This window comes from Carassius carassius, chromosome 22 (genome assembly GCF_963082965.1).
Source record: "Carassius carassius chromosome 22, fCarCar2.1, whole genome shotgun sequence".
Lineage (NCBI taxonomy): Eukaryota > Metazoa > Chordata > Actinopteri > Cypriniformes > Cyprinidae > Carassius > Carassius carassius.
Window position 1 is genome coordinate 32,467,711 of NC_081776.1, and position 72,089 is coordinate 32,539,799.

A 72,089-nucleotide genomic window follows, 5' to 3' on the forward strand; every position below is an offset into this window, starting at 1 on the left:
GAGGACCAGCTACAGCGATATCGTTGACTTGATTGCAAATAAATGCACAGACACTATTTAAACTGAACAGAGATGACATCACTGAATTCAATGATGAACTGCCTTTAACTGTCATTTTGCATTAATGACACACTGTTTTCCTAATGAATGTTGTTCAGTTGCTTTGACGCAATGTATTTTGTTTAAAGCGCTATATAAATAAAGGTGACTTGACTTGACCAGCTGGAAAATGAAGGCTTGGCTAATCTGTTATCCAGCAAATACTGGACTGCCTTTTCTAAAACCTCTCGTTTATTCAGCGGAACCCTGTAAAAACGCTAATAGACAGGAGCAGCTTTGCCCACCTCGATATCATGCTCCAACTCCGTCGTTTGAGTTGGAACATCCGAGAACAGCTCCGGGAACTCAGAAAGCAGACCAATCAATTCCTGTGTAACACCTGCCTGGGGGGAGCTGTCCACTAGCACCACAGGCACCCCTGGCTTTAAAACCAATCGGTTACGCTGATAATAAGGCTTAAGGACATTTACATGACAGACTTGGGATCTCTTTCTTTGGTCTGGCATCAGAATCGTGTAATTATCCATGGCCCTGCTGTCACGATCATTAGCTGGAGTGCCCATGAACTTTTTAATTTTCCCCTGAGTTTCATTTAAACATTTCCCAGCTAACTCCCCAGCTAATGAAAGCCAATGACGGAAACCCAGTACGTACTTTGACAAGTTTTCCGGTCGTTCTGAATCAATCCATTGATCACATAAGACAGCTAATAACCTCCTGACTTTGTGTGCAAAAACGAGCTTGTTTGGGCTAAAACCAATACTCTGTTGCATAACTTCCCTGATTGCTAACATCAACCATGGCAGACCTTCTTCCCGGTCCAGCTGCATTTCCAGACAGTAGGCTCTCAATAAGAATTTTAACGTAGAATGAAAATATTCAAGTGCCCCTTGACTCTGGGCGTGGTACGCGGTTGACATATTATGTTTAATACCCAGCTCGAAAAGCACCGCCGCAACAATTTCGAAGTTAAATTACTTCCTTGGTCCGATTGGATAATTTTTGGTAACCCAAAAATAGACACGAACTGAGTGAGGGCTTTCACAATAGATTTGTATTAATTGAGCGCAATGGGTACGCAGCTTGATAATGCGTAACTTGACACATCACTGTCAACAAGTACTCATTTCAAGCTTTCGAGCGAGGAAGTGGACCGACACAATCAATAATAAGGTGTTTGAACGGTTGACATACAGCCGGAATTGGACGCAGAGGAGCTGGCTTCAACGACAGGTTCGGTTTACTGGTAAGCTGGCATGTATGACAGGTTTTAATAAAACTGGCAAAGTCCTTTTTAATACGAGGCCAGTAGAAATAGCAAAGAACTCTGTCATACATTTTCTGAACACCAGCATGACTGGCGATCTGATCGTGGGCCATTTTTAACACTAACGAGCGAAATTTTACAGGTATCACGACCTGAATGACAGAATCTCTCATACCATCAATTGCGCTCTGTCACAGATTTCATTGCTGTCAACAACCTGTTCAAATTGTGGTTTGAATGTTTCATCATTCTGTTGTTCAATTGACAACTCTTCCCGAGAAACCACAATGGGATAATCCTTCAAAACAAAACATGATTCGATTTTTTCTTCAGCTCTAAGTTGAACTCACACGCAACGAACACTTTCGGATACTGTTGCACATTCTCATCCAGACCATTAGTACAGGACGGTTCATTAGTCACAACCAGAGAGGGCGATTCATTAACCCAAACACGTCCGCTGGCTAAATTATTTCCAAGAATCAGAGAGACGCCATCAACAGGTAGAATAGGGCGTATACCAACCACCACCCCATGCACTAGGTCACAGATCAAATCAACTTTATGCAGGGGTACAGATAATGTATTAAGCCCAATTCCGCGAATCAGCAGCGAACTACCAGTGTGGGACTCAGTTGAGAAGGGTAACACAGACTCCAAAATAAACGACTCGGATGAGCCCGTGTCTTGGAGAATTTTCACTGCTACTTTCTCAACACCACCTGGAGGCGACACAAAACCATTAGAAAAAAATGGTTCAAATAACTGCTGGTGATTCTCTACATTCTTGGGCGCTACCCCGGTATTCCTTTCAAAATACCAGCCTGATTTAATACAGGAACAGAAGTAGCCAGGACAGCCGTCTTCGCGGAATGGGAATGTCTAACAAATTTTACACTTGAATTCTTTGACTTAAGCACTGGACAATTCAAATTCCAATGTCCTTTTCCCAGACAATAATTACAGTTATCATAGTCACTTGATGTTTTTCAACGGAAGGAATCACCCGTGTATGAACCTGATGTTCACTGAATCTTTCAACATAGGGCTTATGAATAAGTTCCCAATCATCCACCAGCAGTACAGCTTTTGAAGCAGTTTTAACCTGACGCTCCGCAACATAAGTAGCTACAATTTCAGGAAGTGTATTTCTGTATTGTTCAAATAAAATTAACTCTCTCAGCTTATCCATTGTTGTCCTATCTGCCGCTGTAAACCAACGATCAAACTGCACAATAAATCCTCTTACGAACTCAACATTTGTTTCAACTTTCACTGTAACGAACAGAACTGTTGCCGATAACTCTCTGGCACACGCTCATTTATTTTTAACACCACAGCCCTAATGGCTTCATAATTCTGGCTGTCAGTATCAGATAGCGTAGAATAGGCTTGTTGGGCTTTAAAACCAATCCACCTGATTACCTCACAGCTCCGCTGCGCACCTGATCGACCTTGTTTTCTGTATTCTGCTAACTTACTGCAATTCTCTCTGATGACACAGTAACTCACCGCGGAGAAGAAGAGAAATCCTCGGTCTGTCCAATGATTGTAGACAGTAATGTGGTCCGTCAGACTGAAGATGTTTTAACACTAATGTGACCAAAAATATTTAAGATCCATCAAATCCAAATGCAAGACATTAAGACTTATTTTTTAAGGAGAATATTATTTAAGACATTTTAAGACTTTTATGGACCTGTGGACACCCAAAAAGCAAAAGTGAGCTTGCTTCTTATTAATAATGCGGAACGATTGAGCCTTTTAATAATTAACTGTGGGAGACCCTCATTGTTATTAAAACTTGTGCGCACCCACGTTTCAAAACATGCAATGCATGTTTTAAATCACGGACTTAATTGCGATTCAAAAATCTCACTAAGAATATGGCATTTCATAAATAATGTTGTTATATCATGAAGCACTGGACTGATCTGTGTGAGTGTGTGTGTCATTGAAATGCAAAATCCATTTTAAGGATTTTAAGGAGGCTAAGTGACTTTGTGACCCACCTTGTCCCACTCTGCGACCCACAGTTTGAAAACCCCTGATCTAGGCTATCAAAGGCAGCACTCAAACCCAGCGACATCAAGGCAGCACTGGTTCAGGAACACTTGATAATAGCAGGCAGGTGTGTTGGAGCAGGACTAGCACTGAAATCTGCAGGAAGGTAGATCTCCAAGGAACATGATGTTTGTGTAACTTCTTCAATATCTCTACAAGCTGTTGCAATGTTACCAGTGCAGGCAGGAGTGAAATCACTGCAATGTTTAGAAACTCAGTACAAACGGGATCAAGTAAACAGTCCCTGCAGGACTATAACCCACAGTCTGACCCAGGAGAACTGGTTACTTAAAGACAGAACAAATCTGCCATTCATCTGTAACACATTAGACAAATCCTGTCTCCTCAGTTTTTTTTAATCGGAGTATGGTTAAGCTTCTATGTTCATTGAACAGAAATGTAAAAAAAATAAAAACAGCACTTAATGCTTTCCGTTCTCAAAAAGAGAAAGTGTTTTTAAGCTTTTTTCCCTGAAGTTATTATTTTGAGGAGTAAATGTATTTTCATCAGTAAGCACAGAAGAAAAAAAAATATTAACAAGACCCCAATTTGATAAAATTTTAGGCAATTCTATGATGACTAAAGCAAATGTAAAGTAATGTATAGACAGCAAATGTAAATTTGATAAATTTCATTGTTTGGAATTATTTTCATAGAAAATTAATGAAAAAAAAGAAAGAAAAGGGTTTGGGTGAAGTCGTGGGGATAGCGGGAACATAGTCTGTACAAGTTACAGAGTGAGCTAGAGGTGAGCAATGGTCAAAAAATCACAGAGCTGTTTTTTATAATTGCTGTTCTCAGGTCTCTCTTGGAAAAGAGATCTTATTCTCTTTGAAATAGCCTTAAACTTTAAATAAATCAACTCTGCTGTCCACATCAATTTCACTTTTTGCTGCAACATGACTTCAGTCTTCCATCTCGCTTTATGATTAGATATTGTTTCATTTCAAGTGATAATCTCCAGAGCATGTGCGCGTTTGTCCTCGGGGTTCCCCGCACACATCAGGATTTCTGGATTTCAGAGTGAGAGGGTGGATGTGTAGATGTGTTTATAGTAAATATCATCACATCCAGCTGTGCCAGAGGAAAGCTCAGAGCTGATGGATTGAGCCAATATACACAGTGGATATGTAAAGACCTTCAGGATGTTCAGACTACAGGTGTGCTCGCTTGTCAGTATGTTGCAGCAACTTGGCCACATAGTTACTGTAGAGCTGGAATGTAGATCACTAGGTGTCTCGACTCCTGAGTGAACTGCCACATGACCTCAGATCAAGTTTCAAGTGGCACACCCACCATTTGCAAGTCTCTATTTCCACTTTGGTGGACTTCGCAGATTGGCTTGAATAGGAGCTTCTTGAAGTATCTTATGGTACTACATGATGTCAATGTCAATGAACAGGTCAAGCCATCTCTATCAACATATAAAACTGCACAGGAATGAGCTGAACTTGGCTCGGGAACTCGGGAAGTAAAGTACTGCTCAAAGTGACTAAGGCTCTGATCAAGTATGACAATGTGGCAATTGAGGCTTACACCATATTAGATGATGAATCAGAAGGGACCAATCATTCTGAATGATGCAGTGCAGAAATTAAGACTTGCGGGGGAGCCAGAGAACCTTGTTCTTCATACAGTGAGACAGGATACCCAGATCATTCACAGGGCAGCAGTGACTTTTACTGTGTCCCAAACTGTTAACCCCAGCAAAGCTTACAAGATCCGTAATGCCTTCACAGCCAAAGCACTCGATCTGGCAGAACATACACACCCAGTCAGTGTCCTGCAACAGAAATGTAAGCATCTTGCAGGGTTACCTCTACAACAGCTGGACAAGGTAAATCCCATTCATCGCATTGAACCAGTCCGACTGGGGTCCCCTGGTGAGCCAGCAGCAGTTAGAACACGTCTGGGATTAACACTGATACATCCTGCACCATGTGCTATTTTATATGTAGTTTTCAAATTAAAATAATCATTAATTCTTCTCCCTTTAGACCAAATCAATTAAGCTTATGAGAAATTTGAATCAAGAACTGAATTTTGAAAATCTTGAATCAATTATGACAATTTTAATTTTTGGGTGAACTATCCCTCTAAGTGAAAAGGGAGCAACTTATAAAAATATTATTATATATTTTAAAGAAGCACAATAAGTCAAATACAATAGAGATACAAATTAAACACATTTTTCAGATACTGAATGTTTTACTTAACATGTATAGCCTACATTTATTTAACATCTTTTGTTGTTTAACATTAATGACAGCTATTTAATTTGGAATGCTGTCCTTTTAAGTCGGAAGGCATGTATGAAATACCGACACACGTTCAGTTTTCACCCACCTGTTCATGTTCACTTAATCCATAACCTACTGTATTTACGTGAGATACTCTACACGATAAACATTTGGACTGCTTTGGGTGTATTTGAGGGCTGAGAACTGATTGCGCGCTGTAACGTCACATGAGAACTGAGGAAGTGAAGCGCGAGCGCAAGAGAGAACACTTCTATCAGCACGATTTAACCATACTGTATGGACTGTATGGATTCAACCTATCCCACCTTCAATACCTTTAATCCTCTAAGCGCCAAAGTCGCAAAATTGCGACAAGACGTCATACATAATAAAATAGACTATAGTTCATTATATGGTGTAATATCTCATTTGTATCCCCTTCCACTAGATGGCAGACATGTAGTACTTTGATTCTAGACCAACATTATGCCATGTTTCTGTTCAAAGTGCTCGAGGAAAAAGCAGAGGAAGTGAGCTCTCATGTCATTGATGCGGAAGCAATTCATTTCATAGCGTGAGTGTAAATGGTGAGATTTATGAGAGAAAATCGCCAGATGGCTAATACAAAGTTGTACCGCGAGGATGTGTTGCAAATGTTGTTCGCCGATTCTGACTCTGAAGGGGAATATTTGCCTTTGGGAAATGACGATCGGCCGTCTAATGATCGTGCTTCTCGTGGTACATCTTTGCAGCGTAATGGTGTCGCCATGCAAGGCGAGAGTGTTCACGAAGCACAAACAAGCGATCATTTCGACCCTTTGCTCAACGGGGATGCGGGTGGCAGAGGTGAACATGGTCATAGTGTCCATAGGAGAGCTGTTGCTGATCACGCACGCTCTAATGCGCAGCTGGCAGACAGTACAGGTACAGTCTGTGTGGAGAAGGTGTGCTCTGCGCTGTGTCATGCAATGAATGAGAGGAACCATACTCTCAAGAACTACGAACTGTGTCACATAGTACCTGATTGGGCAGATAGCTGGTCAACTGATCAAAAAATAGGCACATGTATTTTACTATGACGCAGTAATATAGTAATAATGTACTACTTTTCCTGTTTGTTTTTTCTGATAATTTTGAATGAGAATAAAAAGACAAAAAAGCAACAACAAAAAACAACAACAATCAACTACAAACAAAACAAACAAAAAAAACTTGCAAATAAGTTCAAACATCCATTCATTATCTATTATTTCCTGAATATTACTGATGAACTGATCAAAAAGTAGGCTACAGTTCACTTACGTTTTACTACTATATAGTGTAGTAATATAGTAATAATTTAGTATTTTCTACTGTTTTATTGTTGGCTTCCTCTTTTCTGATAATTTGGAATGAGGATAAAAAAGACACACACACACACACACAAAAACATGCAAATATGTTCAAACATCAATTCAATATCTAATATTTCCTGTATATTATGAAATTCGAGATGGCCGCCCCTGGTGATGTCATACTATGCAAATTAGATTAGTATATTTACATCCCACATAAACTTTCGATCATGCCAAACATTTTTATAATTGACAGTAGATCTCTATCTTTAAGCCCTTTCAAGCCATAAGCTTTTGAAATCTTGATGTCAAAATACAGCATTTTTTCCAAAAAACCCTGGCATCTTTACAAATGATGCAAACCAGACAGTGAAGTTCCCACAATGTGAAGCATCTATCAGATCCTTGCCAGCCAGTATGATCCCCTTGGCTATAATGTACCCTTCACTACCTCTGATCTCACCAAAGACAGCAAATGGAACCAAGGCCCAGCATTCCTCAGACAAAGACCAGACTGCTGGACAGAGATGCCACCATTAGCTCACGTAAGTCAAGACAGTGAGCCGAAAAGGTCAACTTTCTGTGGACTTTAACCTCTGCTCTGTCACTGCCAGGTCTTCATCAATTTTTCATCTTCACAGACTACTTAAATGCTCTTATACTACCATCAGCAGAAAGCTCTCCCTCCATTGCAACTGCATAAGACTATATAGAAGCTGAGCTCACAGCCCTCCAACAGATCCAGGCAGAATCATTCCCTGATGATATTGCACTTGAAATCAAAACCAATCTCATTTGGGTTGGTGGTCGCCTCCGACAAATCAGTCAGTTAGTTGAGGATACCATTCACCCCATTGTCCTTGACCCACATAACCCGCTCACCAAACTAATTATTAAAGACTACGATGACCATTTGCATCACCCTGGACCAGAGAGGGTGTTTGCGGAGCTCAGGAGGAAATACTGGGTATTAAGAGGATGAGCAGCAGTCAAACATCACCATCGCCAATGTGCTGAAATTGCGGGCTACTGACCGAACCCCCAACCCCGCCTCCCAGGATGGCAGATCTCCCACCTGCCAGTTTCAGAATTCACCAGCCAGTTTTCTATTCGACAGGTATAGATTACTTTGGTCACTATCTCATAAAGTTTGGATGACTAAATTAGAAGCATTGGGGGATCATCTTCAAGTGTATGACCACCCGTGCAGTGCATATTGATCTCCGCACAAGTATGGACAGTGACTCATTCCTGATGGCCCTTCGTGGCTTCATTGCTCGACGAGGGAAACCATTTGAAATCCTGTCAGGGAACGAATTTCAAAGCTTGTGAAAGGGAACTTAGGGATGCCTACTACACTGCTCTTCATCCTGAGCTCCAAGCTCAACTGGCAAGCCATCAAATTAAGTTTACATTCAATCCACCTAATGCCCCACATTTTGGTGGATGCTGGGAGCAGGAAAACCGCTATTCAGTCCTTGATAACAGCCCTGCAAGTGACACTCGGAGCACAGTATTTACTGAAGAAGTATTGCAGACTGTTCTTATTGAAATTGAGGGGATCCTCAATGCCAACCTCTTGGTTACACATCTTTGGACATTGCTGACCCTGTCCCAGTTACTGCTGATCCTGCTGATGGGGCGGCAGGACACCTCACTTCCCCAAAAGATAAACCAGGATTCTGAGCTTCTGAGTCAATGGAGATGGAGGCATAGTCAGCTACTAGCTGATCATTTTTGGAGGCAATTCATCCGTAACTACCTACCCAGCCTTCAAATGGACAGAAATGGATGTCAGAAATAGACAACCTACGGATAGGTGAAACTGTTATGATTGTGGATCCACAGCTGTAGGAAGAATTGTTCAAGTTTTCCCTGGGAAGAGTCAGATCAGCTGAGATCAAAGTGAAAGACAGAACTTACCCAAGGCCAGTGAGCAAGATCATCTGCCTAACTTCCTTTGACTGAATGACATTCCAATACTTAGTATGGCCTTTCTTGTTCAAATTCACCCTGTGAATTTGGGGGCGGCTGTTAGTAGGGCCATCCCTCGAAAGTGAACTCTTCCAAACCCTCCCGCCTGTGTTTATGATTTGGACTGTTCCAAAACTTTCCACAGAGTGAGAAACAAGACAGTATGGAGGCTGGATGTGTATATAGTAAATATTTCATAGTTAAATTAGTTAGAAGTGGCCCATTTAAGGATTGTGTGGATATATGTGTGCGTGCAACTAATCGTAAGTACATTTACTTTATTGTATGACAAGTTCATGAGAGAGATTAATGACTGCTACAGCAGCATTCCTCCTAAATGTTCACATTGTTTATTATGTTTGCACATTTCCTTGTAGACAAAATGGTATGATCCTCCTGTGTTTTTTGTTTTATAGAATATTTAATGTTATATTGCATATTAGGCAACAATGCGTTGACCTAAAACGCATCTCGGAGAACATGTTCAGGCTTGTTCACCTGATGAGCTAGACACACAGTGCAGTAGTGCGATCATTTAATAGAGCTCTGAGTCGTATTTGTATCTATATTACATTTCATATTACATATAATTTACAATGCTGTTGTATAAAGATCTGTTAATGTGTGTTTATTCATATTTGTATACTGTTTTATATTTACAGAAGCACACACATCTTTGCACACTAAATCACCTTGAAGTACATTCCCGGTGTGAGACCTAATGTTCTGACCGGACACCCTGTAGCCGTTCAATGAATCCGAACCCGAGTTAGACGAGAGTAGTCAGCAGTTTTTCCAGTTACACAGTGTAATTGTTTTGTTTTGGCAATATATTCATTGTTTTTCATAATTTAATCTGTGACGTCATTCATTTTGTTACATGTTATGTGTAGTAAACAAAGAGATTCATGATGCAGAATGACTGAAGAAAGACTTTAAAAGAATGAAACTAAACTTTTAGCTCTGTTATTGTCTTCTTCCATAGTTGACAACATATTTTCCTGTTGGACACTGTAAAGCTGCTTTGACAAGCATTATTGAATAAAGTGCTACATAAAGATGACTTGACTAACCTGTTTGTGTCTCAATCTCTTCACGTTTGACTCTGAATGTGTCTTCAATCTTCACGTCTTCACTCTCCTGTTTAATAAACACCATCTTTTGTGTGTCTCAGTCTCTTCAGCAGGAGTTTTTCTGTGTTTAAGATCAGAATAACAGTCAGAAAGATAAACCCAATCTAAATCTCTGGGTGTGTCTCAATCAGTTCTAGTTCAGTAGTCAGCACACTAGTAAGGGAGTTAGTCAGAGTGAGAGTTAAGGACCTTAAATCACATGATTAGACAAAAACACTCAAAACTAGGACTACAAATTAATAAGGAAACATTTCATATTTAGGCATTTATGATTTATATTTGGTATGTTTTGATTTATTTGTAGATTATGTTTAATAGATAACACTTTCATGAAAACATTGTGGGTGTATTTTTAGGGTGCTTTCACACTTGGTTCGCTTGCCTGATCTGAACCAGAGTTTGAATGACCCCGCTGGACTGCGTTCACATTATTTGGGTCTGAATCGCGGTTTGTTTGCGTCATCAAGCCAGCAGCTCTTGACCACTGTGCTTAGTTACAACGGCGCAGGAGAAGTCGGCAAATGCACGACATTACTCTCTGCACTTTCATATATTTATGTTTTTAAACCGTTTTGTTTACAAAGCTTCGGTTCATAATGGCACTTACATCTGTCTCACGAATGTACTGCAAATGCTCTAAAAGATGCTGAAGGCAAACAGAAATGAGATATAGAGCCAGGGCAGGACTTAGGTGGGTGGGGGACCCTGGGCTTGAGGTGATGTTTGGACCCTATACCTATACACTGTAAATGCCCTCAAACAGAGAATCACTGTGGAGTAACATGATGTGTTCTCTCAGTTGAGAGATCAAAACCCTGAAATAACTTTCGAGCAGGAAACATTTTTAAAAAAAATATTTTTTATAAAAGTTATTGTCATATCGGTGTCTTCTTATGTCAGGTTCTTATTTAATAAATACATTTATTCAAATAAAAAGACATGCTGGCTATTAACAATCAAATGAAATCATGATCAACAAAATTCATAGATGGATTGTGCATAACTGTTGTTTAAATGAAACTGTTGTTTTTTTCCAAATCTGAAACTGGAACCACCAGTAGGTGGCAGCAAGTGACTTAATGAGTCTTAATGAGTGAGCTGAATCAACCGAATCATTAAAAAAGCTGATTCAACTTTGCTAACGACTACTTAAAGCCTGTTTGAGGTAGTCATGTGATAAACCAATCGGTTAATTCCCTTAAATTAATGCAAGACTCTACATTATCTGTGTGTAAAACTCTTAATTAATACTATTATGAAGTAATAATAATTTTATGACAAATAAACATTTCAGTGAGTAAAACTGGCTGTGTCTATAGTTGGCTATTATGGACTACACAACATTATTATATTATCTTAAATTTTTAAAATGATTAAATGGCAGCGGACATATTTTGAGTACCAGTTCTGGTTTAAAAGATGCAATCTAACCCTGTTTACATGAAATAAGCTGCACTCGAGCAGGTTTGAGTTTACGGACCTGTTGCTATCACAGCAACTCTGGGATGAGCTTCGAAGAACCAACCAATCCAAGATCAGGCCAAACCATCATCCATCAGATCCAGCGAACTGAGTTATCGACAGATGAAGAACTGGCCCCAGCAGTGTGTCGTCAGAGTGCTGTGATTCCAGCGCTTACAAACAAGTGTTTGATTTAGTTGAAGCTCACCTGACTTTTTAAAAGTTCTGTAACTCTATCATTACTCACTCTCCAGTAAACAAACTGCTACACAATATACTATATAGGGAGTCAAATGAGATGCATCTCTTTTGTTACTCAGGTGGATGTGCTTTACTATGAAAATGTGTTCATTCCTGTTATTAAATAGATTTTAACCATACATTATAAATTTCCACTCTAAAACATATCTTTAAATCTGAATGGGTTGTATTGATTTAAACTCTTTAAAGGATTAAAAACAAACCTTTCTTCAGCAGAATCACAGATGCAGGACGCAGACTTATGACATCACGTCACCACACCAAATTAAAAGTTCCCTTCACACAAAGCAGAAATTCTTCTTCATCTTTGGTGTTTTGTTGACAGTTGGCAAACCAGCTCATAGGTGCATTACCACCACTGACTGGACTGGAGTGTTGATCAAGATTATGCAGTATATATGATGGCGGAGAGATGGGAAAAGGGCCATATAAAACAAAACAAAAGAAAAAAAATAGCAAAAAACACAACCTTATTATATTCAATATTCTCTTAATTCACAATCTTTAATAAACTTAATAACATTGTCATATATCTTGTTAGCTGATTTCCCCAATAAAACTGACAAAGTCATGGTATTTAACTTTCTTCATTGACTGAATTAAGACGATATCTCTCATTGTTATATTTTACACATTGATGTAAGACATGTTTAACTGTTTCTTGTTGAATGCACTGTATACATTTGCTAATTGGGTGCTTACCAATTCAATATAAAGTACAGTACTATTAAGTCCAGTATGTCCAATTCTAATATATGTAATGATAATTCCTTCTCTTTGATTCCTACTCTCCTTTCTTCCAACATCAGCTGTTTTTTATATAAATCCACCTGTTCAATGGTCACCCCAATATATCTGCCATACTGATTGTGTACATGTTCTAATGTATACTTTAGATTCTTCATTACTAAATGGGATATGTAGAACTATTTGCTTTATTCTAAGAGTTTGTTCATTTCCCTCCACACCAACATGTGCAGGAACCCAAATGAATTGTGTAGACGTACCCTTAACTTTTATTTCATACATCCTGCAGAATATTTCATTAATAATATCCATCCTAATTGATGACCTGCCAGATTTGATACTTTCAAGTGCAGATGCAATGACAGTGTTAAAACAGAAATTCACATACAGAAAACTAATTTAAAGGCAGGGTAGGTAATACATGTATAAACAACTTTCTTCCAAATTTGTTTAAACTTTCTATATATATCAATGCATAATTAAAATGTAAGTACTCTGATAAAAAGAGTATAAAAATCGAGTCACTCTAGACCGTTTAATCTGTATTAAACAACGCTCATTATTTCCATTTCGGGACGAACATAGGATTGGCTTAGGCGACTGTCACTCTCTCGCAACCATGGCAACCACCCTTTTGCCACACATGACCTGCCCACTTGCGCGCGCACGTTTGATTTGAGGAATTCAACAGGCACGGATCCTAGGAATACCAAAACAATGGCAGAGAAACAGCAAGCAAAATTCACAGTACCGGCCTATGCAGTTAGTGAAGGCAAACCAGGCAAAAAAGGAAGACAGTAACAGTACAAGAAAAGGCAATGAAATAAAGAAATAAAACGCGAGTTTATATCGGCGTGGCTTTCCAGCGATGGCGAGAACTGAGGGAACTCAAGGGGCTGAAAAGTGACTCCTTGATGGCTTTATTTCTGCTGGACAGGTAAATCTTTCTTTTTGTATTTTGATCATACATATTTTTTTCATGAATCATGTGTCATTAGCACACGTAGCTGCGTAATATAGCTAACATAACATTACTTAGCGAGCCGTAGTAGAGGTTTTGGAAGGAGCCCAGAAGGGAGGGGGTGGAGTGAATGGAAATAATGAGCTGTCTTTAAAACAGTCGTGAGAGGTCTACAGTCACTCGATTTTTATACTTTCTTTTTCAGAGTACTTACATTTTAATTATGTATTGATATATAAATAAAGTTTAAACAAATTTGGAAAAAAAGTTTTTTATACATTTTTTTTACCTACCCTGCCTTTAAAGGATGATAAAGGTTGGATAAAACAGATTCAGAACACTATCGATATCATATATATGTCTTGTATCTAAATGTAAGAAAGTGTGAAGTGATCGCAAATTTAACACCACCCACAGAGCGTTTGCTTGTCTTGTTTTTATGCTTTCTGACATCTACCAGACATAAGATTTGTTTTGTTTGCATTTTATTTTTAACATCAATTGTCCACAGAATTTCTATTAACAAAAGAACACCATCTTCCAATCAATATAAATTCAATTTGAATACAATGAATAGGATTCTGTGCCATTTCATGCTGCATTCCAAGCTTCAAAACGAATCCAGACACACCAAACACATAATGAAAGTAGCCAAAACAACTGGCACAGTTGTCCAATAGATTTGTTTAATGAATGGACCAAACTTTAAGTGAAAAAGAGTTGCAAAAGCATCGTGGAGTCAGAATTGACAGAGATCATTTCCCACGGTCACAAGCAATGTCGCTATTAATGATGCTTTTGGGAAACACACCTCAGGGCTCGCATTTTTTTAAATTCCTGGTAGCAGGCATTTTTCAGATTTTAGTAGCCAAAAAAATTTATTTAACTAGCCTGTAATAAAAATAAAGACATTGGCTAAACCTTAGTATGGACAAATCAGCATGATCACCAAAAAATATAGTAGCATATCTGGATGTAACAATTTTATAAACTTGATGTGATAAAACTCACAATACAGATTACACCATACAATTTTCTTACAATTTATTTATATATTTATTTATTTTTTTACGAAATGAGATTTAAGACCAATTATTAAATAAAAATGGGTTCTTTTATTATTAGACAAAAGACAAAATGCTGCATATTTCTTTGTGAAATTAAAATGTTAAATAAAAAACTAACTTCAAACTAAAATCAAATCAAATAAAAAATCATACAATTTAAAGAAATATCATAACTTATAGAAATATTTTAAATCAGAGGAAACCATTTGAATTACTATCCAAAAACAAAAGGCTAAATAATAATTTTAAAAAATTAAGTAAAAACAGAATGGTCAGATTTTACCTTTGTGAATGAGACGCAAATGTCACTCTCTGACAGCAGGTGCCACTAATGGAACAGCAGGTATTTAAAGGCTGCTGCCCCTTTAAGAACGAGTGCACAGATCCAATATAATAATGCACAGATTTATTTCTCCACTGTATATGTTCACTTAAGATATAACCGTTTACGAGAATACTTGAAGAGACAATTATTTTTTAAATAATTTTGTGTCTATTTGTTCATTCAGAGACTAGTATATGCGAAAGAGTAATCAGTTCTGTTTAAGCGCATTGTTTTAACATTGTAAATTAACACCATGATCCCTGATGATATCACCCAAGGGTAACATAAAAGTCAACAGTCCAAGTACTGAGCCTTGTGGTACTCCATACTGTACTCAATCATATATTAACCCCCTGGAGCCATGTGGAGTACTTTATATGATGGACTGACACACATTATTTTGCTTCAAAATCTGGAACACTATCAACTGCCATTATAAAGTTTGAAAGAGCTGAACTCTGATTGTATTAATCTGTAAGGGTGCTTTCACACTAGCACTTTTGGTGCGTTCGGTTCGTTTGGATGATGTGAACGCTGTCTTCCATACTCAGGTGCGCACCCGCGAACCGTACCAGAGTCTGCTTAAAAATGGTGGTCTGGGGTACGCTTCATGTGAACTCCGGTACGGTTCGCTGCTTATGTGAACGCACTGCGAACACCGGTTCAGACTCAAATATTATAATATGAATACAGTCCAGCGGGGGAGGGGAGCAACCGAACTCTGGTTCAGACCAGGCAAGTGAACCAAGTGTGAAAGCACCCTAAGAAGAATGTGCTGAACCAAGATAATTTTTCTGAAGAATCGTGGACAGTTTAATTTTTAAGGACAAACAGGGGACTCATTAAACTCAGAAATCAGTTGTGGGTCATCCAGGTCAACCAGGTAGTTACTTCTTCAACATTTTTGTGAATGTAATGTCTTTATTGAACATGTCATCAAATCGGTTCAGTAGTGCTCACAAACCTTTTCTTGCTTCTGTATATGTTGACACAAACAATACCAACATGAGCGTGCCTTTTTTGTGTGGAAAGTACTTTCGTGGACAGTCCTGTTTTTTGTTTTTTTTTCTGAACGACTGAAGCCATCCCCAGATACATCCCTCTTTTACAGCACATTCACAACACCCCGCAAAAACATTGCAGAAAAGCTAACGAACATTTATGACAATTAGCAACATCTTTTTTAAATTTACATAATCTAAATTAAAAGGTGTCTACCTCAACCATATAAAATTTTAAACTATAGCAAAGATGGTCAGGTGTTCTCTCTCAGACATCCCAACCTGCAAAAGGTCATTTCAGGGAGGTAGGCAACTTTAAACAGGTCTAAGGAGTTTGTTGTTTTCATGTAGCCTTGGCAACTAGCCTGAATAATATACAGATGAAATTAAACTTGTCAACTCATCTCAACATGCCTTTTGCAATCATATAACGCCCCATGGGCAATGCTTGAGCAAGACTGTCATTATGTTTGACACCTATAAGACAGGGGTACACTTTCGTGTAGTCTGCCGTAAAATGTGTCTTATACTTTTTTTGTTTTGTGGCACTCTCCCTCTGCCATGGTGCTCCTGTTTCTAGATAGACATAACTGATAAATGTTGTTCGGGACTCGGGAGTAGAGATAAAAGCCCGCCCACACTGACAATTGATTGGTTGATTTGCAGAAACAGGCCAATCAGGATGCTCTCTGTCTTACATGCGCTTCGCACACACGCACATTAGCACACACACGCAAGGTCTCTCGCTCCCTCTCTCTCTCTGTCGTGCGTGCGCTACACGGTTTGAAACACAGTATCTGTTTCGCATGCGCGCTTTTGCTCGCTCGGTCTAGATTCCGGGAGATTTTAACTAATTCGCGGGTCTCAGGGAGCCGCTTTCAATATGCTGGAGACTCCCGGAACTTCCGGGAGACTTGGGATGTCTGCTCTCTGCAGTAAACATGCATAAAAGACAATAATAAAGCTCAAGTTAAAGTCTGTATAAAGAGATGTAGTATATAATACGATACAATAATGCAAATACAATAATGCAAATAAATAAGTGGTCAATAAGGTGGACATTCAAGCTCACATTCAGCTGTGATTTCAAGAATGTGCATTTTCTATTGTCATACTAAGAACATAAACAGGCTCTCACATTTACATGACTTCACATACGGATAAGTGTGTTGACTTTATTGCATTGATCACAATTAAATTGTCTTTCCTCAGAGTGAATACACAGATTTTTGCTGAAATTACTCCTTTTTAAAAACCTCGTCACATGAAGGAAAACGAGAAATTCTTTTCACAATGATTTTGTAAATGCTGTTTCAGGCTTATGTGATATGTGAAACTCATGTCACACTGAACACACTTGTAAGGCTTCTCTCCAGTGTGAACTCGCATGTGAATCTTAAGGTTTCCTTTAATTCTGAAACTCTTTTCACACTGAAGACACTTGTAAGGTTTCTCTCCAGTGTGAACTCTCATGTGCAGTTTAAGGTTTCCTTTAACTGTGAAGCTCCTTCCACACTGAGGACAGGTGAAAGGCTTCTCTCCAGTGTGAATTCTTAAGTGATACTCAAAGTTTGATCTGTGTGTGAAACTCTTTCCACAATGAGGACACAAGAAAGGCTTCTCCCCGATATGAACTTTAACATGACTCTCAAGGTGATTCCTGTCTGTGAAACTCTCTTCACACTGATGACACTTGTAAGGCTGCTCTCCAAAGTGAACTTTCATGTGAATATTAAGGTCCCCTTTAATTGTGAAGCTCTTTCCACACAGTTTGCAGGTGAAAGGCGTCTCTCCAGAGTGAATTCTCATGTGATCCTCCAGGTTTAATCCATTTGTGAAACTCATTCCACATTGATGACACATGTAAGGCTTCTCCCCGATGTGAATTTTTACATGATTCTCAAGTTGATTCCTCTCTGTGAAACTCCTTTCGCACTGATGACATATAAAACAGTCCTCTCCTGAGTGAATCCTCATGTGATGATTAAGGTATTCTCTACATCTGAAGCTCTTTCCACACTGATCACAAACAAACGGATCCTCTCCAGTGTGTATTCTCATGTGAGTCTTAAAAGTTTCTTTTTGCTTGAAGCTCTTCCCACACAGTTTGCATCCGTAAGGCTTTTCTCCAGTGTGATTGGTCATGTGGCCATTTAGATCTCTTTTCTGCTTAAAACTCTTTCCACACTGAGAGCAGGTGAACGGTTTCTCTCCAGTGTGAATTCTCATGTGGACATTAAGACCTCTTTTCCCTTTAAAACTCTTTCCACACTGAGAGCATGTGAACGGTTTCTCTTCTGTGTGAATTTTCATGTGAGCCTTAAGTCGTCTATTTAGAGAGAAGCTCTTTCCACACAGTTTGCAGGTGTAAGGCTTCTTTCCACTGTGATTTATCATGTGGGTATCAAGGGTTTTTTTCTGCGTAAAACTTTTTCCACACTGAGGGCATCTAAAGAGATTAACTCCAGTGTGGATTTTCAAGTGGCCTTTAAGGCCTTGTTTTTGAGTGAAACTCTGCCCACTTGGTTTACAGGTGTAAGGTTTCTCTCCGGTGTGAATTCTCATGTGGACTGTAAGGGTTTTTTTCTGTGTAAAAGTCCTTCCACACTGAGAGCATTTGAATGGCTTCTCTCCGGTGTGAATTCTCATGTGAGTCTTAAGATTCCCTTTTAGTGAGAAACTCTTGCCACACAGTTTGCAGTTGTAAAGCTCCTCTGGAGTGTGAATCGTCACGTGGGTATTAAGATTTCTAGCTTCTGCTTTATGGTTCTGTGAGTAACTGAAAGATTCTTTTCCAGGCATGATGTTTTTCTCTTCCATTTCATTCAGTTCTTGACTCTCCTCTTTCAGTGCCATCAGGTCTAGTGTGAAGAGAAACAAAAACAAGTCAACACTAGCTGAACGGCACAAAGCAACAGACAAAGCAGAAACATTTAGACCTATAATCCCAGAACCTCTTCTTAATACTGTTAACTCTTAACTTTCTTAAGGACACATCTCAAATACTACCCTTCATGAAAACCCACATAAGAGCTCTGCACACATTTTTTGTTTGGATCCTCAAGTTTAAGTTGATCTTTATTGTCATTCTGCTACATGTGTGGACATACAGTAAAACGAAATGTTGTGCCTCACAGGACCATAGTCCTACATAAATACCGACATACAACAATAAAGTAAAACAGTATAAACCTATACACAACCAGCCTACTGACAGATTTTGACTATAAATATACTATATATAAATGTTTACCTATACATAGACAGAAAAATAAAAATAGACCATACAAATGCTCCACATAGTACTGTACATGTGCAAAGAGAAACACTAAGTCAAGCAGCTTGCTGAGGAATAGAGCAGGATGATTTGTAGTGCATGAGCATGTAAACATACATGTTACAAACGTATACATACAAGTCTTTTGTGGGATTATGTACAGTTGTGGCCAAAAGTTTTGAGAATTAAATAAATATTAGTTTTAAAAATTTTTTGCTGCTAAACGTACTCGGTTACTAGCGTAACCTCGGTTCCCTGAGATGAGGGAACGAGTACTGCGTAAGCTAGCTTACGCTATGGGAAAAGGTCCCCTTTTCTCGAGAATATGAAGCCAAAAATTATCCTTAATTTTTAAATAATGTAAAACGCAGTGCTGCTCGCGCGCTTATTGGCTGTGCTGCGGCAACTGCAGCAACCTATGGTGAGGCGGCGGAGAGGAACGAACCAATGGGGGCGCTTCGCGCCCATTGGACGTCAGAGCACGCCAAAATAGGCGTGGCTGGAACTATATAAGCCACCGCTTCACCATAGGGATCAGGTTTTAAATCGACTGAAGCGATCACCCGGTCCGAGCACATAGCACGGCAGGTTACGCAGTACTCGTTCCCTCATCTCAGGGAACCGAGGTTACGCTAGTAACCGAGTACGTTCCCTTTCGAGAGTACTCTCGTACTGCGTAAGCTAGCTTACGCTATGGGAACACAATGTAAAACGCCGTGCGTGCTCGGGAACTTCGACCTGTCACAGCCCAAGGCGAGAGCTCGGGGCTTTATAGCAGGAGAAATCCCAGTCCCAACAGCCAACCTTAGTGAGCTTTATATAGGGAATGAAAAAAGGGGGACGTGATAAGGCTTAGCACGTCTATATAGAAAGTACCCTGGCCTGCAGGGCAGGGACTTGCAGATTATAGAATCTAACAAATGTGGACGGAGAGGCCCAGCCTGCCGCCGCACAGATATCATCCAGTGGTATCCCGCAGGACCACGCCCATGACGAGGCCATACCTCGGGTGGAATGGGCTCTGATGCCGAACGGGCAGTGAAGGCCTTTAGATTTGTAAGCCAGCGAGATAGTGTCTACTATCCATCGCGATAGGCTTTGCTTCGTGGTGGCGAGACCTCGGGTGCGCCCACCAAAGCATATGAAGAGCTGGTCCGACCTCCTGAATAAGGCGGAGCGCGCAATATAGGTTTTGAGAGCCCTGACGGGGCAGATGAAGCTCGCGTTGCTTTCGTCGCTTTGCGAGGAAAGGGCTGACAGCGAGATGACCTGCGCTCTGAACGGTGTTGAGAGCACCTTGGGGACATAGCCGTGTCTTGGTCTGAGAATGACTCTGGAGTTATTAGGCCCAAACTCGAGACAGTCAGCGCTTACAGATAGCGCATGTAAATCCACAACTCGCTTGACTGAGGCCAGAGCCAGTAGAAAAGCGGTTTTGAACGAAAGAAGCTTCATATCGACAGATTGAAGCGGTTCAAAAGGGGGGCCCTTTAAGGCCTCTAGGACTGTAGACAGGTCTCAGGAAGGGATTGAAGGGGGTCGGGGAGGGTTCATCCGACGAGCTCCCTTAAGGAAACGAATGACCAGTTCGTTTTTTCCCAGTGATAGGCCGGCCACCGGAGCATGAGAAGCTGCAATGGCTGCCACATACACTTTGAGCGTAGACGGGGATCTGCCCGCATCTAAACGCTCCTGTAGGAAGGAGAGTATCTCCGTCACGTCACATAAGTGAGGGTCTAGGTTCCGTGTCCCGCACCAGGTGGAGAACACTGACCATTTCTGCGCGTACAGGCGCCTGGTTGAGGGCGCTCTGGCTTCCATAATGGTCCTTAACACTCCCTCAGGGAGGTTCCCGGGTACCCGTTGAGGGGCCATACATGAAGGGCCCAAAGTTCGGGGTGGGGATGCCAGAGCGCGCCCTTCAGCTGCGTGAGGAGATCTTTCCGCAGCGGTATTGGCCATGGGGCTGTACTGGACAGCTGCATCAGCTCGGAGAACCAAGGTTGGGTCGTCCAGAGTGGGGCTACTAGCAGCATAGCACATCTGCTCTTCCTGACCCGATCGATGACCTGCGGTAGCATCGCGACCGGTGGGAAGGCATAAAGCGGGCGTCTGGGCCAATCGAAGGCCAGCGCGTCCCTGCTCTTTGACAAATATATTGGGCAATGAGCGTTGTCTTCTGAGGCGAAGAGGTCGACCTCTGCCCTGCCGAAGATGCTCCACATCAACTGAACCGTTTGTGGGTGAAGAGACCACTCCCCAGGGGGAACATTCGCCCTGGAAAGCATGTCCGGGCCCCGGTTCAGGATGCCAGGTACATGCGCTGCTTTTAGCGAGCGCAGATTGTAATGTGCCCATGTCAGAAGACGTTCGGTCAGGGTGTGCAAGGTTTCTGACCTGACACCACCCTGGCGATTTATGTAGGCCACCACTGACATGCTGTCTGATCTGACCAGAACGTGGTGGCCCTTTAAAAATGGGAGGAAAGCTTTCAGGGATAGTTCGACCGCTATCATCTCCAGACAGTTTATGTGTAACAGTCGCTCCGGGCTCGACCAGAGGCCGGAGGCAGACCTGCCCTACTACAGGGCGCCCCAACCGAGGTTGGATGCATCTGTCGAGACTACTTTCCATTTCGAGACAGCGCCCGTGCTTACGCCTAACTGATACCAGTTGGCTATTTTCCAAGGGGCCAGAGCTGTGATGCAGCCGTGGGTCACCCCGAAAGCGCGCGAGGCCGGAAATCCAGGCGCGCGCTGGAACACGGTCTCTCAGCCAGCGCTGTAGTGGGCGCATGCGCAGCAGGCCCAGTTTGAGAACCGCAGAGGCTGATGCCATCAGACCTAGCATTTCCTGAAATCGTTTGAGCGGGTAAAGAGACCCGGCTTTGAACGACACGGCTAGATGCTGAATAGTGAGAGCGCGCTGTGACGTCAGACGCGCTGTACATGTCACAGAGTCTATGTCTATCCCCAAAAAGGAAATCCTCTGGCTGGGAGACAGAGCGCTCTTGACAGTGTTGATCGTGAGACCCAGGCATTCTAAATGGCTGAGGATCCAGGATCTGTGTGTCGTCAGTAGTTCCTCGGAATGGGTAAAACTAGCCAGTCGTCGAGGTAGTTCAATACTCGCACTCCCCGCATTCTCAGGGGTGCGAGAGCGGCATCCATGCACCGTGTAAACGTACGGGGCGCTACGGAGAGGCCGAATGGAAGAACCATGTACTGATAAGTCTGCCCCTCGAAGGCGAATCTCAAGAATGGCCTGTGATGGGGTGCTATTTGAATGTGAAAGTAAGCGTCTTTCAGATCCACTGAGAAAAACCAATCCCTCGGGCGAATTTGCGCGAGTATTTATTTGGTAGTTAACATTTTGAACGATCGCGTCATAAGCGCTTTGTTCAAACGTCTGAGATCTAGGATGGGTCTGAGACCGCCATCCTTTTTCGGTACGAGTAAGTAGCGGCTGTAAAAGCCTGACTCGCGCTGCGCAGGGGGGACAGTTTCTATCGCCCCTTTTGCAAGAAGGTTTATCAGTTCGGCGCGAAGGACATGTGTCATTTCGCTTTTCACTTTCGTTTCGACCACGGCGCGAAAGCGCGGCGGTCTGCGAGCGAACTGGAGCGAGTAACCTCGTTTTATTATATTCAAAACTCAATTTGATATGCCGGGGATGGCCTGCCATGCAGCGGCTCGTGCGGCTATGGGTTGAATGTGCTTCGGGCACTGGCCGCCTGTTATGAGGGGACCAGTAGCTCGAGTATGCTGTGCTTGTGACACTGTGGTGACAGCGCTTATTTGTAGGGTTGCGCACTGAGAAGTGGGCACGCGCGCTACATTTAGAGCACCTCCGGCGCAAGCGGGAAGGTGGGCATGAAAGGAGACCCGAGTGTGTCTTTGTGACACTTGGGGGAGTGTGTATACATGTAGGGGTGCGTACTGTGTAGTGGCCACACTGCCTACATAGAAAAAGCTCTTTTTGTGCTTTATCGAGGTCGCCGTGAAAACGGCGTTTGTGTGCAGGCGTGCGTGCATTGTAGCAGGCTGGTTTACTGCAGTATAGACATCTCCAACCGCCTTTAGTGAGGGGATTGGAGGAAGCATGTGAGGTTTCTTGTGTGGTGGTCCGGCCGCAGCGGGACTTAACCACGGTCTTTTCAGCCCGAAGGTCAGGAGGGCTTCGGAGGCTCGGGGTTCAGCACAATCCTGGGCCGAGGTCCCCGTCTCTCTGGCGGTTTGCGGCTCGTAGAGCGAGAGCGGTGCTGGGTTTTGGTCGCTGGGCGAGACTGTAAGTCTGGCTGCGATGGCTTCGAGGTCTGAGGGGGCGGCGCATTTCTACGGCATCCCGCAGCAGAGCTAGAGCGTTTCGGCAGGAAGTGTCTCATTGCCTGTGACGTTTTCTGAGCCTCAGTGAAGCGTTCAGCGAAACCCTTAACCGACTGGCCAAAGAGGCCGGAAGGCGAGATAGGAGAGTCAAGAAAGGCAGATTTGTCGGCGTCTTTCATCTCCGTGAGCGTGAGCCAGAGGTGTCGCTCTCAAACAGCGAGGCTTGCCATGCTTCGGCCGATCGCTTGTGCTGTGGTCTTTGTCGCACGCAGGGCTAGATCAGTAGCGCTGCGGAGATCTTTAAAGTCATAGGTATCTGGGGCAGACTCGTCCAGGTTACGGAGAAGTCTGGCCTGAAAAACCTGCAGCACAGCCATGGTGTGTAGAGCCGAAGCAGCTTGACCAGCGGAGGTGTAAGCTCGGCCAGCGAGAGCTGAGGTGGTGCGGCACGGCTTGGATGGATGCACAGGCTTCGACCGCCATCCTGCGGCTGAGGGCGGGCAGAGGTGTGCAGCAATAGCCTCCTCGAGAGGGGGGAGGCTCTCGTAACCGTGGTCTCGGGCGCCGTCGACAGAGGAGAGCGCTGACGAGACAGAAGTCTTCAAGCGTGCGGAGAATGGGGCTTTCCACGACTTTGTGAGTTCATCGTGAACTTCCGGGAAGAAGGGGGCGTTTCTTTGCGGAGGGGCCGAAGGGCGCCCCTGCAAGAACCATTCGTCCAGCCTGCTTTTAGCGGGCTCGTCTGGAGGAGACCAGTCGAGCTGAAGGTCGCTGACAGCCCTTGTAAGCACGCGAGTAAGCTCCGCGTCGATATCAGCGCGTTGTCCGGTGCAGCTGGGTGCTGTAGAGGGGGGGGGGTCCGCAATGGAGCCCGACCATTCCTCACTACTGGACGCGGCGAGAGAAAGGCTGTCGTGTCTGTCCTCTTCCGCCTCAGGCGCTCCGAAGGAGAAGGGGGCGCTGGTGAGCAGGGACTGGCGCTGCTCGTCCACGAAGAGGACAGGCGAAGGAGAGAGAGCGGGCGAGGCACGCGGGGAGTGTTCCGGCGTGAGCTCGCGTGTAGCAGTGTGCTCAGGCATTCTCTGATCACGGCGTTTCTTACGCGGCGTTTCTTACGCGGCACTTGAGAGAGAAGAGGCGGAGCGGGTGGAGCATCGTGGCTGGTTTGAGCTAATCGAGCCCGCAGGGTCGATATAGCCATGTTGTCGCACTCAGGGCAGCCGCCCTTGGAGAGTGCGCTCTCAGCATGCTCGCGGCCCAGGCAGGAGACACAGATGATGTGGCGGTCCTCGCTGGGCAGAGGGCCTCGGCAGGAAGCGCAGGCCCGAGGCATTTGAAACAACGCCTCGAATTCTGGAGAAAAAAGTGTGATGCAGCGGCAAACACACTAGCCTTGTAAAGGATATAGTCACGCCGGATGGCGCAGCAGGAAGCGAGTGCTGAAGGCGGCGTCGAGATGAAGCACGAGCCGGCGTCCTCAGATCTGCGTTGCAGTGCTATCCCGCTGAGAGGCTTTTCGACGGCGTGTAGAGGCTTCTCCGGAGAAGACAGCGAAGTGCAGGTGAGATCGCTGAAGGAGATGAAATCTGATCCCTATGGTGAAGCGGTGGCTTATATAGTTCCAGCCACGCCTATTTTGGCGCGCTCTGACGTCCAATGGGCGCGAAGCGCCCCCATTGGTTCGTTCCTCTCCGCCGCCTCACCATAGGTTGCTGCAGTTGCCGCAGCACAGCCAATAAGCGCGCGAGCCGCTTCGCTTGGGTCTGCTGTGCTGCAGCACTGCGTTTTACATTATTTAAAAATTAAGGATAATTTTTGGCTTCATATTCTTGAGAAAAGGGGACCTTTTCCCATAGCGTAAGCTAGCTTACGCAGTACGAGAGTACTCTCTAAAGGGAAACTGCTTTTAGATCTTTGTTTCAGTTGTTTCTGTGATGTACTGAAATATAATTACAAGCACTTCATACGTTTCAAAGGCTTTTATCGACAATTACATGACATTTATGCAAAGAGTCAGTATTTGCAGTGTTGGCCCTTCTTTTTCAGGACCTCTGCAATTCGACTGGGCATGCTCTCAATCAACTTCTGGGCCAAATCCTGACTGATAGCAACCCTTTCTTTCATAATCACTTCTTGGAGTTTGTCAGAATTAGTGGGTTTTTGTTTGTCCACCCGCCTCTTGAGGATTGACCACAAGTTCTCAATGGGATTAAGATCTGGGGAGTTTCCAGGCAATGGACCCAAAATTTCAACATTCTGGTCCCCGAGCCACTTAGTTATCACTTTTGCCTTATGGCACGGTGCTCCATCGTGCTGGAAAATGCATTGTTCTTCACCAAACTGTTGTTGGATTGTTGGAAGAAGTTGCTGTTGGAGGGTGTTTTGGTACCATTCTTTATTCATGGCTGTGTTTTTGGGCAGAATTGTGAGTGAGCCCACTCCCTTGGATGAGAAGCAACCCCACACATGAATGGTGTCAGGATGCTTTACTGTTGGCATGACACAGGACTGATGGTAGCGCTCACCTTTTCTTCTCCGGACAAGCCTTTTTCCAGATGGCCCAAACAATCGGAAAGGGGCTTCATCGGAGAATATGACTTTGCCCCAGTCCTCAGCAGTCCATTCACTATAATTTCTGCAGAAGATCAATCTGTCCCTGATGTTTTTTTTGGAGAGAAGTGGTTTCTTTGCTGCCCTTCTTGACACCAGGCCATCTTCCAGAAGTCTTGTCCTCACTGTGCATGCAGATGCGCTCACACCTGCCTGCTGCCATTCCTGAGCAAGCTCTGCACTGGTGGCACTCCGATCCCGCAGCTGAATCCTCTTTAGGAGACCATCCTGGCGCTTGCTGGACTTTCTTGGACGCCCTGAAGCCTGCTTAACAAGAATTGAACCTCTTTCCTTGAAGTTCTTGATGATCCTATAAATTGTTGATTTAGGTGCAATCTTAGTAGCCACAATATCCTTGCCTGTGAAGCCATTTTTATGCAACGCAATAATGGCTGCACACGTTTCTTTGCAGGTCACCATGGTTAACAATGGAAGAACAATGATTTCAAGCATCACCCTCCTTTAAACATGTCAAGTCTGCCATTCTAACCCAATCAGCCTGACATAATGATCTCCAGCCTTGTGCTCGTCAACATCCTCACCTGAGTTAACAAGACGATTACTGAAATGATCTCAGCAGGTCCTTTAATGACAGCAATCAAATGCAGTGGAAAGGTTTTTTTGGGATTAAGTTAATTTTCATGGCAAAGAAGGACTATGCAATTCATCTGATCACTCTTCATAACATTCTGGAGGATATGCAAATTGCTATTATAAAAACTTAAGCAGCAACTTTTCCAATTTCCAATATTTATGTGATTCTCAAAACTTTTGGCCACGACTGTAGTCCCCATAAAGCTAGCTTCTAAACTCATAGACCTCGGCCTGAATTCTTCACTCTGCAACTGGATTCCTGACTTCCTCACCGGCAGACTAGTACACCTCCAACTCCATCACCCTGAACGTAGGAGCCCCACAGGGCTGTATCCTGAGTCCCCTGCTCTACTCTCTCTACACAAATGACTGCGTGTCTTCGCACAGCTCCACATCTATTATCAAATTTGCTGATGATACTGTGGTTCTGGGCCTTATTCACAACAATGAGACCGCATACTTGGATGAGGTAGAGAAATTAACATCATGGTGCCAGGACAACTGTCTCTCTCTGAATGTGAGCAAAACCAAAGAACTGATTGTGGACTTCAGGAAGAAACAGCAGCAGCCCTATACTCCTCTTATGATCAGCGGGACCCCTGTGGAAAGGGTGAGCAGCTTCAAAGTACCTTGGTGTAAACATCTCCAAGGACCTGACTTGGACTACTCACATTCAAACACAGGTTAATAAAGCCAGGCAAAGACTGTACCATGTGCGACAGCTGAGGAAATTCAGGGTCTCACCAGCAATCATGAAAACTTTCTATTCAGGGGCCATAGAAAGTGTATTGACTCTGTGTATCTCAGTGTGGTATAGGAACAGCTCCAGTCAGGACTGCAAAGCCCTGCAGAGAGTTGTGCGCTTAGCTGAGCACATCTCCGGGTCTTCTCTCCCCTCTCTGCAGGACATCTACCTCAAACGCTGCAAAACTCTGTTAAACTCATCAAAGATTCCACACACCCCAGTAACCATCTTTTCACTTTGCTGCCATCTGGCAAGTGCTTCCGTAGCCTGATGGCAAAAACTGAGAGACTCAAGAGTTTCTTCCCCCAGGCCATCAGGCTCCTAAACTCAAAACCAGCCTCTTTATTTATTTTTTATTTAACAGGGACAATGCAGTATAACATTGCTATAATTTCAAGCAGCTGATGCTTCACATATAGGCTTCTAGCCAAAGGCTAATTTGCTGCCCCAGTCCATGGCTAGGTTTTTTAACAAAAGTAAAACAATAATCACACAAAAAACGAAGCGAAAGTAAAACAAAATATTAATAAACTGAGACTGTGTATGACCATCAGTGTTCACAAACTATGTTTTTGTATAATATTACAATGATGCAATTTAATTGGTTTCTTGTCTAAAACTTTGCTTGTTTATATAGAGATTTAACAGGTTTAATAGTCAGTAGAGAAACCTGACTCCAGACAGTCACACAGTAAGATAAGTGCAAAAAGACCATAACTTATAGATTTATACAGTCTAATCAGGGAAAAACAATTCAAGTTTGTTCTGATTGTTCTACACACCCTCCTTACATGCACCTCAAATTTCAAATGAGAATCTAAAATAACACCTAAATATTTAAAATTATTAACTGTCTTTATTTCCTTTTGATTGATCTTAATTAAAAATCCCCTTATTTCTTTCCTTCTTATTGAAAAACACATCGAGACAGTTTTTGAACAATTCAAGGTCAAACTGCTGTTATTCAGCCACTGTGACACAACAGTCATTTAATTTTGTTAATATATCTGCAGCTAAGCATGGAGTCTGTGCCGATACTTAAATGACTGTCATCTGCATATAATTGACGTTTAGTTTGTTTACAACACTTTGGTAAATCATTGACATAAAAGGAAAACAACAATGGACCCATTATCAACCCTTGAGTGAGACCCATCTCTTTGTTTTGTGAAGTTGATCTTGAATTATTTATATAAAACAGTGATCTCAAGATTCTTAATATGATCGAAACCAATTTATTGCTGGCTGAGAGAAGCTAAACAAATTTATGTAGGAGATTTTCATGATTCACTGTATCAAATGCCTTTTTGAGATCTAAAAACACTGTGCCAACTACACTCCCATTATCTAAATATCCCTTAATAAATTCTGTGAGAAAGCAGTTTGCCATTTCTGTCAAATACTTAGGCCTAAAATCAAACTGTTTTGAGTGAAGTAGATCATGTTTTTCTAGATAGTTGATAAGTTGTTCAGATACCAACTTTTCCAAAATTTTAGAGATTAAAGGGAGCATAGAAATTTGTCTATAATTCTAAACCTCATCAGTTGATCCTGCCTTAAACATTTGGGGTTATAATAGAAGTTTTCCAATTTGAGGGAAATTTACTTTCTCTAATAGATACATTTATCAAATTTACCAAGGGCTTTAGCAAACTGGCACTGTATTTTTTTATGAATGCAGAATCCATCCCAAATATATCCTGAGCTCTTGAATTATTCAATTGATTAATAATTTGAAGTATCTTACCTTCATCACCCTTCATCATCATAAAAGGATAAGGGTGTGTCAGGTTCAAAATGTATAGCAAGCTCTTCCACAGACTGAATAAAATATCAATTAAATATTTGCAATTTCAGCGCTATCAGTACTAAGTGTTTATGTGCAGCTCCAACAATGGTTTTCTTTGTATGCCTTCTCATTTAGAAAGTTTGTTAATGCACTCCTGATTCTGCGATCAATTTCTCAAAATATGCAGTTTTTGACTTCCTCATTTCACGAACTACTTTATTTCTTGTTTCGATTTAAGACTAAAGATATCTTTCTGTGTTTTTGTAAGTAAAGACTTTTTCAAAGCAAGATCTCTCTTTTTCATTAATTGATGTGTATCTGAACTTAGCCATGGTAGGCATTCACTATCCACTACCATTAAAATGTAGACAAAATACTTTTGAATAATTTTTTCAATGGTTTGCATCACAATTTCACTTTTTTTTTTTCTAATCACCAACTCTTAAAATCTTCATGTCTCCACTTAATATTCACTTGATCTGTAAGATATTCAGAGATAATAGAGATTCTCTGCCTCACATTGACATACTGACAGTGTCAACCTGTTTGCACATTTGGCTCTTATACAATTCTGTGTATCTTAATATTTAAGACTAGAGTGTAATTTCATGCTAGGGATGTCAACGATTAATCGATGATCAATTAATTGTCAGTAAGAGATACGGTCGATTAAAGCTGTGGATGGTCAGTTAACTGATTTAATGTCGGGTTACTGTCGAGCCTGTGATCACTCAACACGTGCGAGCGGCTAATCGATTAATTGTCAATAAGAGATGTGATCGATTAAAGCTGTGGATGGTCAATTAACTGAATTAATGTTGGGTTACTGTGGGGCTCGTGATCACTCAATAAGTGCGAGTGGCTAATAGATTAATTGTCAATAAGAGATGCGATCAATTAAAGCTGTCGAAGGTCAGTTAACTGATTAAATGTCAGGTTACTGTGGGACTCATGATCACTCAACACGTGCGAGAGGCTAATCGATTGTCAATAAGAGATGGGATCGATTAAAGCTGTGGATGGTCAGTTAACTGATTTAATGTTGGGTTACTGTGGGGCTTGTGAACACTCGACACGTGCGAGAGGCTAATCGATTAATCGGACGAAAGACGTCCGCACACCACCGGGGACCATCGTCCGGCAGTGGCCCTACCGTGTCCCGGAGGCTTGGCGACACGTCATCGAGGAAGAAGTACAGGAGATGCTTAGGTTAGGGGTAATTGAACCATCATGCAGCCCATGGTCCAGCCCCATCATCATGGTTCCAAAGCCCGATGGCACCCTCTGCTTCTGTAACGACTTCCGCCGCCTTAACGAAGTCTCAGAGTTTGACTGCTACCAAATGCCCCATGTCGATGAGTTGTTGGACTGTTTGGGAAGGGCCTGGTTCATCACGACCCTCGACCTCACCAAGGGCTACTGGCAGGTCTCCTTAACAGAACAGGCCAAACCGAAGACGGCCTTCTCGATTCCATGCGGTCACTAGCAGTACCGGGTCCTTCCCTTCGGCCTACACGGGACCCCGGCCACCTTCCAGCGACTGATGGACGTCCTCCTGCGGCCGCACCAAGCATATGCGGCTGCCTACGTCGATGATGTCATCATCCACTCTGAGACTTGGGAAGACAATCTGGAGTGGCTGCGGAAGGTACTGTTGGAACTACGCCGGGCTGGCCTTGCCGCCAACACCCCGAAAGTGTCACCTGGCCCTCGCCGAAGCTAAGTACCTGGGGTACCAGGTGGGTCGCGGCCTCATAAGACCGCAAGAGAAGAAGGTGGCAGCTATCCTCTTTGCGTCGCAGCCTACCTCCAAAACTCAGGTACGGGCCTTTTTGGGGTTGGCGGGGTATTACCTCTGCTTTATTCCGAACTTCTCCTTCTTAGCTTTTCCCCAGACATACTTGACCAGGAAGGGGCAGCCGGTGTAGATCCCTTAGACCCCCGAGATGGAGGCGGCATTTCACCGGATAAAGTCTGCCCTTACGACGGAGCCGGTGCTCCGAGCCCCCGACTTCGACTTCCCCCTTCCTGCCGCAGACGGACGCATCCGACACCGGGTTGGGAGCCATTCTATCGCAGGGCCACAACAGTGAGGAACACCCGGTGATCTACATAAGCCGAAAGCTGACCCTCGCAGAGCAACGGTACGCCACGGTAGAGAGGGAAGCATTGGCCGTCAAGTGGGCAGTCTTTGAGCTCAGGTATTATCATCAGCCACTTCACCCTCATAACCGACCACGCCCCCCTGCAGTGGATGGCCCAGGCCAAGGAGACGAATGCCAGGGTGACGCGGATGGTTCCTCAGGCTCCAGGACTTCAGCTTCACCGTGCAGGTCTGTCAGGGCCCACTCCCCACCCTCCCCCAATCTCCCCGCTTCTCCACAGGAACAGGGCGATGCTTAGAGGGGGGTGACTCGTGTCCCGAGCTCTCATCAGCGTCGCCCTGGAAACCAAGCAGTCACACCTGCACCTGTTCATCATGGGCTGAGCGGCCACAATTGAGCCCCATCAAGCTCTGGTTACATAAACCCAGCAAACGAACACAGAGGTGAGAGATGTCTCCACAAGACTCGGCTAACACCCTTGTTCTATTGTTTCTGTAGAGAGCATTGTGTGACCGCCAGCCCCACTGCACACGAGACCACACCGCACCAGCGCACCAATCGAAGAGGAAGCTGAGCATCAACCTACTCACAACACGCTCTTTCACTACCATACCCTTAATAAAATCCAACCCATCCTCGCGTCGTGTCCTTCTTCACCCTGCCACAATAAATAATTGCTGGATTCTACAGGTACTAGGGCACAGGTTCTCAAGCCCTGGGACAAAATGGGATGCTTTAAGGAAAATGTATAGCCTATATAAGTAAGGCCATCCTTAAAAATATTCTTGTTTGCCGTAACCCGACCGACCCTGTCAATTTAGCACCGACTCAATTATTTATTTATTTTTTGCTTTTAGTCCAACCGACTTGCCGATTGTAAATTTGCGTTAAGACCGACCAATTATTTTTTTACTCTTCAAAAAACTAATACAAACGCAATAAAATACTATTAATTATATTTAAGTAAGTATTGTAAATATTTAAATTGCCTTAGCCTACATACAAATTAAGGCTATCTTATTTAATTAGAAAAAAAACCCCGTGACGTCATCTGTGTTTACACGGATGTCACACTGTGTCCTGTGCGTTCGCTTCGTCTCATACTCTCACTCACTGTCAGAGTCAACGGCTCGCGCTTGGTAATGATGGCTGCGGCTGCAGTAAACTAAATGTTCACGGTCACTGTTTAAAGTCATACGGGTTCGGGCACCATAATACATCTAAAACATTCATTAAAACAGCTCGACACCGCTTTAACTTGGCACAAAGTTCTGGAAAAACTGTGCCCAGATCTTTTCCCATCCCTTCTCCTCTCTAGTCTTAAACCGTGACCGTGTCGACTGTCACTTTATGTTCGAAAATCTATTGCACGAATCAAGCACGAATCAACCAACACAAGTTTCGAAAACGAAAATAAGAAAATGATTTTAACGACCTTTTCTTGGAGCGAGTCCAGGTATTTTTTTTTTTTTTTTGAACAGGCGTCACAGCAACTGCAGCTTCGGACAAACACGCATAACAGCAAATAATACTTCTGCACAATGTTTCTCTTTTTACAACAGAAATGTGAATTCAGCCGGTATTCAGTCTCATACAGTTTCGGGCTTGAATCGCCTAGGGCTGTCAAAATAGCTGAAAAAACTAAATTTGGACTCGTCTGACCATAAAACATTATTCCACTTTGAAATAGTCCATTTTAAATGAGCCTTGGCCCACAGGACACGACGGCGCTTCTGGACCATGTTCACATATGGCTTCCTTTTTGCATGATAGAGCTTTAGTTGGCATCTGCTGATGGCACGGCGGATTGTGTTTACCGACAGTGGTTTCTGAAAGTATTCCTGGGCCCATTTAGTAATGTCATTGACACAATCATGCCGATGAGTGATGCAGTGTCGTCTGAGAGCCCGAAGACCACGGGCATCCAATAAAGGTCTCCGGCCTTGTCCCTTACGCACAGAGATTTCTCCAGTTTCTCTGAATCTTTTGATGATGTTATGCACTGTAGATGATGAGATTTGCAAAGCCTTTGCAATTTGACGTTGAGGAACATTGTTTTTAAAGTTTTCCACAATTTTTTTACGCAGTCTTTCACAGATTGGAGAGCCTCTGCCCATCTTTACTTCTGAGAGACTCTGCTTCTCTAAGACAAAGCTTTTATAGCTAATCATGTTACAGACCTGATATCAATTAACTTAATTAATCACTAGATGTTCTCCCAGCTGAATCTTTTCAAAACTGCTTGCTTTTTTAGCCATTTGTTGCCCCCGTGCCAACTTTTTTGAGACCTGTAGCAGGCATTAAATTTTAAATGAGCTAATTAAGTGGATAAAAGTGTAAAATTTCTCAGTTTAAACATTTGCTACGTTATCTATGTTCTATTGTGAATAAAATATTGGCTCATGTGATTTGAAATTCCTTTAGTTTTCATTTTATTAAAATTTAAAAAACGTCCCAACTTTTCCGGAATTCGGGTTGTAATCGGATCTAGCAGTTTTTAATGCTTTTCTGTAGGATATGTTACTTTCCCGCCAAGCAATACGAAATACCTCTAGTTTTGTTTTCCTCCAGCTGCGCTCCATTTTTCGGGCTGCTCTCTTTAGGGTGCGAGTATGCTCATTATACCATGGTGTCAAACTGTTTTCCTTAACCTTCCTTAAGCGTAAAGGAGCAACTGTATTTAAAGTGCTAGAAAAGAGAGAGTCCATAGTTTCTGTTACATCATCAAGTTGTTCTGAGGTTTTGGATATGCTAAGGAATTTGGTTACATCAGGAAGATAACTTAAAAAGCAGTCTATTGTGGTAGAAGTGATGGTTCTTCCATACTTGTAACAAGAAGTAGAATTTATGAATTTATGGCTGTATGAATTTTGCACAGAACTAAATGATGATCTGAGATATCATCACTTGGCTGAATAATTTCAACACCATCAACATCAATTCCATGTGACAGTATTAAATCTAGAGTATGATTTCGACAATGAGTAGGTCCTGAAACGTGTTGTCTAACACAAATAGAGTTCAGAATGTCTATAAATGCTGATCCCAATGCATCGTTTTCATTATCAACATGGATATTAAAATCACCAACTATTAAAACTTTATCTGCAGCCAGAACTAACTCGGATGTAAAATCACCAAACTCTTTAATAAAGTCTGTATGGTGCCCTGGTGGCCTGTATACAGTAGCCAGTACAAACATAACAGGGGATTTATCATTAACATTTGTTTCTCTGGATAATGTTATATGAAGCACCATTACTTCAAACGAGTTATACTTGTAGCCTGCCCTCTGAGAAATCCTGAAAACGTTGTTATAAATTGAAGCAACACCTCCCCCTTTGCCTTTTAGACGTGGCTCATGTTTATAACAGTAATCTTGGGGGGTGGACTCATTTAAAATAATGTAATCATCAGGTTTTAGCCAGGTTTCTGTCAAACAGAGCACATCTAGATTATGATCAGTGATCATATTATTTACAAAAAGTGTTTTCGTAGAAAGGGATCTGGGGGTTGTTTCATAAAAGAAGCTTAGAAAAGCAGGGATTAAGCTCCAAAACCCGACTTGAATTAACCTAACAAATCAGTTGGGGCTTAAGGCGGTTTCATAAAAGGTAATTCAAGTTCACGCAATCTCACTAATTTGAACCAGGTTTATCTAGTCTAGATAATTGCGCATGCACGCTATTCTTAAGAAGCCCTGATGGTGGAGCATAGATTCATCAATTTAACATGGCAACTAAAGGGAAAGAGAGAGCAGCGATGTTCACGGCAACTGAGCAGCAATTACTTCTCGAATCTTAAGAAGAATTTAAACACATGATTACAAAAAAAGGAAATACGGCAGCAATTAATAAAACGAGAGAAAAAGGCTGGCAAGAAATTGCTGATCGTCTCAATGCGTAAGTAGCAATTAATGTAGGCCTACATTACTATATTTTATTTGACTTTTATTATTATTTTACTATATTTTTATATATTTTATTAAAGTTAAATTAAATGTTTGTCACAGTGTGTGTGTGTGTGTGTGTGTGTGTGTGTGTGTGTGTGTGTGTAACTTCTACAGCAGCAAATTAAGTGAAGAAAAAAGAACATGGCAGCAGGTGAAAATAAAATGTAAAAATATTGTTCAGAATGGTAAGTATTTATAAAGTATAAATCTATGTAAGTACTTAAGCATAGCCAGCTTGATGTACAACTGTCCAGTCTCATGATGTTTAATAATTGCAGCTGCCAAAAAGAAGAGTGAGGTTGCTGGCACTGGGGGAGGGCCACCGACAGCCAACTTTACTCCTGCAGAGGAGCTGGCATTAGACCTGAATAAAGGGAGGCCTGTCATTGAGGGAATAGCATCTGGATCCATTCCATCTAGTATAAGAGATCACTACTTAAAAGGTATTTTGTTTATTTTATTTATTTTTATTCTTCCATTCCTAACTAAATGTTTTTGTTTTATAGTGATGCCAAATTCTGTGTGCTTTCTGGATCCACCAGACATCATGCTGAACCCTGTGAGTATGACAGTATGAGTTTAAAGCACTGATTTGTCAAGTGGTTATTTATTAAACCAAGTTTAATTAATGGTTTTAGGTTGAAGGCCCATCTACAGTTGAGGAGGATGAGGAAACTGTGTCAGTATGTTCAAGGAGGCCTGAGGTAGGCACAAATGTGCAAATTATATTTTTAATAGCCTACCTGTGAGGTGCTAAATTGTGTGTATTTCCATTATTGGCAACAGGATGCTGACACCCTTCTAGAGCCCTCTCAGTCTGGGACGACATGTGACCAAGTGAGTATTAAGAAATCACAAAAAAGTGCCAAGAGCACTAGATCAAATTGAAAAAAATAAAATACATTTCTGTTCCTACAAGACCCAGAATATAAAGGGAGTCTACAAAAGGTATCTCCTGAAACAAATGGAGGCCATAGATACTGACATCCAATATAAAAAACTCAAGATGAGAAAGTTGGAGCTGGAAATCCAACAGCTTGAGAAAACTGCAAGTAGAACTTCCATATTTAAAACAATGACACATGACATTTTTGTTTTTTGACAACATTTAATTGTATGTTTTCACCCCCAACAGGCAGCTTCAACCTAAATAAAATAAAAAATATATATAATATGACTTGTGTGTCTGGTAAATTAAGGGGAAAGTGAAAACCTTTAACATGGTTTGGACAGTATTAACTAAAATAATTATTGGCATAACTGTCTCTTATAACCCTGCCTATTTCATTGTCATCAAAAATGCCTTCAATGTCCCAGTCTTGCTCTACAACCATCCTTGGTTGCCTCTCTCTCCTCAGGCAGGCAATGTTATGTAGCACAACACATGCAACTACAATGTCACATGCCCTTTGTGGAGTCACTCTGAGGTAATTCAGGCACTGGAACCTTGACTTGATGAGCCCAAATTCCATCTCTATACGAGCTCTTGTGCGTGCATGGGCAATATTGTAGTTGTGCTGTGCCTCAGTCTGCTTCTCCTGATAGGGAGTCAAGAGATAAGGCAGGCATGCATATCCCTTGTCTCCCAGCAAAACTCCTGAGAATTGACCTGAATAAAAAAAAAGAATTTGAAGTTTTTTTAAAGCTGTAGTTTTTGCTATATGTTAAGTGACTAACATACCTTGTGCCAGTTGGTGGGAAAGAGAAGAGGCCCGAAAGATTCTGGAAATCATGCACTGAGCCAGGCCATTTTGCCTCTACATTATGAAACAGAATTCACAGACAATAAGTCTGACTAACCAAAATAAGCCTGGCTTATTTTCTAATCTTGTTTTATGGAACAACCCTCTGATATTCAATAAGCCAAGCTTTATCATTTGTTTATCCTTATTGCTTCTGTTTTTTATTTGTTGAACCTCAATTAAATTGTTAATCTTAACTTGGTTTGTACGTTTTTTGTATTTTCTAGTTCGGGGAACAGACACAGTCTCTATAGTGTGATATCTAGGTGAAAGAGTCTCTATGTGCTGAGAATTAACTGACCTCTGTGACGGGAGGCAGCTAGCAGACGGTCGGTTTAGCCAGTCTGTCTGCTTCGTGACCTGGGCCCCAGTTAGTCAAGTATAAACACTAAGACTATTTGCCATATTTCTAAAGAGAAGAGTGGCGCCACCCCAGGAGGGATGAAGACCATCTCTTTTAAACAGGTCAGGTCTGCCCCAAAAGCTCGTCCAATTGTCTATGAAACCTATGTTATTCTGTGGGCACCACTTAGACATCCAGCCATTGAGTGATGACAATCTGCTATGCATCTCATCACCACGGTAAGCAGGGAGGGGACCAGAGCATATTACAGTGTCTGACATCGTGCTTGCAAGTTCACACACCTCTTTAATGTTATTTTTAGTGATCTCCGACTGGCGAAGTCGAACATCATTAGCGCCGGCATGAATAACAATCTTACTGTATTTACGTTTAACATTAGCCAGCACTTTTAAATTTGCCAAGATGTCAGGCGCTCTGGCTCCCGGTAAACATTTGACTATGGTGGCTGGTGTCTCTATATTCACGTTCCGTACAATAGAGTCACCAATAACTAGAGCACTTTCATCAGGTTTCTCAGTGGGTGCATCACTGAGTGGGGAGAACCTGTTTAATGTTTTGATCGGAACAGAAGAGCGGTGTTTTGACCCAAGACTACGCTGCCTCACCGTCGCCCAGTTGCCCTGCTGCTGGGGCTCTGTTTCCGGAACCGAACAATGTACAGGAATCCCTGAGCTAGACGCATCCAAAGCCGTATCTAGAGCCCTAACATTCGTACTGTCCTCAATTAAAGTTTGGATGCGTGTCTCTAATTCTGAAATCTTCTCTGTCAGCCTAACTATTTCCCTGCATTTATCACATGTGAATCCCTCATCTGCGACAGAGATAGATAAACTATACATGTGGCAAGAGGTGCAAGAAACAATGATAGGAGAAGCCATTACTCACCGTGCTTGATGAAATATTCTTACTGTGGTTGTTTGATGAACTTGTGAAAAACTGGAGCGATAGAGAGGAGAGGAGAAAAGAAAAACAGCGATAGGTTTGAATGAAAACGCTAATGACAAGCTAATGACAAGCTAACGAGTGTTAACGCTTTGCAGGTGTACTGCACTCACGGATATAAAATATGCCGAGTATTGGCAAGTGGAGCTAGTGGCGGAGGCCCGGCCCAAAACTGAATTTACCATAGGGTAAGGACTGTGGCAGTTTAAGGTAATGAATGCCCTTTGGGCTGTGTAATGCCCCAGCCACCTTTGAGAGGCTGATGGAGCAGGTCCTTAAAGACATTTCCAGTACCCGCTGTGTGGTCTATTTGGAAGATCTGTTGTCCATGCCAGAGTCTTTGACCGAGCTGTCCACAACTTGTCCTGACAGCCATTCGTAATGCCGGGTTGCGGTTGAACCCAGCCAAGTGTAACCTGCTCACCCGCCAAACGCAGTTCCTGGGGCACGTTGTTAGCAAGAGCGGGCTGGCCACCGACCCAACAAAGGTGGCCACAGTGAGGGCCATTCACCATCGAGCAGCTGAGACAACAGCATGTGAACGACCGAGTTCTGGTGAAGGTGTGGGGCTGGCTGGAGGCTCGAGCACATCCGGACTGGCCAGCGGTGTCCTCACAGGAGCCTGAGATCAAGTCACTTCATTCTCAGTGGGGCAGCCTGAAGCTCCACGATGACGATTAAAGACCCATATCTTTAACTTGGCTTAGACATAACATATTAATATGCTTTTAATATCCAAATCCGTTAAAGGGTTTTTAGGCTGCATTAATTAGGTTAACCGGAACCGGAAACACTTCCCATAACACCCGATGTACTTGCTACATCATTAGAAGAATGGCATCTACGCTAATATTAGTCTGTTTCTCTCTTGTTCCGAGGTCACCGTAGCCACCAGATCCAGTCTGTATCCAGATCAGAGGGTCACTGCAGTCACCCGGATCCAGTACGTATCCAGACCAGATGCTGGATCAGCACCTAGAAAGGACCTCTACATCCCTGAAAGACAGCGGAGACCAGGACAACTAGAGCCCCAGATACAGATCCCCTGTAAAGACCTTGTCTCAGAGGAGCACCAGGACAAGACCACAGGAAACAGATGATTCTTCTGCACAATCTGACTTTGCTGCAGCCTGGAATTGAACTACTGGTTTCGTCTGGTCAGAGGAGAACTGGCCCCCCAACTGAGCCTGGTTTCTCCCAGGTTTTTTTCTCCATTCTGTCACCGATGGAGTTTTGGTTCCTTGCCCACGCACTACAGCCAGAAGTCCTCCATTGGGTTAATGGGGCAGCTGGAGCCGGCCATTTCGGAAACTCCAAGACAGTGCGGCGGCTGCGGCAGTTAATATAAAAGGGTTACTCACCCTCTTGAAGAGAGATGTGTAGAGAAGTGACTTGTGATATGGCCTTGCCGGTGTAAGTTAGAACATGGAGTTCAGAATTAAAAGATTAAAAGACGATACTGGCTCTTGCTGGCTGGTTTTGTTAATTATTCTGCTCACAGACACTCATGGTCGTACGGTGTATGGTACACGAGTGCTCTCTCTGCCCGCTAGCTAAAGTAAAACGCGACATATAGCCCTGCTAGCCATTAGATTAGTAACAGTATAACAGTCTAGTTTAACTCCGGTCAGCCCATGTTATAGAACAACTGCTAGTTGTTAAAATATCAATAAAAACATTAAGTCAGATTATATTTGTAAGAATCATTATTGCCGTTTCCATAGACATCAGCATGTATTTTACAAACCGTAAATGTATGGTTTTGTTAGTAGTTATGTGTATTTAAATGTCTTAAACCTAAAATAAGTATTAAATGGTTGAAAACACTGAATATTGGTAATAATATGACCAGTGCGTCAGATCTGTCTCTGCGCCAGTCAAAGCGCGAAAGAGGATTTAAATTCAGCAGTTGATGACGTGACGCCCTGAAAGTTCTAACCACACCGGGGTGATCATACGCGTTAAGAGATATCGTATGTTAACATTTTTTTACTTTTACAAAGCATTACCCTCCCAGACAACCAATTTATGTGACATAGATATTAGATAGATAGATAGCACATAAAGAATGAAAAGGAAATTATTTAAGATTTCTTTTTGGTTTTAGGAATGTTCTGTCGAATATGTAGACAGCATAAACAAGCGGACAGCTAGACATTCACGTGAGGTAGAAAAAGAGCAGGTAACTTAAATAACAACACAACTGCTATGTTTTATTTTGTTTATTTAGGGTCCCACAATTAATCTTTTCACATGAGTGAGTCAATATGCTTATTTTTTCCAGGTACCTGTCACCCTGGAGGGCATAAAAGATTCTGGTGGTCATCAACCTGGCTCACACCTGAGTAAGTTGACCCAAAATTTGTAAGACCCTTTCAGGACCTTCATTCTGCATCTCTGCTGAACAGGAAAGTGGGAGAAGATGGTGTAATGCAGGAGACAGACAGCAGTACTGGCAAAGATTTCAATCACAGGTATGATTATGTGTCTTTTGTCTGACTTTATTGATCTAAATTAAATATAGCTGTTGCACAGTTTTATTTACACTAATAATTTACTGACATTTTTCATGTGTTTGATTAGGTGATGGATCCATATTTGGAGGGCCTCATTGCCCATCTCGAGAGACGTTTCTGTGAGGAATAGTCAGTCCACAAGCAGCTACACTCCCTGATGACACTACACACAAAACGGAGGATACTGGTAGAGAAGTTTTGTTCCTGTGTCGATTTTGGAACAGTCCTTGAAGAATGGGCTTCTTTACAGGAGCAGGTCCACTTAAGGTAACTTACAAATATGACATTTTTACATGACATTATCATGAACACTACACTGTGTAACTGATATCATTTTTAACCTTTTCAGAACAAGACACAGCTGGCAATACTGTCTGAACTATCCTCAAAATATGAGGAGTTTGGTGTCCTGTCCCCAACCATCAGCCGGCTGGCTTCTATTGCTCTGACGGTCCCAGTCAGTAGTGTAAACTGTGAAAGGGACTTCTCAACCATCAACAGGATAATACAAACTTTTCACAATAGGATTTGCTGCTTTTGGCTAATGTTAAGCGATCACATTTAACATTTAATGCATTTGCAGGTCAAGACAAACATCCACAATAGGCTGCAAGGAGACAATCTTACAGCATGCATGCGGATCTCAAGAAATGGGCCAGACCTTTCTGACTTCCCATATCAAGAGGCTCTGGAAATGTTCTTCCAGAAGCCCAGAAAGATACACTGCAGTGACAAAAGCTGCACACTTTGTGGATAAATTACATGTTTAGTTTAATGTACAGTGTTCAGTTAATATATTCACTGCTGCCATTAAAAGAAACAAATGAACACCATGACTCCTTAATGTGTTTGTGTCTGTGTCAATTTTCCCCAACCAACCAAAACTCGTATATCAGTCTGGCGATATACTGTATAATGAAGTGATAGCAAAGGTCTGAAATGGTTTGCAATCGAATGAAAGTTTCTTAGGGGAACATTTGCAAGAGAACGAAAAGCATTGACTTCTAATTTTCCCTCCCACCTAGTATTTCTTCCTCCATAAAATAGTTAAAGAGATGAATGACCAAAGAACCCAACCTGTTTGTGTCTCAGTATCTTCACGTTTGACTCTGAATGTGTCTTCAATCTTCATGTCTTCACTCTCCTCTTTAATAAACTCCATCTTTATAATGGTGTGTCTCAGTTGCTTCAGCAGGAGTTTTTCTGTGTTTGAGATCAGAATAATTAACAGAAAATACATTAATCTAAATCTCTGGGTGTGTCTCAATCAGCTCTAGTTCAGTAGTCAGCACACTAGTAAGGGAGTCAGTCAGAGTGAGAGTTAAGGACCTGATTAGACAAAAGTGCTCAAAACTAGAGCTACAGATCAATAAAAGAACACGTTCATGCAGTCGTCGTGAGTGTATTTGAGGTTCATTACACATGTTAGTGTTGTTGTTCTTGTATTTAGATGCTCTACAGTCAATCGTCTGATTTAAGTTGGTTGAGAAAAGCTCTGTTTCTCTATGAGCCAGTGAGCAAACAGTGCGTTTATGATGTGCAGTGTTGGGCAGTAACAAGTTACTGTTATTTGATACATTTTTTAGCAACGGATTAATCTAACACGTTTTACTTGTAAAAAATATTAATTTGAGTATAGTTATAAAGGTCTCTATACATTACTGGTGCGTTATATTGCTGACAGAATGCAGTGGATTAGACCCGAAGCAACTGAGTGCAACTCTCATGCATTCAGCGTGAGTCTCACGCAATCGACCCAATTCTCACGCTCTCACGCCACACCCCCATATTCTCACGCAGACCCGTGCAGCAGTGAGGAAAACAATTGCGCCGCATGATCTCGCAAAGCAACGCGTAGGGAGACCAGACAGACCGTTTAGTTCGTTTTTTTGTGACAATTGTGAGGGAAATACACAATTTATTCCCATAAACCGTGTAGTCAGCCGTTCTCCCTCCCATCTGAACCGTGTGAATTGTGAACGCAGGCAGGTCAGTGAGTTACAGGGCGCTTCTCGTCTCCGTCCAGTTTAGGCTAGTAACTAATAGACCTATGCGGTTATATACTGTAGTTTATATAGAATTAAGTTAGCATTAGTAGAGTTGTTTGTTGCAGCAGCACTGAGCAGTTATTTTACATAACTTTATCATAAAAACAGTATCTGGACATGCTTAGTAACGTTAGGGCTGTCAAAAAAAAAAGATTTTCGAATATTCATCAAATTTTAAATAAAAAGCTTCACATTCCAAGCTTTCCAAAGACGGATGAGCTGGACACGCAGTACTTCTGTCTCATCATTCACCTCGTGCGTGCTCTGTTGTACGTCTCATAAATTGCCTGCACACGGGCGGGGGGTGCAGCTGTCCGCGAGCCCTCTTGATGATGAAATTGACATATTGCAGCGTGGATGCGGACGGACCAAGTATATTTTGGCCTTTATCAGTGCAGCTCGAGATGCGATGACAATGTAAGTTTCATTGCATTATTTTTAGCCTTTCCAGTTAAAGCCACTAGATGCAGTGCTGCAGCGACGTTCTTTCAAAATATTGCGGAAAAAAAGAACAACAATGTGGAGAAGACGTTGTTTACATCAAAACCTAAATCAACCTGTTCACACAGAACGCATTTCGCACACTCGCGTCTCTCACAAGAGAGCCGGATATTTAGAAAGCCATGTAAAATTAAATTGAAATTTTTAAAAACTTATCTGGAGATTTTATGGTGGGTTTTTCCCATCCCACTGCATCTCATGTTTTTAAATGTAAAATGGACTCTGTGATTGGCTTTCCGTACTCTGTATTGAACTATGCATGTATACATGATGCTGTTTTGTTTATAGTTGTTTAAGCAACTTAATTATAATTGGTTTATAACATTTAAAAAAAAGAAAAAAATTCACTTAATAGTCATGTATTCTAATAGCCTAGAAATCTAAACGCACCCTAGCGGCAGCAAAATGTATTTCGCAGCCTAGAGTACAGTCTAGCAACTCTCAATACACCTTCTAGCAGCAAAAACCCAGATTGGGTCAGGCCAATCACGTCATGTATAGAGCAGGCGGGGCGGGCTTAACATATGACGACAGAGAGTTGCGACGGCTGCCACTTGAAAACAAAGAATGGCGGCTGCAGCTGTCGAACAACGATCTTTTGAATCGGCTTTGGCCGCGACTCTGGAGGACTTGGAGTTAAGTTTCTCTTTAGGAAAAGAGCAAAGAACGGCACTTAAGTCATTTTTAAAAAAGGAAGATGTGTTTGGAGTTTTGCCGACTGGATACGTTGCTCTGATTGGTTGTAGCGCTATCCTATTGCGTGCAGAGGGATTTTTTAGAGACAGCCGTTTATCCCGCCCCTCGGAGTAAGCCTCGTCTATGGAGAGTTTCCAGACTAAACATCTTGATGTAAGTCTGGCTGGCCAGGCTAGTATTCTAATGCATTTATTAAACGTGCATTAGTAATATTTTGCTCGATGCGCCCTCTTGTGGCATCAGGATAGAAGCAAAACGTTTCTCTTCACCCTAACTGAAATTATGCATTTTAAATTCGAATATAATTAGAATTTTGATAATATACAATTAAAAAATTCGAATTTAGTTTTTCAGCCATTTTGACAGCCCTAATGTAGTAAATGTTAATTATTGTTTTCTAAGAACAGAATGTGAAGTCAACGACATCCCATATTAAAATGATTTTATTTATATCAATCACAACTCATCAATCATGTCCAGATATTTGATATTTGGCGGTGTCAGTATGGATACATTTGAATTTTATCTAAAGTGTCAGGGACAGGCAAGAGAAGAACGCTTGTATCAGCCGTCCACACTTCTTCTGCTAATGCACGGATTTTGGGTTTGTATTTTTTTCCATACCAAGCCACGCCCCTCCATAAGCCCCTCCCCCATAACAAAGCCACGCCCCCAGAATCCCGCTCTAAGCTGAACTCAAAAGTTGGCAGCCCTGTGAGTGCGGAGCGGGATGCTGCTGTGAGCGGGAGAACTCATGTGAAAATGATTCACAGGACTGACGCAAATTAGAAATATCCATGCTTAAAATTTCTAAAACAAATATATGGTTGTTCATCTATTGCACAAAAGCAACATGAACCAATTTAAAATATAAACGATTAGCATGTCAAGTGTATGCAGAGTTTCTATTTAGGTTATAACACATGTTGAGTAATGCAGTGCTGACATTTGCATGCTCACAAATCCTCTCATTATAACACACAAATTGTAGACATTACAAAATATTAATTATGTGTGTATATTTAGTGTGTTATAACAGAGATTTGTGAGATCTGAATATCGGATCAGGGCATCCCTAGTTCTGAACCAGTACAACACTCAAAGTTATACCTTCTTTTAAAATCAATAAAGTCTTCTATTTCAACTTCAAAAGGTGTGTCTTGTTTCTGATTTCTAAATGAACATTTCAGTTCAGGTTTTACACTCATATGTAAATCAGGACACATGCTATTGAATTAAATAAATAAAAAATCCATTTCATTCCATTGCTTGTCTTTCTTTCTGTCGATAGTAGTCCCTTATTTCTCCTTAACTGTGCACTATTCTTCATAAAAACTCTCCAGGTCTCACAAACTCTGGATAAACTGTGCTAATCTTCTGACATAATTCAGTTATTATTTTGTCTTGTGGACTATATGTAAACACGTTTGACTCAAAATATCTCTCTCAGGGCAGCACTAAAATGCATTTTGTGTAATACCTATTATTTTAGTAAAATAATTATAATTTTGCCCAAAACTATATCTTCATAGAACTATAAGAATACACTGCAATCAAAAGGACCCTTTGTACATTGTTTTTTTTATTTTTATTTTTTTTTTGCTTTGACAGCTAGCAAATGTTTATATTTATTTATCTTTTTATTTAGAATCACATTTTCTAAGTGTTACAATCCAAAATAAACAATTTAAATAAATTCCTGCTTATATATTTTCTGTATTTACATGACATTTTAATTATGCATGATTTTTAAATACTTTCTGTAATGTTTTTTATTTTTATTATTATTATTTATATTCATTATTATATTTTTTAATAATGATGTTCATTAAACAAAATCATTTACTGTTTGAAAATGTTTTTTTTTTTTGTATGCGTCACTGAAATAACATTTGGTCCTCAATATTTTACTCAAGATTAGAGTAACTTTTGTTTTAAAAAAGCTCTTATAAGAGTGCAAGACTACTTTAGGTGTTGGTGGTGGTAATGCATGGACAGAAATGGTATGCTGATCTAAATGTGTGTGTATTTATAGATCTATAGATTAATTGTAATGTGTTGTTCCATACTTATGCTTACTTATATGCTTCAAAATACGAATGTACTATATGTCAATAAACTAATATACGATATTTATGGGCAGTTTTTGTCTTTTTTGGATTAGCATTTCATATATAATATGCAGTGGTGGTCAAACATGTTTGTCTAATCTGTAACAAGACACACCCATTGAAGTTGTGTAATAAAACTGTGTGTTATAAATTAATTTATTAAAATGTAGATTCTCAAACTCAAGTCAAAGCAACGCTCTTCACCAGTGTATAATAGATTTAATTTCAATAGCGTGTACTTATTTGGTGTCATACTTGTGATAACATCTTTTTTTCCCTTTATATTATCAGAAGGACCAGGAATCAGCCTACTGCATAACCACTGGATTATGGAATACTAACGCTTTTAATGTTGCTTTTATTTTATTAATATATTAGTTAATAGTAATAATATAATAATAACCACTATCAAATGTCGTGTTTACAATATTTCTTATTTAAATTGAAGTGAGCATTTTAAGTGTTTGTGTTTATATCTTTCAAAGACCTTGGGTGCAATAATTGTTCTTGTTTTGTTCATTATGAAAAACCAACCTGGTGGGAAAATGATCGTTTTATCATGATCATGTAGTTTGTAGACGGTCCCTAGCTGACCTAAAGCGCTAGCTCACCGCTGCTACAAACAAATCGAGGAGAATTAAAACAAACTGCGATGTGTGTTCAGTTCTACGTTCTATTGTGTTTCAGAGAAGCCGTTTTTATACAATTATACTCATACACTAAGAATGTATTGCATATTTTCTCGGCTGAATATGTCTAATATCAAATCGGTACGCATCTCTTCTGTGACTCTGCTTAGATGCACTTTACTCACACAAATCTGTTCATTAACAGTATTAGACACATTATAACCTCACACTAAAACAGAATTCGTTTTTCTAAGTTCTCTGCCAAACTATATGAACGGTTTGTACTGACTTAAACGCTTTAAAAGATGAAAAACACAAACCTTTTTCTCCAGCAGCAGGATCGCGCAGCGCAGCCTTATGACGTCACGCGACCTCGCCAAAATAAGAGTCCTGTTCACACGAAACACGCTCCGGCTGTTTCTCAACTCGGAGAACGGACTTGGGTTCTCTTTCTAGAATACCTCGGGAGGACGACCTCAGAATATCGCGAGAACACAGAATAACGCGCTTGTAGTGAGAACTGAGATCTTCCTGTGGCTCACCTGACCCCCCCCACCCCAGATTCAGAACACAACATTCACACATTCACAAAGTGAAAAACATACCGTTTAATTGTATGTTTAATTGTTTTTTTTTTATGGCATTTTGTAAAGGCAAAAACTTTAGATATCTTGTCAAGAAATACTAATATAATCTAAAATAAGTTTTTTCCTTATGTATGTAATACTTGAAATGTTTACAGACAAGCGTCTATTTAAATCAGCATCTCGCTTGCGGCGGGAAACTCTCCAGGGTTAGTATACTACGACGAGTTATATTTGTAAATAATTACATACAGTGAGGAGAGAAGTCCCACATGTGTGATGTTGTCTTCTGCGTCTGGCAGATGTATATTTTAGGCAGTTGTTTCGTCCCCCTCTGTGTCTACGGGTGACAAGGGGAGTAACATATGCTACTTAAGCAAAAATTAAGTTGTGTCGGTGAACGAACAAACAAAATGGACAAAAAGAAAAAGTGGATCAATTCGGTCCACACAATCCTCCATCCGAGGTAATAGGAAAGAGAGTCCGGTTTAGTAAGACTATTAACTTTGCGATCATCTGTACAGAATCTATAGGTAGTGTCAGACTTCTGCAGCAAACAGGGTGAGCTCCAGGGGCTTCGACTGGGTTGAGCGAAACCATGCTGCAACAAGTATCACACTTCCTCTCTCATTAGCTCACGTCTTTGGTGGTTAACCTGATAAGGGTGCTGTTTGACAGGAGGGGAGTTTCCAGTATCAATGTCATGACAAATGACAGTAGTTTGACTGGGGACATCTGAAAACAGCATAGGGAACCTACTTATTAGACACACCATGTCTTCACATGTGTCTTTCAGCATGTTTATGACATACCCTAGTCTTTCTCTTACGACCAGGCGTATTAACAACATAGTCTGTTTCACTCAGTTTCTCTTTAATAGAGTATGGACCAGCAAATCTAGCCTACAAAGGAGAGTTCTGATTAGGGAGCAACACTAATACAGAGTCCACTGGCTGGAAGCTGTGGCTTAAACTTTTATGGTCAAAATAGGTCTTCATTTTAGCCTGGGCAGTTAACAAGTGACTTTTAGCAAAATCACGAGCTTGATGATGTTTCTCACGAAAACAGCTGACATAATCCAACACAGATTTGGCTTTGATTTGCAGACAGTAATTGTTCCTGCAGCAGTTTAAGAGCACCCCTCACAGTATGACCGAACACCAGTTCTGCTGGACTGAACCCAATTGACTCCGGTTTTGTTTCTCTGGCGGCAAACATCAGCAAGGGTAAGGCTTCAACCTATTCTTTCCCAGACTCTAAACAATATGCATGTAGCATCGAGAGTCTGGTGAAAGCGTTCCACAGCACCTTGACTCTGTGGGTGATATGCACTTGAAAACACACTGACACCGAACTCTTTTAAACACCTGCGCAAACAACTTTGAAGTGAAGTTAGTCTGGATGACTCTTGGTAACCCAAAAGTAGAAAGAAACTTAACTAGTTCTTTGACTTTAGCTTTTAAAGTACGCAGAGGGATAGCCTCGGGAAAGCGAGTCGCAGCGCACATTATTGTCAAGATATACTTATGTCCGAATTTGGACCTGGGCAAGTCGTGGCCTAATGGTTAGAGAGTCGGACTCCCAATCGAAAGGTTGTGAGTTCGAGTCCCGGGCCGGCAGGAATTGTGGGTGGGGGGAGTGCATGTACAGTTCTCTCTCCACCTTCAATACCACGACTTAGGTGCCCTTGAGCAAGGCATCGAACCCCCAACTGCTCCCCGGGCGCCGCAGCATAAATGATGAACACTGCTCCGGGTGTGTGCTCACAGTGTGTGTGTGTGTGTTCACTGCTCTGTGTGTGTGTTCACAGTGTATGTGTGTGTGTGTGTTCACTGCTCCGGGTGTGTGCTCACAGTGTGTGTGTGTGTGTGTGTTCACTGCTCTGTGTGTGTGTTCACAGTGTATGTGTGTGTGTGTGTGTTCACTGCTCCGGGTGTGTGCTCACAGTGTGTGTGTGTGTGTGTGTTCACTGCTCCGGGTGTGTGCTCACAGTGTGTGTGTGTGTGTGTGTTCACTGCTCTGTGTGTGTGTTCACAGTGTATGTGTGTGTGTGTGTTCACTGCTCCGGGTGTGTGCTCACAGTGTGTGTGTGTGTGTGTGTTCACTGCTCCGGGTGTGTGCTCACAGTGTGTGTGTGTGTATGCCGAATGTCACTTCACTTTCACTTTCACTTTCATCACTCTTTTCAGATTACTGACATGGAATGAATAAGAGTAAATTTGATTAGACTAACACAATACAAACATTTTGATTCAATTAGTTGCAAAGAAGTTACATTGACATATCCCAAACATGTTTAATCTACAAATGTATTTTGTGTTCATATAACACATTCAAAGCAGTCCAAGTTTACTTGATTTGATTAGATGCATAATGGGTGCTACGATTAAATCACGTTCATTCAACAAATAATTTTTTTGAGTGTGCCATAAGGTTGGGACCGGAATGAGTAGCAATAGAAGAAATTAAGTCTGCTAGAGGTCAGAGGGACAGACGTAGGTTTGTCAGACAGGCCTTCCTGCGATGTACGTAGCGTGCTCTTCGAGTGTTAGTAGTGATAGTAGAGATCTGAAAGCACATAATGACTACAAGTGTAAGAAATAAGTATTTGAGAACAAGCTATACAAAAAGTAAAGAAAGGGGCAAAAAGCAATACTCAAGTGCCCTGTCGGTGTCCTTGCTCGGTGGAGTCGCGCAGGTAGAGTCGATGGTCTTTACACTCGTTGGTCTTCACACGAGGAGGATTCACACGAGGGCTGCCGCGAAACCTACCACTTTTGTATTAGCCTGATTACCTGTGACTGAAGTCAGCTGGCCACGCCTCACTATTTAGCAGATCGAAACTGGGCAGTCCCGTGAACGCAAAACCAAGCACCACTTTCGGCACGTATTAACCAGGGTAAGACACACACAATTTAAACCAAAAACTTTCCTAGCAATGACGATCACACAGTAGTCTAATGAGAAAACGAGACAAAACACTCATAAGCTGCTGACCTTCTTAATGGACAGCTTTATTAATGGACTAGTCTATTATAAGACAGTGGTATAAAAAGGCAGAATTTGGTATACATTTTATTAATAAATTATAGGCTACATAAAAGCAGATAAGTCCAGAAGAACAGCAGTGTTTTCCTCCCATAAAGAAAAAGCTGCTTAATGAAGACGGTGATTTAAAAAAGGCCAAATATCATATAGAATTTATTTAAAAAAGTATATTCAGTGTGCATGCAAGCAGAATTGCATGATAAGCATTTTCTTCCCTAGAAAACGTGCTTAACGAGGCATAATATAAGAAAAAAAATATATTGTATAAAAATAGACTACAGGCAATTAACACTGTAATCAATTAAGGTTTTTAAACCTTTTACAAATCTCCCACTTAGACCACAGTCACACCTTTTCCATTAAAGGGACAATATTTGCCCCCTTAAACTGATTTATAGATGCATTTTTACTGTTATAGAGGAACAGTTTTTTCTAGCCTTATTAATTGTATATGTTATGTTTTATGACGAAACACTGCTATTGCTTTAAGATGCACATTCTGTTGCGGATTTTGTTGTAACTATTATTTTGTTGTAAAATACAATATGGACAATATTGTGTTTAAATGTAGGCTTCCTTTAAAATGTAAAGTGTAAAATGTAAAATGTAAAGTGCACACTTAATAATGCCTTTTTTGTTGAACTGTTAGGCCTATATAAAATCAATGTCACATATACAATATTTTGGATATTCAGGGAAAATTGCATTCTCGTATAGGTTCCAGAGCAAAATGAGAACGTAACAGTGTTCACTTTTTAACATTTCTATTATAATCTTTTATATTATTAAATCTTCAAACTGAATTCAAAATCGAATAATGCCCTACTGTAGCCTAAGTGATTTGATCGCGTTAGCGCCTCATATTCATTGAAAGTGCGGTCTGTTCATTATTAAAATGAAGAATCACCAATACAGATATAACGTTACACAGTAAATTGAATTAATCTGTATTATGTCTGTACCGTATAGCGTGAGCCCTGGCCCACTCCAGTGCTGCACATTTTTGTTCATTATGATTTTTTTTCCCGTCGATATTGGAACGCACAGAGCCCAGTTATTTTAATCAATAATGGTTTAGCTTCAAATACATTGCGAATATGGAAACATTTGGATTTGTGATGAATGAGAGCGGTACGTGAGCCCATACTTTCATTTTCTCTTTACATTAGGTTTTGGCTTGTTTCTAGCTGTTCTGGGCTTGTCTGCTTTCCTGTGCATAATAGGCTATATTTTATTACTGTTTACCATATTTTGGTTTTAGCCTATACTGTATTTGTCCATTAACCTCCCTTAAGCATAACCTTTCTATAGCCTGACGTTTTTAAATGGAGGAGAAACGGTGCATTATTGCTATTTGCTTTACAGATAGCTATTAATAAGGTCATTAATATTACAATTGTTACTAGATTTAAAAGTATTTATTAGGCCTTACCGAATTGGGCCTCCAATGTCACTGTAAGCTATCCACATTATATTCGCGTTTTAGAATGTCCCAAAACCATGTCTTAAAAGCTGACTGTAGCCTATTTTAACTTGAGTTCAACTTTAAAATAAAACTGTTCTGGGCTTATCTGCTTTCATATAGTCTATAATTTATAAATAAAGTGTATACCGAATTCTGCCTTTTTATACCACTGTTTTAGAATTCATTAATAAAGCGTTTCTTTCCAGGGATAGCCTAAGGTGTGTACTGAATTTAGTCATCCAGTGTGTAACAAATGTTCATATATAGTCACGGGAAGAAGGAGGCAGGAACCGGCGAACATTCAAAACAAAACTTTAATAATACAATATACCTAAAAGAGCGCGACAGCCCCCTCTCGTGGACGACTGGCGCACACAAACAGAACCAGAACCCAAAATAAAGTCAGAGCCTGGTCCTCTCTCGTCCAACACTGTCATCAGTCCCTCCTCCGAAGCTCCTGCGGGACTCGATACCGGTCTCGCTCAGTTCCCTCGACTCTCGTCACACAGTGTTTACATTAAGCGTTTTACTATGTCCCTAAACCGTGCCTTAATAAGCATGCACTGACTATTTCTCCGAGTTCAAAACAAAACTTTATGAACCGCTCCATTGTGGACTTATGGAGCTGTATGAACCACTACAAGCTGTTCTACAAGCAGCTGGTTTTGCAAGAGAACGCAAAAGTTCACTCACTATGATTTTTTTCCCCACCACGATGACCCTTTAGGGGCTCCGTATTTATGCATATTATGTTAGACATTTACAAAAAAATGCGTTTTGATTCATTCTTTATATGTGTATGTCACATTAAACTTTTAAATGAGTGTTTTCAGGTTTTATTTATGCACTAGGGTCTATGCTGAAATGTGAGACATTTGATGCTGCTTCATCTGGAATTATTCATAGCACTCCTGGTAAAGAATATGTTTTTATTAGTTTGCATTCTGATATAACACACCGGCTGTATTCGTTTTATATTATACAACATTGTAGATACATTACTGCATTGAAATCAATCATCACATTGTCCATTGATTTCTGTTATATATTTATTCTTCAGACACAGTTAATTATTTTGGATATCTGACAAGACTCATGTTGAGATCAGTGTAAAGGGCTGGACAGACATTCTTCTACACAGATGTAGATGCTGTCAAGTCTTCTGTCGAAGAAAGGTTTGTCTGTCTCAGTGAAGTGAGAGTTCAGTGTGAGACGCTTAGTATAGCTCTATCAACAAACAAAGATGCTGACATCAGGGAATGTGCTCTTGAGTTTATAATCTAGCCACGGCTGCAGTCAACCAGTGTGACCCTGCTAAGCTCCTGTCATTTATTCACTCTCAGCATTGGACAGAAATCTTCCCCAGTCTCTGGACGGCTCTTTGAATCGCTTTGACCTTGCCTTTTACTGTAGCCAGCGCAGAAAGAAGCTTTTCAAATTACTCAAAGCATTTCTGAGATCCACAATGGCCCAGGAGCACTTATCAGGACTTGCTGTATGAGTATGAGTGAAAGATATGAGACTGTGTCATATGATGAGCTGATTGATGATCTTTCAGCCAAGAAGTCATGCAAAGTAAAGATCTAAGCAGTCTGTACCCTTGAACCTTTGAACAGCCAAACCAGTGGGCTCAGTTTATGGGATCTCGCCCCATAACCCTTCGGAGTGGCTCTTATTTTAGGGTGTGTCCACATCGTCAAGATTAAGACGACACCTAGCCGATGTATTCCAGACGTAAATAAAGTAGACCGTCTAGGAACCGCTCTTTAAACTATGTTCATCAGATGTTCATATATCTGATTGATGTAGGACAGACGTCGTTTTATCAAAACAACCCCCTCCCATTATTTTAATACAATACCAATAGTTAGTAATAATCCTCCCTCATGCATGTTACAATTACAAACATAATAATTAATAAATAAACCACGCGATCAACTAAAGAACACACATTTGTTGATTTTATAAAAAAATTAAAACGTTTGATTTATACAGAACAAGAGAACAGTTTATGCAAACAACAGTAGACTATTTGTAACATATATACAGGCATGTCAAATTTATAAAGATTTATATAAGGAGTCCTCGGCCCTGGGCCAAGCTGCTTCGTCTGAGACAGAAGGACAGGTTGCTCATAGCTGAAGCTGTCTGCTAAAACAAACAGTTAAACAACTGTAAAAAGATCGAGCAGCCTGCTTCACTAACATTGAAATGAACGTTAGATGTCTTCTTTTCTTCTGAATAAATCAAAGTTCTCTAAATAGCACAGAGAACAACTAATATGAGCTGCTGGTTCGACTCCAACAGCCAAAAACAAGAAAGAGACGCAGGTGAACTACACACGTGAGTTAGAGGACTTCTAAAGGGGCTAAGTGATTTTTTCCAAATATTTTTGATAATGGCTGATGGCGTGTCAGATTATGTTTAATCAATCTGAAACCAGTTACATGTTATTTTAGTTGTACTGACTAACGTTGTAATGACAGCTCTGTTATTAATTCTGTTGCTTGTATTTTGCATTATTGGTTTGATGTTGCATGACAACCATTGTTTGCTCCTTTTTTGTCGCTGGTGTCCTTTATCAGTATCCTGTGCTATTTTGTAAACCTCGCCATGCTTCGTAAAGGACTCTTTTCTCATTTCTGGGTTTCTCAGCAGCAGAAGTCATCATAGTTGGGTAACTTGAAGATCAGTGAACAGGAAACTACCACAAATATATTTATTTGTGCATGTGCTCGAATAGGAAAACAGAAGGAGCTCCACGATAGTGTTTTCATGACGTTCAATAAAAGGAGAATAATTGAGAGAGACTGACAACAGCAGTCAGAAGAGAATGATGTCAAATGTACAGTCTCTCCCATTAGAAACACGCTCAAACCAGCGTTAACTGTTTTTTGATGCAAAGGTGACGTAATAAGAAGAATCGTGTGATGACAGTGGATTGGAAACTTAGTTCTGTGTAGTGTTTCTGCATTCCAGTAATCCTACAGTAATATTACAATTTCTAGAAAATTAGTACATGGGCCATTTCTTGTTGTTTTCTTGGATTATGTGCCATTATGGTTTTTGGACTTTCATGATTGCCTTCTCAAAATGTAATTTTACATTATAACAATAAAAATAATTAAAGTTTTTTTAATGAAAATATAAAACCACTAGAACAGTGTTATATATTATATATTTAGCTGACTTGTGTAAACATTATCCCAAATGTTAAGCAGAATGTTTAAATCCAGAGAAAAAAGCCGTTTTGACTGGTGACAGAACCGTGTCCATGTATGTGTTAATAGACCGGTGATGACCGCACTCATTTTCAAAGATTCCTTCAAAAAATGAATTAATAGATGAATAAAATATAGTGAGTAGCAGAACCTGTTTTTGATGATCATTAACACTGATAAGATGAACCATTATTAATAACTGGCAGTAATAATGGCTTTTAACTGATCAGCATATTCTAATGATTTTTGAAGGGTCATGTGAAAATGGAGGCTGGAGAATCAGAATCAGAATGAGCTTTATTGCCAGGTATGTTTACACATACAAGGAATTTGTTTTCGTGACAGAAGCTCCGCAGTACAACATAACAGCGACAGAACATAAAACACATAATAAAAGAATAAAAAAAACACAAAGTAGGTAAGGAATGACAATATACAAATTGACAATTGTAGGCAGTTATATTACAATAAGCAGTTATGTATGTACAGGTATATTATGTGCAAAAAAATTAAGTGTACGCCAAGTATGTGTGTTAGATAAATAAGTGTATGTGTATATAAATATAAAGTATAGTGTGTTCAGTGTGTATCAGCTGTTCATAAGATGGATTGCCTGAGGGAAGAAACTGTTCCTGTGTCTGGTCGTTCTGGTGCTCAGTGCTCTGTAGCGTCGACCAGATGGCAACAGTTCAAAGAGGGAGTGTGCTGGATGTGAGGGGTCCAGAGTGATTTTAACAGCCCTTTTGCTCACTCTGGATAAGTACAGTTCTTGAATAGATGGGAGGGTTGTACCGATAATTCGCTCAGCAGTCCGGACTACCCTCTGTAGTCTTCTGAGGTCAGATTTAGAAGCTGAGCTGAACCAGACAGTTACTGAAGTGCAGAGGATGGATTCGATGATGGTGGAGTAGAACTGTTTCAGCAGATCCTGTGGCAGGTTAAACTTCCTCAGCTGGCGAAGGAAGTACAACCTCTGCTGGGCCTTTTTCACAATGGAGTCAATGTGAATGTCCCACTTCAGGTCCTGAGAGATAGTGGTGCCCAGGAACCTGAATGACTCCACTGCAGTCACAGTGCTGTTCATGATGGTGAGTGGGGGGAGTGCAGGGGGGTTTCTCCTGAAGTCCACGATCATCTCCACTGTTTTGAGCGTGTTAAGCTCCAGGTTGTTGAGAATGCACCAGACAGCCAGCTCTTTAACCTCCTGTCTGTAAGCAGACTCGTCACCGTCCTGAATGAGGCCGATGAGTGTGGTGTCGTCTGCAAACTTCAGGAGCTTGACAGAGGGGTCCTTAGATGTGCAGTCATTAGTGTACAGGGAGAAGAGCAGTGGGGAGAGAACGCAGCCCTGGGGAGCTCCGGTGCTGATTGTACGGGTGCTGGATGTGTATTTTCCCAGCCTCACTAGCTGCTGCCTGTCTGTGAGGAAGCTGTTGATCCACTGACAGACGGAGGTGGGCACGGAGAGCTGAGTTAGTTTGGGCAGGAGGAGGTTTGGGATGATCGTGTTAAAAGCCGAGCTGAAGTCCACAAACAGGATCCTCACATAGGTCCCAGTCTGGCTAGGTGTTGCAGAACATAATGCAGTCCAATGTTTACTGCATCGTGGATGGTGGATCAGCACCTAGAAAGGACCTCTACATCCCTGAAAGACAGTGGAGACCAGGACAACTAGAGCCCCAGATACAGATCCCCTGTAAAGACCTTGTCTCAGAGGAGCACCAGGACAAGACCACAGGAAACAGATGATTCTTCTGCACAATCTGACTTTGCTGCAGCCTGGAATTGAACTACTGGTTTCGTCTGGTCAGAGGAGAACTGGCCCCCCAACTGAGCCTGGTTTCTCCCAAGGTTTTTTTCTCCATTCTGTCACCGATGGAGTTTCGGTTCCTTGCCGCTGTCGCCTCTGGCTTGCTTAGTTGGGGACACTTCATCTACAGCGATATCGTTGACTTGATTGCAAATAAATGCACAGACACTATTTAACTGAACAGAGATGACATCACTGAATTCAATGATGAACTGCCTTTAACTATCATTTTGCATTATTGACACTGTTTTCCTAATGAATGTTGTTCAGTTGCTTTGACGCAATGTATTTTGTTTAAAGCACTATATAAATAAAGGTGACTTGACTTGACTTGACATCGTCCACAGACCTGTTTGCTCTGTAGGCAAACTGAAGAGGATCCAGCAAGGGTCCAGTGATGTCTTTCAGGTGGTCATTTAGTCCTGTAATTTTGGGTTTCTTTGGGATGGGGATGATGGTGGAGCGTTTGAAGCATGAAGGGACTTCGCACAGCTCCAGCGATCTGTTGAAGATCTTTGTGAAGATGGGGGCCAGCTGGTCAGCACAGGATTTCAGACAGGCTGGTGTAACGCAATCTGGGCCTGGTGCTTTTTTCCTTTTCTGCTTCCTGAAGACCTGGCGCACCGCATCCTCGCTGATCTGTATTGCAGGTGTGGGGGAGAGGGGGGATGCAGGAGGTGTGAATGGTGTGAACGGTTGATTGGAGAGGTGTTCAGGATGGGTTGCAGGAGTTGTGAATGGTGTGAATGGTTGTGTGGGGAGGTGTTCAGGGCAGGTGATGGGTGTTCTTTCAAACCTGCAGTAAAACTCGTTCAGATCGTCTGCCAGTCGTTGATTCTCCACAGTGCTGGGGGGTGGTGTCTTGTAATTGGTGATCTTCTTTAGACTTTTCCACACTGATGCTGAGTCGTTCGAAGTGAACTGAGTCCTTATTTTGTCAGAATAATTCCTCTTTGCCACTCTGATCTCCTTTTCCAGTGTGTATTTAGCCTGTTTATACTCTGTGAGTTTGTCCAGATCAGTGTTAGCAGCTTCAAAAACACTCCAATCAGTGAGGTCAAAACAAGATTGTAAATCCTGCTCTGCTTCATTAGTCCATCTTTTTACAGTCCTTAATACAGGTTTAGCTGATTTTAGTTTCTGCCTGTAGGTCGGTATAAGATGAACCAGAAGGTGATCAGAACGTCTCAAAGCTGCTCGTGGAACAGAGTGAAATGCATCCTTTATTGTGGTGTAACAGTGATCCAATATGTTACTGTCTCTGGTGGGACAGGTAACATGCTGTCTGTATTTTGGCAGTTCACGGGAGAGATTGGCTTTATTAAAGTCCCCAAGAATGATTAAAACAGAGTCTTGGTGTTGTTGTTCTGTCTCTGTGATCTGATCAGCGATCACATATTATTATTTTGCAGTATTTCTGTTTCCCATGTCTCACTGTGAGACGTCAACAAAGTTAAGTAGGATTTATACCTTCGCCTGGCTCCGCTGACTGTGAGCGCTCCTTCCCAAACGGGCGAGGCTTTTATACTTGTCGCGTTCTACCTTGTACTATTCTTTGAAACGACAGGGGAGCGATGAGGATTATTGTCCTCTAAAACTGTCGGGAATCACCGCTGAGAAGAAGTCATTTGCCAGTACAAGTCTTGTGATGAATAAGTTGATGAATTAATAATTTCTTTGTACATATTTAAAACAATCTTTAACTACTGGCTATATTTCGCATCAAACACAAGACAACTGTAAGCACATAGTGTATAATTAATATCTAAATGAATTCTAATTCTATTTTATAAAATAAAAATAAATCGTACTCTTGAGTTCAATGTTATCCAGAACAGTTGTTTTAACCATTCATTACAATGAATCTGTTCAAAGGAGTCATTTGGTCTGCTAAACCCGGCTGTTGGGACAGTTTTTTTAGTAATATGTCTGAGACAGTGTTCGAATTGAGTCAAAGCTCTTGGGGGGCCCCCCCCCCCAAAAAAAAACAACTAATAATATACATATTTGTATTTATTTCATATAATAATATAATTTACTTTACTTTACTTGTGAATTTAATTTACTTTGTGTGTTTCATAACATGTTTTTGCAGCTGAGCATTTACTATGTAAAATTAAATAAAAATCTATGAAATAACAAGATGGCTCTTCTCTTCTTTCCCTTGTCCATATCTGAGAAAATAATGTAAGATGTAAGTTGTAATATTATATTTGTTGTCGTTACTGTGAATATATTTAAGAAAGCACTCCATGTTATTCATGCTACTTATTAAGGTTATTAATGGTGATATACTTTGAACAGTGCACATGTAGGCATTTTATTTCATTAAAAAAACTAATTTATCTTGAATGTAGTTACATAACCCTTTCATATTTTCAAGCAGAAGTTGTCATAGTTGGGTAAACTTCTATAGTGGTGAATGAGAGTATATGTTTAAATATATGTTTTGTCACAATAGTGTTTCTACAAGAGGGAAAAATAGAAATAATTTGATACGATTACGATGCTGATGACCATTAATCAATTTTGATCTCTTGATTCACTATCAATTCACATGAATAGGCCTACTGTACTTACTTTTCTTGGGTTAAACTCAGTATTTTCTTGCATTAATTAATATTCACTTGTGTGTGCTTATACGAGTATCTTTTTAAAATGTATAATCTAGTGTTTGATCATGTCTAAATATTTATTTAAATGCAAAACCTAAAAATAAGTAAGCAGTTATGACCTGCAATACTCTTTTGAGCAACTAGAGTATGTATATTTATTAGAGTGGGTAAACAATGGCATTGCAAATGGAAATTATTATTTTTCTGGCCACAAAATGACTTTAATTTGCCTCTTTGCATTGAATTTAAAATCCTTTTCTCCACTTAACCTTAAATACTACACTAATTGTATTAGGCTATACATAATAATGGAAAATAGGATACAATTCATAACAAAAACGGTTGATCTGCATGTTTGTCTTCGGCGTAATAATCAATGCATGTGTGTCTCACGCACAATTCGTGAGAGTTAGCAACCCTGCTTTATCATCGTTGACACAAAAAAAGCCTTCACCTGATGAACATTTTCATCAGTAATAATGTCCTTAATTAAATTAACACTGTTTTTGAGCAGTTAAGGTTACTAGATTTAAAATGATTTGTTTAATTCAGAATGGGTGCAATGCTAGCTCCAAACAAGATTCTATTTTTCTCAGAATTACGTTAGATGGCTAATTACAACTAACAAGCCGATAGTGAGCTAGCATCATAAGATAAAAAAAAACAACTATTGACAGACCAAGATTATAAGTGACTCTCTGATTCTAAGATAAACACTTATTCAGTAGCAATAAATTAGGTGTACCAAACAATCATAAAACAAAAAAATATTATCTTACCGTTATCGTGAGGTAAAATAATGACGAAGGATCACTCTGTCAGCCAATCACACAGCGACGTCGCGCCCGCAGTCTGTAAATTCCTTCAGAAAACAGCGTGTGGCGCACTTGAGCGTATTTTCAGATGCACATCTAATTTGAAGTAGCTTTTTATGGGAGCGGCACTTTTTACAGTCTATGGAGCGGCAGCGCAATACTTTGGTAAAAAATAGATAGATAGGGCTATGTCAAATATTGTTTCTATTTTAGTTTTAATGAAAAACCAGGGGACCCCCCAAGGTCATTTTTTTGGGCCTTATGGGGGGTCCCTTGATGCTTATGGGGGGTCCCGGACCCCCCCAGCCCCCCCTCAATTCGAACACTGGTCTGAGAGGGAGAGGAAAGACCGTGCTCAGTTTGAAGACTCTCTGCTCTTTCTCTCCCACAGTTAACATTAGCGCTATCACAAGCGCAGCAATCATTTACATCACTCATAAATCACATTAACTGATCAAAAAAGGATTTGGCAGGACAAAAATGCATTATACTAGGGGTGTAGATCGGATGGTTCGTCACGATACAATACAATATCGATTCTCATGCCCAGCAATACGATATTTGCTGAAACCTCAAAAAATGATACGATACGATATTGTTTCTATAAATTAAATATAGATTAATAATTTATGTTTATCATTTTGATGTCAGGAGCAGTGAGCACTTGTATTTTTCTTTGACAGCATTAGATTTATTATTAGTTTGCTTTCACTTTAAGAAACAAGCATTTGGGAAGTGAATTCTAGAAGGTGAGTATGAATTTGATTGAATTTGTAATAATGTGTGTGAAAAATTTTGGATTGAAATACAACCCGAATTCCGGAAAAGTTGGGACGTTTTTTAAATTTTAATAAAATGAAAACTAAAGGAATTTTAAATCACATGAGCCAATATTTTATTCACAATAGAACATAGATAACGTAGCAAATGTTTAAACTGAGAAATTTTACACTTTTATCCACTTAATTAGCTCATTTAAAATTGAATGCCTGCTACAGGTCTCAAAAAAGTTGGCACGGGGGCAACAAATGGCTAAAAAAGCAAGCAGTTTTGAAAAGATTCAGCTGGGAGAACATCTAGTGATTAATTAAGTTAATTGATATCAGGTCTGTAACATGATTAGCTATAAAAGCTTTGTCTTAGAGAAGCAGAGTCTCTCAGAAGTAAAGATGGGCAGAGGCTCTCCAATCTGTGAAAGACTGCGTAAAAAAATTGTGGAAAACTTTAAAAACAATGTTCCTCAACGTCAAATTGCAAAGGCTTTGCAAATCTCATCATCTACAGTGCATAACATCATCAAAAGATTCAGAGAAACTGGAGAAATCTCTGTGCGTAAGGGACAAGGCCGGAGACCTTTATTGGATGCCCGTGGTCTTCGGGCTCTCAGACGACACTGCATCACTCATCGGCATGATTGTGTCAATGACATTACTAAATGGGCCCAGGAATACTTTCAGAAACCACTGTCGGTAAACACAATCCGCCGTGCCATCAGCAGATGCCAACTAAAGCTCTATCATGCAAAAAGGAAGCCATATGTGAACATGGTCCAGAAGCGCCGTCGTGTCCTGTGGGCCAAGGCTCATTTAAAATGGACTATTTCAAAGTGGAATAGTGTTTTATGGTCAGACGAGTCCAAATTTGACATTCTTGTTGGAAATCACGGACGCCGTGTCCTCCGGGCTAAAGAGGAGGGAGACCTTCCAGCATGTTATCAGCGTTCAGTTCAAAAGCCAGCATCTCTGATGGTATGGGGGTGCATAAGTGCATACGGTATGGGCAGCTTGCATGTTTTGGAAGGCTCTGTGAATGCTGAAAGGTACATAAAGGTTTTAGAGCAACATATGCTTCCCTCCAAACAACGTCTATTTCAGGGAAGGCCTTGTTTATTTCAGCAGGACAATGCAAAACCACATACTGCAGCTATAACAACAGCATGGCTTCGTCGTAGAAGAGTCCGGGTGCTAACCTGGCCTGCCTGCAGTCCAGATCTTTCACCTATAGAGAACATTTGGCGCATCATTAAACGAAAAATACGTCAAAGACGACCACGAACTCTTCAGCAGCTGGAAATCTATATAAGGCAAGAATGGGACCAAATTCCAACAGCAAAACTCCAGCAACTCATAGCCTCAATGCCCAGACGTCTTCAAACTGTTTTGAAAAGAAAAGGAGATGCTACACCATGGTAAACATGCCCCGTCCCAACTATTTTGAGACCTGTAGCAGAAATCAAAATTGAAATGAGCTCATTTTGTGCATAAAATTGTAAACTTTCTCAGTTTAAACATTTGCTATGTTATCTATGTTCTATTGTGAATAAAATATTGGCTCATGTGATTTGAAAGTCTTTTAGTTTTCATTTTATTAAAATTTAAAAAGCGTCCCAACTTTTCCGGAATTCGGGTTGTAGAATGTCACAGACTGCTTACTGAAGACAAAGAAGCTCATGATGTTTGGTCTAGGCATCTTTTATAGCTTCTGGGATGTGCTGTCATTTGTCACAGGGAATGTCTCACCAGTGAGTTTGGAGTGATTTCACACATGCTTCAGATGGAGGTCATGCAGAAGCTTACATGGCATTAACATTCTGAGACATCGTCAGAGTTCCCTCAAAGTGGAACTTTCACAATATGAATAATTAAATTTTTTACGTAACTATGTATCCCAACTTTTTTTATTAAAAATAAACAAATATGTAAATTACAATTAATATAACAAATACAATATGAGAAAGATTAAAAACTTCATGTAGGCTACAGTAAGTATATTTAACTATTTAGTATTTAATTAAATAATCAAACGCTAAAATAAACTGCATAGTATTTTCCTCTATATATTAACTATTCACTTACTTTTAAATATATTATAGTTAATGATTCAATAGCAGAGGGTGATTTCCTCCCGTCTTTTAAATGTTTAACAGACAGCAGCAGATATATTAGACTGCTGTCATTTTAACATCTGATTTTTTTCTCAAATGTTTATATTCACTTAAGACAAACCTGAGTGTGTTTACATGAAAGGTCACCAGGAAGTGCATTTGTGACATATTTTTGACAATTCAATCTCTATAATCTGTGAACGAGAACTGAATTCGCAATCACTGTCTAAAAGGTGGCTTTCTCTGCGTGAGCTTCAGTTCTGAAAGGTCAGGTCTTACTGCGTTTATCCCTCCTCTACACTGTCCTGTTGGCCTGCACTCACACTTGCACTAAACATTCCAGGTCGAAGTACACTTTTGTCATGTACAAGATAACATGGAGAAAACCCCTTTGGCTAATGGACTGCCCAATAAACTTATTTATTCCATGCAGTTATTTTCACTTGCATGTATCACTAGATAATTACTGAGGCAGCTAATGAAATAATTTGCAGCTTTATTTGCAAACTACAACCAATAATTTAAGAACCAGACCTGATACAAATTTAATTATACTTGATTTCATTAAATTAATTGAAAAGCATACTGTAGTAGTAGTAACAGAAGATGTTTGCGGTTGTAATGATGACATTAGTGCACACAAAGTACTAGCTGTTCTGTGCTCTGGTGTGGTAAGCGATCACACTACATGCGTATCGCGGCCAAGCCCAAATGAACTGTGCTCTGGCTCACCTCTTCCAAGTGGGCCAGGGATGGCTAAACAAACTTCACCCGGGTGTGGAACAGAGCAATCATACTAGTCAAATTAACTCTTTTTAACATTAAAATCGTCCCTTGATTTTTTCTTTTATTTTGTAAAAAGATCATTTGTTGAAACAAAGCTGGCAGAATGACTCTTTTCTACTTCCTTTACATTTTATTGTTGCACTGTAGTCATGAGGATAGAGATGCAATGAAATTAGGCAATCATAACATTTACCAACAAGAGTAAGACTGAGACTAAAAACTAATAATGTTGTTTAAATATATGAAGGTCAGCAGCAAAAACAATGAGTATGTTTACATGGAAAACAATAATCTAAAATTAACCCAATTAAGATAATACTCTGGTTAAGAATCTATCATGTATACAGAGATTTTTCATTACCTTAATCCAGCTAAAGTTATACTCAAAGTAAACACAAATTGAATTAGATGTGGAGTAGGGGTGTCGCAATATATTGGTATTGATTATACCTGTGATATTCAAAGCAACAACTATCGATATCATGCTAAATTAATGTGTGATGATATTGCAATATTTAAAATGAACAGTTCTCTTATGATAAACCCACATGTAAATACTTAAAATTATATCTTATTTTAAAGTTTTACCATTAATATTTACTCATCATACTGTTGAACTTGATGGTATTTTCTCTCTAGTTATTTAATAGGAGTTTCGAATAAGATGGAGAAAGCCAGTCTTGTGCGCTGTTTATCAATATCCTCATGTTTGTTGGGTGAAAAAGGAAAACTCAATAAACAAAGTAAAAAATAATTTAACTGACCCCCCTTCCCCCCAGGGTTTCTATAGATATCATGATGGCCAGAATAACCATGATATGAAAAATCGTATTCTGTTGGCAAATATAGCATGTCAAATAATTAACTGCACTTGAAGCTTTCGTAAGTTTAAAAATGAAACACCCAAAACTGTATTGTACCGAAGATGAACTCTTGATACGTGAAACTGACCCTTTGCAAAAACCTGCCCTCCTTAGTTACTGTTGCTATGTCCGACAAGCCATACCACTCTCACACTACACATCAGGTTCTCGCGCAGAAAAAAAAAATTTGGCAGAGCACAGATGAAACTGACAACATGCCGATAAACAAGACAGAGCAGGTTACTTCTGGTATGAAACAAAAGAAAATGCTTTCAAATTTTGTCATTTTTTAAAGAAATTCAAACAACAAATACCGTTTTGGGTCTCTTGTGTTTCATGACAGATCGCTGTATTGCCTCAGTTCAAGTGGCACGTGAACAGAACATATTTTATTTCAAGCATGGAAAGACGTCAATACAAACAATTTTTCAAGATTAAGTCCACTGAAGTTAAACTACTTTCCTGCCTGATTTGTTTGTTGGAAAAAATTGCGTTATGATTGGTCAGATGGCCTGTCAGTCAAGCTATTTGCAAATAGGGAATGTTTGATGTTGCTTGGGAATGTAATGACGTGCCATAAATCAAAATGTACTATCACATGTAAAATAGGAAAATTAAAGGAATAATCTAAAAGCAACTCATGTAAACACTTTAATCATAATATTGTCTTATTCAAAATAAGGTAAACAATTAGATTATTCATGTCCATATAAACTCAATGTGTACTCAATGCTCAAATTTTTAATGTGTGTCTTTAGTAAATCCTGACAGTAGTTTTTTAATGCCAGAAGAGTGTTTGCACTGGTTGTTAGTAAATCTGACCCTAAGCTTGATATTTAGAATAATATTTTTAACTTAGTAACTGGTTCATTTTAAAGATAATATATTCATTATTTTAAAAAAATATTCTTTGTCTTTTAAGGATTAAAACTCACAGAGCTTTCTTGCAGTTGATCACAGCTGGTATCAGTCTTCTTTTCCCCTCATCTGATGTGTTGCATTTCATGGTGTTCAGTTCATCAAGTGGCTCCTCTGACATCTGAAGCATGTAGGCGATTGTTGAGCACTGAGCAAGAGAGAGTTTTTTCTCTATGTATTTGCCTGATTTCACAAACTCCTGAATCTCTCTGGACAGAGTCTGATCTTTTACTTCCAACAGGCAGAGGTACAAATTTATGGATCTTTCAGTGGAGAATCCATATCCATCTTTGATCTTCTCTTTAATGAACTGTGTGGTTTCTCTGATGGTCTCTGAGCTGTTCTCTGTGTGTGTCAGTAGATCCTGTAAGAGTCTCTGATTGGACTCCAGTGAGACGCCCAGCAGGAACCGCAGGAACAGATCCAGCTGTCCATTCTCACTCCCAATGGCTTTATGTATTGCTGAGATTAGTAGATCAAACAGATAGAGTTCATCAGACATATGGTTACCATATCGATAGTCAGATCCATAGTTATGTGTTTGTTCAACCAGAAACTGCAGTGGTTCCTTGTTCTTTGTTAAATAGCAGTAAAACACATAGAAAGCAGCAAGAAACTCCTGAACGCTCAGATGAATGAAGCTGTAGACTTTCCTCTGATGAATCACAGATTCCTGCTTAAAGATCTCAGTGCACATCCCAGAATATAGTGAGCCATCAGTGACGTCTATGCTGCTCTCAATCAGGTCCTCCTCATAGAACATCATATTGCCCTTTATCAGCTGTTTGAAAGCCACTTCAGCAAGTTTCACAATCAGTTGTCTGTTGGACTGCAGGAGTTTCTCTGGATCTCTTTCTTCATACTTCATGTTTCTCGTGTTGATCTGAATCAGCAGGAAGTGGATGTACATTTCAGTCAGAGTTTGAGGGATTTCTGCTCTCAGATCTTCTTCCAGGAGCTTCTGAAGCACAGTGGATGAGATCCAGCAGAAGACGGGGATGTGGCACATGATGTGGAGGCTTCTTGCTCTTCTGATGTGTGAGATGATTCTGCTGGCTTGATGCTCATCACTGATTCTCTTCCTGAAATATTCCTCCTTCTGAGGCTCAGTGAATCCCTGAATTTCTGTCAGACGGTGGATGTATTTGGAGGGGATCTGATTGGCTGCTGCTGGTCTGGAGGTGATCCAGATGAGAGCAGAGGGAAGCAGCTCTCCTTTCATGAGCTTTGACATCAACACAGCCACTGATGAAGTCTCAGTCACATCACAAACTTTCTGAGCGTCTGAAAACATCAGTGTGATTCTGCTTTCATCCAGACCATCAAAGATGAACACAACTTTACACTCCTCATACAACCCGAATTCCGGAAAAGTTGGGACGTTTTTTAAATTTTAATAAAATGAAAACTAAAGGAATTTCAAATCACATGAGCCAATATTTTATTCACAATAGAACATAGATAACGTAGCAAATGTTTAAACTGAGAAATTTTACACTTTTATCCACTTAATTAGCTCATTTAAAATTTAATGCCTGCTACAGGTCTCAAAAAAGTTGGCACGGGGGCAACAAATGGCTAAAAAAGCAAGCAGTTTTGAAAAGATTCAGCTGGGAGAACATCTAGTGATTAATTAAGTTAATTGATATCAGGTCTGTAACATGATTAGCTATAAAAGCTTTGTCTTAGAGAAGCAGAGTCTCTCAGAAGTAAAGATGGGCAGAGGCTCTCCAATCTGTGAAAGACTGCGTAAAAAAATTGTGGAAAACTTTAAAAACAATGTTCCTCAACGTCAAATTGCAAAGGTTTTGCAAATCTCATCATCTACAGTGCATAAAATCATCAAAAGATTCAGAGAAACTGGAGAAATCTCTGTGCGTAAGGGACAAGGCCGGAGACCTTTATTGGATGCCCGTGGTCTTCGGGCTCTCAGACCACACTGCATCTCTCATCGGCATGATTGTGTCAATGACATTACTAAATGAGCCCAGGAATACTTTCAGAAACCACTGTCGGTAAACACAATCCGCCGTGCCATCAGCAGATGCCAACTAAAGCTCTATCATGCAAAAAGGAAGCCATATGTGAACATGGTCCAGAAGCGCCGTCGTGTCCTGTGGGCCAAGGCTCATTTAAAATGGACTATTTCAAAGTGGAATAGTGTTTTATGGTCAGACGAGTCCAAATTTGACATTCTTGTTGGAAATCACGGACGCCGTGTCCTCCGGGCTAAAGAGGAGGGAGACCTTCCAGCATGTTATCAGCGTTCAGTTCAAAAGCCAGCATCTCTGATGGTATGGGGGTGCATAAGTGCATACGGTATGGGCAGCTTGCATGTTTTGGAAGGCTTTGTGAATGCTGAAAGGTATATAAAGGTTTTAGAGCAACATATGCTTCCCTCCAAACAACGTCTATTTCAGGGAAGGCCTTGTTTATTTCAGCAGGACAATGCAAAACCACATACTGCAGCTATAACAACAGCATGGCTTCGTCGTAGAAGAGTCCGGGTGCTAACCTGGCCTGCCTGCAGTCCAGATCTTTCACCTATAGAGAACATTTGGCGCATCATTAAACGAAAAATACGTCAAAGACGACCATGAACTCTTCAGCAGCTGGAAATCTATATAAGGCAAGAATGGGACCAAATTCCAACAGCAAAACTCCAGCAACTCATAGCCTCAATGCCCAGACGTCTTCAAACTGTTTTGAAAAGAAAAGGAGATGCTACACCATGGTAAACATGCCTGTAGCAGAAATCAAAATTGAAATGAGCTCATTTTGTGCATAAAATTTTAAACTTTCTCAGTTTAAACATTTGCTATGTTATCTATGTTCTATTGTGAATAAAATATTGGCTCATGTGATTTGAAAGTCTTTTAGTTTTCATTTTATTAAAATTTAAAAAACGACCCAACTTTTCCGGAATTTGGGTTGTAAATCTGTGAGTCCAGATCTTGAAGTTCAGGATGAAAGTCCAGCAGAAGTCTGTGAAGACTGTACTGATGATCTGGGATCAAGTTCAGCTCTCGAAATGAAAGCACAAACATGAAATCTACATCCTGATTGGCTTTTCCCTCGGCCCAGTCCAGAATGAACTTCTGCATAGAAACGGTTTTACCTATTCCAGCGATGCCTTTAGTAAGAACAGTCTTGATCTGCTCTTTCTCCTCACATCTTGGTTTAGGTAAAGCTTTAAATATGTCATTGCAGTCGATTGGAGTGTCCTGTGAGTGTTTTGTACTGGCTGTTTTCTCCATCTGTAAAACCTCATGTTCTTCATTTACTCCTTCTCTCTCTCCATCTATGATGTACAGTTGCGTATAGATCCTTTTTAGGAGGGTATCATTCTTTTGTAGGTTGTGTCCCTCAAATAATCTCTCATTCTTTTTCTTCATGATGGCTTTGTGCTGGTCTTTGACTCTCTGTAGTTCATCATATTTTAGTTGTCGAGAATTCTGCTGCAGGTCGCCAATCAGATACTCCAGTCGGATATCTCTATCCAAACAGCAGAAAAAAGAAGAACAACACAAAGAATGAATGAAACAGAAAGATTTTTTCGTAAACATTTGTAAGTCTTTGGATAAAAGTATTTGCTAAATGACCAAATGTAAATGTGAATATATAGATATATATAATGTGTTTCTTGTGCATCCTGCTTGTAGCAAATGAAAATATCAGGCATCTCAAGGTGTAATTAAATATTGAGTAACAGTGTGTATGTTTATTGTTTTAAATGCACTTATTTATGAGAAGGTAGAGAACACACACAGTTACTTTTTCATTGTCAACACAGGTCATTGTCCTGTTTTTTATTGATTTTTTTTTTGTTACTTTGGACTGCTCACTTAGATTATGACCCTTGCCTGTTCTTTTGTATTACTCTTCTGCCAATGCCTTGGATAACCTTGTTTGCTGGATCTCGACCTTGTCTGTTCGACTACGCCTTTGTGTTAATAAAACTTGCACTTGGATCTATCTAAAGAGTCCCCGTTACAGAAATACTTCCCCTAGCACAGATCCAGCAGCTTTATCGAACACCAGACAAACCATGGATCCAGTATCTTGAATCATTCACCTTTGTCAGGTTGATTAGCCCATTGAGGATTAATGGGCTAATTATCCTCACACCGGCCAAGATGGCCACCACGCCTGAGTGGTCTCTCCTCTCTCAAACCTCACAACCTTACAGCCTCATGACTCTCAAGTCCCTCAATCCACTGTGCTGCGCATGATGGCAGTCGCAATTTTGTGTGTCTGGGCAACACACTGCTTTCAGGCCCCAGAGGCCTCTCCTGTCTACAAGTCTGCCCTAGAGGCATGCGCCTCAGTACCCCCAGAGGTGGTGGCACCCTATGAACTTACTGTCTGCCTCATTAGAGACAAGGAGGCCATCCATGAACTCTCTGCTTGCCCCGTTATGGTCAAGGAAGCTGTTCATGAACAGCCTGAGGCTGAGGAGGTCATTTAAGAACTGTGTCTGGTAGCCGAACCTTAAGGGGAGGGGGGTTATGTTAGGATCTCCAGCTAGAGTGCCCATGAGATGCTCTAGAGGGCACTCCATCCTAAAACTGAACCATTGTTTCATTGACTAAATCTTCCATAACACCCCATGCCATGAACTGATTACACCAACAGCTGTTTCCAATAAGAAGGATTATTAAAGTTACACTCATTCACATTATGCCATTGCCTTTGCCCTGTTTCATTGTTTTGTTTATTTGTTACTTTGGACTGATCACTTGGGTTATGACCCTTTCTTTTGGATTACTCTTTTGCCACTGCCTTGAATTACCTTGTTTGCTGGATCTTGACCTTGCCTGTTTGACTATTACACCGACTGTCTTCAGAAAAGTTTCAATGGCATTTTTATCTGTGGTGATTACTAAATGTAGTGATTCCAAGTCTAAGTAGCACCACCAGTGTAATGGCTTGGGCTTATCAATCAATCAATCAATCAACATTTATTTGTATAGTGCCTTACAACAACCGTCAGGTATCCAAAGTGCTTCACATCATAGAATACAATAAACATCATATCATAAAATACATATAACAAAAAAGAAAACAGCAAGAGGGAAATTGTGTCACCACTACTATGTATTAAAAGCCATCCTAAACAGGTGGGTTTTAAGTTTAGACCTAAAAAGAGTTTCATCTGCAGTTGTACGGATATCAGGGGGTAACTTGTTCCAAAGTCTTGGGGCAGCAACTGCAAACGCCTGATCACCCCAACGCTTGTACTTTGACCTTGGGACTTCTAAAACCAGTTGATTTGAAGACCGTAACGACCGGCTGTGCTCACGCAGGGTTAAAATCTCACTTATGTACTCCGGTGCTCGGCCATTTAGGGCCTTAAAAACGAACAACAAAATCTTAAAATCTATTCTAAACTGTACTGGAAGCCAGTGTAAGGAATAGAGGACAGGAGTAATGTGTACACGCTTAGGTGTATTTGTTAAAAACCGAGCGGCAGCATTTTGCACAAGTTGAAGTCGTGCAATAGAGCCTTGACTTAAACCTACATAGAGAGCATTACAATAATCCAACCTCGAACTAATAAAAGCATGAATCACCTTTTCTAGATCATGCCTATTAAGAAAAGGCTTAACTTTAGCTAGAAGACGAAGCTGAAAAAAACTCATTTTGACAATATTGCTGATTTGCTTGTCAAATTTCATGTCGCAATCAAAAGTAACCCCTAAATTTCTGACAGCAGGCTTAAGGTATGGAGCCAAAGCCCCCAAACTCACCGCTGAACCGTTTGGGTTGCCGAAGATGATACACTCCGTTTTTTCATTATTTAAACTAAGAAAATTTTGTGACAACCACATCCTAATATCATCGATACAACTAAGTAGGGAGTCTAGTGCGACATTATCATTCGGTTTTAAAGGCAAATAAATCTGCAAGTCATCAGCATAACAGTGAAAGGATAGATTGTGCTTTCCTATAATACTCCCTAACGGCAACATATATAAAGAAAACAAGATTGGGCCAAGAATTGAACCCTGGGGTACCCCACAAGAAAGAGGAGCAGCCGACAAGGAGCAATCACCAATCATAACAGAGAAGCTCCTATCTGCTAAATAGGAGCTAAACCATTGAAGTGCCAAACCTCGAATGCCCACACAATGCTCAAGACGAGAGAGGAGGACTGCATGGTCTAAAAATATTAAATATTAAATATTAAATATTAAAATTAATATTTAGTTTTGGTCACACTATTTTACGGTGCACCA

At 40.8% G+C, this 72,089-nt stretch overlaps 2 protein-coding genes across 2 annotated transcripts in view; both read right to left on the bottom strand.

Moving 5' to 3' along the window:
- Nucleotides 1-16,979: 16,979 nt before the first annotated feature.
- On the bottom strand, nt 16,980-42,055 carry LOC132099234 (gastrula zinc finger protein XlCGF57.1-like). Its single transcript, XM_059505676.1, has 2 exons — nt 41,934-42,055; nt 16,980-18,756 (listed from the first exon to the last, which is right to left on the bottom strand). The coding sequence occupies exons 1-2, from the start codon at nt 42,016-42,018 to the stop codon at nt 17,156-17,158; spliced, it is 1,686 nt and encodes a 561-aa protein (XP_059361659.1). The 5' UTR covers nt 42,019-42,055; the 3' UTR covers nt 16,980-17,155.
- Nucleotides 42,056-65,847: 23,792 nt separating this feature from the next.
- The window catches only part of LOC132099236 (protein NLRC3-like), a 13,074-nt gene continuing 6,832 nt past the window's right edge, over nt 65,848-72,089 (bottom strand). The window contains exons 3-4 of the mRNA XM_059505681.1: nt 68,766-69,345; nt 65,848-67,198 (exon numbers count right to left, since the gene is read on the bottom strand). Coding sequence (XP_059361664.1) covers nt 65,864-67,198; nt 68,766-69,345 — 1,915 coding nt within the window. The 3' untranslated portion in view covers nt 65,848-65,863. The remainder of the gene's footprint in view (nt 67,199-68,765; nt 69,346-72,089) is intronic.

Coding starts and splice junctions, on each gene's coding strand:
- LOC132099234 (XM_059505676.1), bottom strand. CDS start 42,018: ATGGAGTTTATTAAAGAGGAGAGTGAAGACATGAAGATTGAAGACACA. Junction 18,757..41,933: donor AGATACTGAGACACAAACAG/GTTGGGTTCTTT, acceptor TCTTCACACTAG/ACCTGATGGCACTGAAAGAG.